General features: G+C 42.1%; 2 protein-coding genes across 2 annotated transcripts in view; both read right to left on the bottom strand.

Annotated features, from left to right (window-relative positions):
- The window catches only part of GALNT8 (polypeptide N-acetylgalactosaminyltransferase 8), a 21,782-nt gene extending 17,597 nt beyond the window's left edge, over positions 1 to 4,185 (bottom strand). Inside the window, exons 1-2 of the mRNA XM_055712901.1 lie at positions 3,568 to 4,185; positions 179 to 476 (exon numbers count right to left, since the gene is read on the bottom strand). Of these exons, the coding sequence (XP_055568876.1) occupies positions 179 to 476; positions 3,568 to 3,766 (497 nt within the window). The 5' untranslated portion in view covers positions 3,767 to 4,185. The remainder of the gene's footprint in view (positions 1 to 178; positions 477 to 3,567) is intronic.
- A 16,581-nt stretch (positions 4,186 to 20,766) lies between these two features.
- On the bottom strand, positions 20,767 to 40,850 carry NDUFA9 (NADH:ubiquinone oxidoreductase subunit A9). Its single transcript, XM_055711593.1, has 11 exons — positions 40,712 to 40,850; positions 36,497 to 36,667; positions 35,580 to 35,677; positions 35,297 to 35,388; positions 32,244 to 32,385; positions 31,007 to 31,109; positions 30,193 to 30,260; positions 29,968 to 30,044; positions 25,681 to 25,776; positions 23,610 to 23,676; positions 20,767 to 21,046 (listed from the first exon to the last, which is right to left on the bottom strand). Exons 1-11 carry the CDS (start codon positions 40,767 to 40,769, stop codon positions 20,876 to 20,878), a joined length of 1,143 nt encoding a protein of 380 aa, XP_055567568.1. The 5' UTR covers positions 40,770 to 40,850; the 3' UTR covers positions 20,767 to 20,875.
- Positions 40,851 to 72,089: the final 31,239 nt, after the last annotated feature.

Here is a 72,089-nt window from a genome sequence, read left to right as displayed (position 1 = left end):
AGTATTGCAAGTCTGAAAAAGATCTGGAAGAGAATTACAGAAAAAAAAACCACCCAACTAAACAAACAGCACAAATTGATATCTATTAATAGATCATTTTAACTCAGCCCAAAGCAATGTGGATCCCTTTCCTTTTTATTTCATGTCTCCTTGTGAATATAGAGGGCTTATACTGCACCTGGGAGATCTGGTGTCTCTGATAGGTCGATCCAGAGGTAGATGGTCACTGAGATAAACATTATATCCATAACTTAAGAAGAGATTCTGTGCAACAGTTTGCTCCTCTTCCCTTAAATCTGCACCCCACTGTTTGAACAAAGGTGAGTCTGGGTACAGTAAACGGTGTACAATCTTGTTTTTCTCCTTTGCATTATCAGCTTTGAGAACTTCAGCTTTGTGTGACTTGGAGTTCACTTGCAGTTTCAGATGATGTTCTATTTGGTTTATATTTTCATGGAATGCTTCCACTGATTTTGCTGATTGAAAATAGAAGAGTGTTGATTATAGCAGCAATTGAGAACACTCTCCTTCATTTTAACTGAGCCAAATTCTACTTATGACACTGCAGGTCAAGAGACCCATGAAGTTACAGCTATATTGATACTCACATAAGAGTAGCATCAGACCCTCCCTCCTACAAAAGAAGAGTTTTTAAACATCATTTCACAATACCCTGCATCAGATTCTCCTCTTAATTGCGCAAGTGCAGAACAAGGGACACTACACTGGCGTCAATGGAGAAATCTGGGAGTAGAGGCAACACACAAATTGTTAACTCAGGCCCAAATCATCTTTATGATGTTATGCTTGTGTTACATTAATGTATTAATGATCCATAATGGGGTTCTCATCCATGTCAGGTTGTTGATACCATATTTATCTTGAAGGTAAATACAGTAAATGAGCTCTTTGCCATCTCCTTTGATAAGCTTACAGGAATCTTTTGATTTCTTCTCAGAAAGATTTGAACAGTGTGAACCCTAATCTCTCACAATATTGTGTCAGATAGCCTTTGTGAGATTGTTTAGGACATGTTGCTCTTATCATACAATAAATGAGTCCTTCGTAGCACCTTCTGAAAAGCTTGTTTTCAGTTTTGACTTCTGCTCTGCCAGAAAGCTTTGAACAGGGTGAATCCTAATTTCTCAAGCTCTTGTTAAGTTCACAGTATTGGACTGTGCCATATAAAAAAGGCACAGAAAACCTGTGTGAGTTAAAGCTTTCTACAATTAAATTACTGTGTTGGTGAATGAGGGGTGAGGACTGGATATTGTTTAAACTCAAGGAGGACTTCTGACACTGCCTCACAACATCCTCACGCACAAGATGAGGGAGTACACGACTTGCAAGTAGATAGCAAGCAGATAGCAAGGGGAACTGAACTTCCAAAATCAAAAGGTTGTGACCAGTGGCACAAAGTCAAGACAGAGACCAGTCACTAGTGGTGTACCCCAGGAGTCAATACTGGTTTCATTACTATTTTAATATGGTCATGATGACCTCTAAAATGGGGCAAAGTGCACCCACATTTAGTCTGTGTATGATACCAAACTGCAAGGAATGGCTGACACACCAGAAAGTCCTGCTGCCATTCAGAGGGATCTGAGGAGGCTGGAGAAAATAGGCCAACAGGAACCTCATGAAGTTCAAAATGGGCAGGACCCCATGGACCAGCACCAGATGAAAAGCAGCTTTGCTGAAAAGGACCTGGGGGTCCTGGTGGGTGGACACCAAGCTGAACATGAGCCAACAGTACCCTGGGCTGCATTAAGAGCATTTCCAGCAGGTCAAGGAAGGTGATCCTTCCCCTCTGCTCAGCACTGGTGAGGCCACACCTGGAGTACTGTGTCCACTTCTGGGCTCCCCAGTACAAGAGAGACATGGACGTACTAGAGCAAATCCTACAAAGAGCCACTAAGATGACCATGAGGCTAGAGCATCTATTTTACAAGGAGAAACTGAAAGAACCTGAGAAGACCTAGGAGGGATGTGTGTGTACTATTGATGCATATAAATATCTTACAAGGAGGGCTACCAAAGACAGAAGAATCTCTTCCTGGTGTCCAGTGAAAGGACAAGAGGCAGTGGGCACAAACTGAAATATAGGGAATTCCGTTTAAACATAAGATTTTTTTAATTTTCTTTTTTAACTGCTGGAGTGACAAAAAACTGGAACAGGTAAACCAGATAGGTTGTTAACTCTCCATCCCTAGAGATATTCAGACCTCAACCGGATGATGTCCTGGACAACCTGCTCTAGCTAATCATGCTTCAAGCAGGGGAATTAGTAAGACGGACCATCTCCAGAGGTACCTTCCAACCTCAACTATTATGTGATTCTGTGACTAAGTATTGAAGTGAAGACTTCAGCTTTCTTTCAAATGGCTCTACAATAACTTTAAAAAGTGTCTCACTATTGATGTCCGTGAGAGCAGCTGCCACTGAAGACGTTGTCAGCAATAACAGTGACATTATGGGATATTGGTGCTTGGGATATGGGATATTAAACTTGACCAAGCTGCATAGGGAAGATTGATCACCACATTCAAGGGTGCCCTAAGTGCCGTTTCAAACACCTAGTTTCAGGCTTCTTCCGTTCTACATAGCAGCTGTAATGTGAGATGTGGACAACGTGACGGTCAAATCAATGTCAGCCAGCAGAGTTCTGGCTGCTGTAGCCCTCCTACGACTGCTGTGAGGTGATGAGGTTCAAACAACATGAAAAAGAGAGAAATGAAGGGGTACAAAGGAAACAGAGAAGTGGATTCTTCAGCCCTTATTCAGATGGCTCTGTTGTGCCCACTTCCCAACAATCCAATCTACAACAGATACCTGAAAACAAGGTAAAAATCCACAAACCTCCCTGTGAGAAAGGAAAAGCTCTTTCTAAATTAATATGGCTCATATACAAGTACATCTGCTGGGATGCTGTTGGTCTTTCACTGTCAAGGGATGAGAGAAACAGCCCTGCTAACAGATTTCAGCTAATACTGCTTAGGAACACACTCCAGTTGAGCAGGTGGTGCAGAGTTCATTGTCTTTTCCCCACAGCAACTCTGTTGTGTTTGTGATCAAGGCACACAGAGGAAAAAGACAGAGTGAGATACAGTTCCCCTTGTTGCTCACCCACACAGCAGCGGCTGAGGAAATGGGACATTTCCCGTTCCTCTCAAAAATAGCTTTTCATGTCAAACAAAATAATGATATGGCAAACAAAATAATAATAGCTGCCTGATATTAGTACACTGGTACAATCACCTTAAAATTGCTTAACGCTTCTAGAAGTTCAGGGTCAGAAGCTGTCCAGGCTTGTTTTGCATGTTATGCAAAAAACCCACCATGATGACTGTGAAAGGCATTATTGTTTTATGTGTAAGTAGAGAAACTATTAAATCTTTTTCGAGATTACAAGAAAAAAGGGGGGGGGGAAGTCCAACAAAAAAACCCTACTCACAGGTGTTCAGGGAAACTCAAACAAACATTATCACTGCTATCTATTTATTCTATCCTTCAGGATATCTAGATATCTAACCCTCAAAAAGTTAAGCAGCATGGCATTTTACTTACAGAGGTTATGAACGCTCCAGTCCAAATGGTCCAGTCTCTGAAGGATGTTTTTTTCTTGATTCAGAAATCGAGGATTAACTTCCAAAGAATTAAGTGTTGCCTTTCTTTGATTTTGCAGTAAGTGCACAAGATAACACACAAAACCTGTGTTCACGATTAGCAGCGCAAATTTACGTAGTCTGTTCCAGGGTGCCATCATAAGCTTGAAGAAACCCAGCGTTCTGCTGCTGGTTGCAGTTTGCCTGTGGTTCTGGGTCCGCACTGAGTCGTTTTTCCAAATGCACTGTTTTGCCTCTACTTGACTAAGAGGCAAGACTGCTCAGATGACGCAACAGAGTCCAACGAGTCATAGAAGCGATGATGACAAGGTACGGCTTGCAGGTGTTTTCACTGGCATGCTTACTTGTGTCTGTACAAGTTATCAGTGTCAGGGAAAACACACAACTGTCACTGGCTTGTGCAGTGAGTCACATGAAGTGAGTAAGCACCTGGGGTGATGCTGTAGGAAGTGTGAGGCTGTTGGGCAGATGTCAGAAAGCCTGTCATGCAACACAGCACATGAATACAGTTGAAATAAACAGCAAGCCAGTTCTGTGTTTCCTGGGCATTAGCAGCTGGGGAACTGTGAATCTAATAAAAAAATGTGAAAATACGTTAAAATGGATTTGACATCAGTTTTTGAGCTGGCTGAAAGCAATTAGGGGCACTTTGTGGTCCTCTCCCACACAGGCTACTCCTGCAGCTCACCTCTACCAAAACTCTGCCTGTTATGCCTAGTACACTTGTGTAAATTTGAGTAGTGCTCACAACAATAACTAGCATATGGAGCTTCCCTTTCCATAAAAACATCCAGCTTCTACACACTTCCCAGCATTTCTGTCCCAGTGTGGGTCTTCTGCTGGCCATAGTCCCTCAGGGCTGTCCCTGCCCCAGCATGTCCCCTTCATAGGCCACAGTCCCTTCTGAAGTGTCTGCTTCCAAGAGTGCATTGGCAGCCCCATGCCTCCTCCTCAGCAGCCCCCTCTGGGGGGGCTCCTGCCTTAAGGGCTGATGCTTTTTCTTATGTATATCGGTAGCCCCATGGCTCCTGCTACAGAAACCTTAAGAGTTATGCCAGGTAAACAGTGCTGTAAACATCACTTCAAATTCACATCACCAGTGTATAATCCTTATTCCCCAACGCCCGTTTAAAAAAATAAATAATTAAAAAAAAAAAAAATCAAACTTTGGCCTGCTTCATATGAAAAGAGAAGAACCAAGACTACTGAAAAACAAATCAGTCATGTATGCTGAGACCCCTGTACTATGTTAATTGCTGACAGAAGCAAAAAAAAATGGGAGTAGGGAGAATTTAGGGGCAGTGGGAGAGCCTTCCTTTCCTTCCTCAAGCAATAAAGGGCAGGATAGATGGGTCTGTGGCTCTCCTTGCTATTCACCCGCATTTCTTTCTCCTTCCACATCCTCCCAAGACCTGGCTATTGCAAATGCTCCTAGGCAGTGCCACTATTCACGTGGCAAGCCCACCTGCCAAGAGTCATAGAAAGGCTGAAGTCAAAAGGCACCTCTGGAGGTCATCATGTCCAGTGCCCCTGCCCAAGCAGGGCCACTTAGAGCTGGTTGCCCAACAGCACGTCCAGGTGGCTTTTGGACATCTCCAAGGATGGAGACTATACCGCATCACTGGGCAACTTGGGCCAGTGAAGAGTCACCCTCACAGCAAGTGTTTCCTGAAGTCTGAGTCGCAGGTTGGTTACTTCCTAGTGGTATGGGACATATTATACAATACTAGGAAGCACATCTGGGGATTGTACAAGACATACTATGGGATGCTTAGGATAGGAACTAAAGGCAGGAAAAAGAGGGTAACAACATGGCTTGGGGATGAACAAACATGGAAGAATGAGTGGCTGGTCAGTATGCTTGTCCAGTCATGCCCTGCACTTGAGCTCTTCTGTCTACTTATTAAACTCCATTTCTAAGCATGTTGCTGGGTGAGGGACTTTCTATTCTGTGTGCATTTGTGTGCTTGGAGATCCAAGTGCCAGCAACTGGAGATTACACGTCAGAGGGACTGTGTGCCTCTGGTGCCAGCAACTGGAGTGACCAGAGTGAGTGAAATAAAAAGTCTTGACAATGAAACCAGTGACCTGGAGTTTATCACACGCTGATAGCTAAATCTCTTTTCTATCCAAAACCAAATTAAGGCTATAAAGCATAGGAGTGCACATATGAGAAACAGGTAAGGATCATGCCAGCAAAACTGGAAACAGGCAAACACCTTTTGTTTTCATTTTCATTGTTCTGTCACACCAGGCCACTGCTGTGTTTACCACTTTCCTGGAACACAACCCAGTACTTTGCCCAGGATGGTCTCAACCTCCAGAACCTCACCAAATGCAGTGGCAGCCTCAGCTTTACTTTAAGTGACAGCAATATCAGTTTGAGGTGGAGCTCCTAAGAAAGTTGTATCTATGGAATGTGTACGTGTTCCTGTCTATCTGTCCTTCCCCTAACAAGTCCCAATCCTGTTGGCCAAAGGCAGTAGGCAACTTCACAGAGAAGAGATCCTGCCATTTACCCACTTGCAGAAAGACTGCAGCATAAGTTTAAGCCTTACACACTAGTTCATTCAAAGGTGGAGAGACATCACAAACACAATAACTAGGATGAAATGAAGTGTTGATGCCCTGTTAGACACTTGAGAAACCAAACACAAGACACAAGTCCAGAAGCAACTAGACTTCTTTAGGTGAGCATCCTTCAGCTGCTTACTGAAGCTCCTGTTAACAAAACACTCCAGGCCAAGGAAGCTTGGACAACCTTCATGATTCTGTAAGATCCACGGTACACGACCTTTTTTATATAGCAAAAAATCAGAGGACTGACTTACTATGTGCAGTTGGCTGGAGGGATGCAGGAGCTCCAGGAATAGTTTGCAAACACAGGGTGATAGTAGTTTTACAGAGCCCCCAACACTGTATTCCCAGAGAGCCAAACTGACTCTCCTCCACACATCTGACTCCCTCACCACCAAGTAGGGTTTCTCTAAGTAGCTTGTAGTCACTTTTGCCTCAACTTCCCTGACAGCCACATCTGACCACACTTGAAAGGCTCCTCAGCTGCAGGCAGTTGGACAAATCAAGCCAATCACAGCACTGGGTTTCTGCTCTGACAGGTCTGGATTCTCTATTTGATGGTACAAACTGCTTTGACCAGGGACCAGAAGCTGAGGGGCATCTTCCCCAAGCAGGGTCAGTTTGCAATAGCCAGGTTCAGGAATAATCTTCAGACAAGTGAACTTAACAGTTTTAAAGCAAGGAACACACCCCCTCTATTGCCAAAACCATAGAAACACAGAATGGTTTGAGTTGGAAAAGACGTTAAAGATCATCTAGTTCAAACTCCCCTGCCATGGGCAGGGACACCTTCCACTAGACCAGGTTGCTCAAAGCCACATCCAACCTGGCCTTGAACACTTCCAGGGATGGGGCATTCGCAGCTTCTCTGTTCCAGTCCCTCACCACTTTTGTAGTCAAGAATTTCTTCCTTATATCTGAACTAAATCTACCTTCTTTCAGCCTAAACCCATTACTTTTCCCTATCACTACATGCCCTTGCAAAAAAGTCCCTCTCCAGCTTTCTTGTAGGCCCCTTTAGGCACTGGCAGGCTGCTAGAAGGTCTTCCCAGAGCCTTCTCTTCTCCAGGCTGACCAACCCCAACTCTCTCAACCTGCCTTCATCAGAGAGGTGCTCCAGCCCTCTGATCATCTCATAGCCCTCCTCTGTACTCACTCCAACAGGTCCATGTCCTGCTCCAGCTTGGGTTCCTCTCTTCACATGTTCACAGGTCCTGCCAGGAGCCCGCTCCAGCACGGGCTCTCCATGGGGTCACAGCCTCCTTCAGGCATCCACCTGCTCCAGCGCGGAGTTGTCCAAGGTGGGGATCTGCTCCAAACCACCATGGGCTGCAGGGGCACAGCCTGCCTTGCCATGGGCTTCACCACAGGCTGCCGGGGAATGAACCTCTGGTGGAATGAATCTCTGTTCTGGTACCTGGAGCACCCCCTCCTCCTCCTGCCTCACTGACCAGGGTGCCTGCAGGGCTGTTGCTCTCACATATTCCCACTCCTCTCTCCCAGCTGCTGTTGCACAGCAGGTTTTTTCTCCTTCTTAAATACGTTCTCCCAGAGGTGCAGCCACCGTTGCTGATGGGCTCGGCCTTGGCCAGTGGCGGGCCCAGCCTGGAGCCAACAGGCATCGGCTCTGTTGGACATGGGGGCAGCTGGCAGAGTGTTAAGGAAAATTGGACTGAAACCGTCTGGAGTTAACCACTTAGCATTAGCAGGTAAATTTGCTGAAGGCTTAGGGCACAAGCTGTGAACTTCCACCCAGACGTGTTGAACTTCTACCCAATTCCATGAAAGAGGGCATCAAGTGCCGGTTCGAGCTGGAGGACCAGGAAGCAAGGAAGGCTGCTACACTCGTCAGCAGAAGCTGCAACTTTGAGATAAGGAATGGCCTGCCTAGAGGCAACAAAGGGACCCAATGAGGAACGGGAAGACCCCAGACCCTAAAGTTACTACTGGTTGGAATTGTCACGAGAAGGGTGGGGAGCTGAGATTGTAAGGGTGTGATTGCCCAGGGATTTCTTTGTTCAGGCTCCCTCCCCGGAGGCACCCAGCTTGAGCGGTTTCTGCCACTGTACCACTCAAATAAATTACCTTACTGGACTTAAAGCCTGGGAGTCTGCTACAGGATACCCAGGGTGGAGAAACTTCTTTAACAATTGGTGACCCAGATGAGACCCCAGGCCACCACCATCGGATCATCTCATCTCCAAACATCCAACTGCCATCAGTGGGTGAGTTCACCTGGGATCTTTGGAGCAGGAGGCATCGAAGGGTGAGTGTTAAAATTCCCTGAGCAGATGTGGTGAAAATACTGTGGTGGGTCCATTCCCTCTCAGCATCAGGGTGGGCTTGAGTCCCTCCCCTGCTGCAGCTTGCTTACGGGGGTGCAGCCTGATCAGCTAAGCACACATAGAAGGGGGTTCAAGTCCCTCTTAGTAGATGAAAACACAAAAGGGAACACACCTGGCATAGAGGACACAGCTGGCATAGCGAAAGGGATTCCTTTAGCCACAGTACTGGGTAATTGGAAAAAGATTGGTGGTACAGTCAATTTGTCAAAAAATCACGCAGTTACACTGTCAGGAAGATTGGCCATTCATTACAAAAGCTGGTAGTCCAGCACAATGGTGGCCACCGTGGGGGACTTCTGACCAGCAGAAATTAACCTTTTTGTGGTATCATCTGGAAGACAGGTTTCCACCACAAACAGATTATTGGTATGTGTGGGATAACTGGGCTTAGGAGCAGAAACATCCAGCCTGATGGCATGGGAGGAGGGAAACACTGCTGAAGGTAACATTTGCTTTAGCAAATGTCAGTGCCTCAAACAACGCCCCAAAAGAGTCTGCCCCACTCTATATGCCAACTGAGACATCTGTCATTTGGTCTCTTTCTTCACCACCTGCCTCTACTTTACCGGCTGCTGGACTCTATCCCATGATTTCTAATGTTTTGCCTAATCCCGCCACACCACAGCAAGGAGGGGTGGGTGGAGGCAACACTCCTCCCCTGGTGTTACATGTGTTTGCTAACCAGCCCTGGAACCCCAGTGATTTAGCTTTATGGGGAAGTAAAATGCTGAGACTAAGGGAAGATGCTGAGAGACGTGCTCAACTTTTTTCTAATATAGGCACTGGATATAACCCAAAGTGGAGTGGACACCCAGATACTTGAGGGAATTGTTCTGGCCAGATGAGCCAGATAGAACAATGAGGATGTAGAACTAGCACAAGAAGCTGGAGGACAAAGAAATCCCTGGCTGGCAAACAATCCATATCAGGATTATAATAATACAGGAGATGGAGCCACATGCCAAGCAGCACTCCAGAACTTAGTAGAAGCCACGAGGGCACGTGGTGAGTTAGGAGTAAATTGAACAAAAGTGCAAGAATGCAGACAGTGCCTAGATGAAACCCCAGTGAATTTTTGGGGATGGCTTTGATAAGCTTTGTTAAAATATGGGGGAATGACCCCACATAATTTTAATGACATGCTAACAATTAGTGGGTTTGTGGATTAAGCAGCCCCAGAGGTATGGAAATATTTCAAAGAACATATGCCAGGCTGGCAAGGGGAAACTTTACAGAAAATTTTAAGTGTAGCAGTATTTGTGTATGATGGGCAAGAGGAGAAACACAAAGCTGAGCAAGCGAAAGAAAGAAAGAGAGCAAAAGAACAAGAAGCTAATTTACTGGTGGCGACTTTAGCAAGAAACTTGCAAGTGAAAGGTAGAGGCCAAAGAAGAGGAAGGCCAAGCCCGGGATTCAGGCTGAGGCCAGGAAACACAGGGGAAGCAAAGGGAAAGAGTGTTATTGTGGTGGGAATTTAGGGCATGTACAGCAGGAATATCCCCTTCGACCACAAAGTCTGTCTACAGAAGGGAACTACTGATGCAAAGAGTTATCCTGAGTAAATAACAGCTCACAATGACAGGAGGCAGGGGACCTTGAAACCCTTGGGGAACTATAAGGACTTGAGAATTTTGCTATGTGGGAAACTCAACTAGATCACCAAGGACATATAGTAGTGTCCTGGTTTCAGCTGGGATAGAGTTAATTTTCTTCTTAGTAGCTGGTGCAGTGCTGTGGTTTGGATTTGGTGTGAGAACAATGTTGACAGGACACTGATGTTTTTGGTTGTTGCTGGGTGATGTTTATACTCAGTCGAGGACTTCAGTTTCTCAGGTCCTGCCAGGAGAGGGCTGGAGGGGCACGGGGAATTGGGAGGGGACACAGCCAGGACAGCTGATCAGAACCAGCTAAAAGGATATTCCATAGCATGCAACACCATGCAGAGTACAAGATACTTCTTTTATCTTTTACGGATACTTCTTTAACAAGCAGCTTCTCGGGGAAGCCACTCCTGTACCCTCCACCCCGCTACCAAAACCTTACCACACAAAACCAGTACAGCGTGCCACCAACGGCTCTGCCCTTTCACTTACTTCTAAGGCCCAAGAACAATCCCTTCAGCTGGTCTTCCATGATAACATAGAGGTAACTCCATACATGAAACACTGCACCTCTTTCTCTTCAATGACACTGGCCAAGCCAGAAAATCAGATGCTCTGTATTTCATTAACAATTCAAAAGAACCATGGAAAGCATATGCAAAGGGATAGTTTGTTTTGGTTAGGTTTTTGACAGCTCCAAGAATATACAACTAGATGTGCTAGTAGGTTGTTTGATTCATAAATGTTACAAAGGTGACCATCAAATGGAAAGGAATAACGGTAACTGATTTGATTTTTTTTTTCCTGATGCACAAAAGAAAGTGTGCTTACCTGTGCTAAGATACTTCTGCTTCTTTTAGACTTTCAGAACCCTTTTTTGCTTTCTTTCAGGTGGGGGGAGAGGGTGGAGCAAGGGAACAGAATAAAAAGATAAATCCCAGTATCACATTAAGTTGGCTGTTTTGAAAAAAAAATATAATTTCACTTTTTTCATGAACATTTAGAATATACAAAAGTATTCTCACAAAATATACAGATTATGCTTTTGTTGAACTTTTATGGAAACCCAGGAAAGAGAAAAATAAAGGATCTCTGCGCAGAAACAAGGCTAGAAAAAAATGACAGAATGAGATTCATCATGGGAAAGAAAAAATAAGCTAGCAAGAACATAGCAGATTGCACTGTGAAACCCAGTAAACGGTGTAACAGGAAATGAACAACTGCCATCAAATTAACTACAGTGTGAAATGCTAAGAAGAAAAGGTAGGGCAGTTCAGGATTCACACGCCACCACACGCAGCAAGGTAAATCTGTTGGTGTAAACTCTGCACGGGCCATATTTGAAATATTACGATGAGATTATTGCACAACCTGGTTTAGAGCCAAAAAAAAAAATACAGAAAGAGAGAACTGGAGGGAGCGAAGAGCACCTTGTACTGTGCATGTCCCGGTTAAACCACAAGATCTGCACTATACACTATAAATGCATAGGAATACCTTAATAGTACAAGTGTAGTACAATAGTATTTAAAAACTGTACATTTAAAAATTTTTTTTAAATACTCAATGTTTGGTTAGAAGTACCAACAAAATATTACTTTGGCAATAGGGACATTTTTGGCATGGTTTGGGTACACTGGGGTGAACAGGAGAGAGGAGAGAAGCCTGCCTACAAGAGCTGTGGCATTCCACTCACTTTCAGGACCAAAGAAAGTTCCTTCACTGGTCTCATGTCACAGCAAAGATACCACCAGAATTCACCAATACACCGAAGAAAGGAAGGAGGGGAACCAGTTTCAAAGATGCAGAATTCCTACAGTTGCTGGTAAGCACACTGAGCACCCTCCACAGCTAACAAGGGAACACTGAGCAGAAGTCCCATACTAGCTGAGGTTGGTGGCATTTTTGCCAAACCCAAGAATTCTTACCCTCTGTGGTAGAAACAGCACTGCCCAGAGCAGGCTCCTAGGGACACCAGTCACCTTCCAGTACAAGGAGGAAGGACAGTGCATTGGAACTGGAGTAGAAAGAGATGGTCCACACCAAGGAAAACTCCTGCACTAGTCAAGAAGGGATGTTGTGAATCACTCTTTAAATTCCTATTGGTTTTGAAATTATTTGAACCCATAGGTTTCAGGAATGGGAACTGGAGGAAAGATCATGAACTGACATAAACAGAAATATGCCCTTCATCACTATCCCAAGATGTTTCCAATTTTTATTCTGTAAAAACAGTCCTGTGTGCACCACACACTACAACCTTCAGAGCTCTCCAGCATATTTCTTTTCAAAAAGCTCCCTTCTGATGACTTTCCTCCTGAAAATGCACTGGGCTGTATTTCTTCCTGCCTGACCTATTTTTATTCTTTCCTGCCCACGTTTATAGTATCTCCAATGTCCGTTCACATGCTTTTATCTTCACAGGTATTTGCCAAACTTTCCAATCTAGAAACATTTACCAGTGTCCTTAATGCATTACCTGACTCCTCTTGCAAATCATAGGGAAAAACTGCACTAAGGCAAATGCAGAACTCTGCCAGGGGTTCCTTCTCTTTAAATCACCACACTATGGATGTGCAGCCTGTTGCCATTGCTGTATTTGTTCCATAGTCCTTAAGGTTCTGCAGCTGCATTGAAATCCACATTAACATTTAACCCCCCATCAATCTGAATCACTTTTTCCTGTTGGAAGGAATACATACAGATGTCCTGGAGACAAGAAGATGGAACACCGCCAGGATCCACTCATTTTGTAACTAAATTTGAGGGTATTGACATATGTATTCCCCAAATGTTCTGCATTCATTGAGGTTCCTTTATCTTGCTTTTCATAATTATCTGTATTTATACACCCAGGTTTTAAAGTAATACAAACTGAAAATTGCTAAAATTTAATTGAGTTGGTCTCCATAGCTAAAGATTGAACAATGTAGTTTCCAGCTTATTTCCCAACCATACAGCTTTCACCAGAGCTGATTCAAAAAAACTTATTTAACTGCTTTTATGAAAGAAAACTTTTCAACTGGAATAAAAATATGTGGGTCCTGGGTTGCATAAAAAGCTGTACCATATATGAGTCTCAACATATCCTGGGCTGCATAAAAAGTGTAACCTCTACTCAGCTCTCGTGGGACCCTATCTGGAGTGCTGCATCCAGCTTTGGGGGCCCCGGTACAAAAATGACATGGACCTGTTAAAGCACACCCAGAGCAGGGCCACGAAAATGATCAGAGGGCTGGAACATCTCTCCTGTGAATGCTGAGAGAGTTGGGGTTCTTCAGTGTGGAGAACCGAAGGCTCCAGGGAGGCCTTATTGCACCCTTTCAAAACTTCAAAGGGGCTTGGGGGCTTGTAAGAAATACAGAGAGAGACATTTTAGCAGGCCCTCTACCGAGAGGACAAGAAGCAACGGTTTTAAACTGGAAAAGGGTAGGTTTAGATCAAACATAAGGAAAAAAAACATTTCAGTGAGGGTGGTAAGACACTGGAGCAGGTTGCCCAGAGAAGCTGTGGATGCCCCATCATTGGAAGTGTCCACGGTCAGGCTGGATGGGGCTCTGAGCAACCTGATCTAGTGGTAGATGTTCCTGCCCATGGCAGCAGGGCTGGACTACATGGTCTTTAAAGGTCCTTTCCATTTCAAACTGTTCTGTGATTCCTCAGAGTTGGGGGTTTTTTCCTCTCCATGTAGAGGAAAAAGTAGTGGCATAGGAAGATGAACAACAGAGCAGAAATACAGCCATGATAAACCTTATTTGAAAAAATTACTTTCCTATTTTTCTAACCATTCTGCCGAAGCCATCTCCTTCCTTCTTCCTTTTGAGTTATAATTTCTTGTACTGCACCAGGAAAGCTGAAGTATTAAAAAATCCTATCATATATACACACGAAGCAGAAAATTTTGAAGGAAAGTATTTAAGACCTTTTAAATCAGTTTTATCAGCCCAGGGGATAAAGTTTGGCCAAGAAAGTTACAGAAAAGCATTTTCTAAGCAGGAGCTCTGGGTACTGGCCAATTTAATTCTAATCCAGACTGTGGCAATGCAGAGTAAACCAATGCACACGCGTTGCAAGTTTCTCAAACTGGGCGCTCTATGCCCTGCTCCAAATCAGAATCCCAACAACAAAATCTCTGGGATCTGGTTATGATTCCCTAGCGACGAGAAAGGAAATTTCCATTTTCTAGTTTTTACCCACCCCACCCCCTGGCCCCAAGAAAAAAAAAAACCAAACAACAAACCACAAAACCCACAATCAAACAATCTTTGCCCATTAACATTAAAACCACTCTTCAAAATCTTGGAAGTAGATTAGTTGTGATTTATTGTTGCTGATTTACTTAAAAGCCAAAATGGAAACGTGCATCAAAACAGACCTAAGAAAGCACAAAGGAAAGCAAAAGTAGAGATTCACAGGAACCCAGAACTAGCTTCATTCAGAATTTTCTCCAAAAGGTCTCAATTGTTTATTATAAAAATGTTGATGCTACCACCTTTGCCACTTTCTACAAGAAAGAATGCTGTTTAGGGTGAATCCCAGGCTGTAACTAGTCATCAAAAGGACAGAAAGAAGCCTTAGCAGCACATAGTCACTCTGTTCTCAGCTCTGCACCAGTTTTCCTTTGCCATTTCGTCAGTGTCCTTCACCTTCTGCCTCCATACCTCAAAGAGGCTACAGTAACACTATCAAAAATTACTCATGAGTTCTTACAACACTTTGAACAACTTTAAATATAGCAGTTCTCTGATCTCCTCATTTCATAGAACGCATATCCATGCATATCACTTAGGGCAGAGGGAAAGGAAGAAGAGAAAACAGCAGGGAGAGAGAGGCAACTACAGAATAATTACTGCCACTGTGAATGCTCTTCTCAGTCGCTAACCATCTGCCCTCTAAGTAAATGAAGAAAGCTTTAAGGCTTCCCAAGTAAGTAAAGAAAGAAAAATTGAGAGGTAATAATAAAGCAGCTGGCCGACAGAAAGGCTTCATTCTTTGTAAATCACCTGTTCCAACTTGGAATAATAAACTACGAACAAATTTGACAGATCTGGTGGCCTTCTATGGCAGGGTTACAGCACTGGTGGATAAGAAAAGAGCAACTGATATAATCTACCTGGGGTTGTGCAAAGCATTTGACACTCATGACAACCTTGTCTCTAAAATGGAGAGAGACATGGATATGACAGATGGACCCCTCTGTGGATAATGCCATCAGTGGCTCAATGTCCAAGTGAAGACCAGCACTGACTGCCATTCCTGAGGGCTCGGTATTGGGACTGGCGCTGTTTAACATCTTTGTCAGCAACATGGACAGCGGGACTGAGTGCACCCTCAGCAAGTTTGCTGATGACACCAAGCTGTGTGGTGTGATGGACACAATGGAGGGAAAGGACAATATCCAGAGGGACCTTGACAGGCTTGCGAAGTGGGCCTGTGTGAACCTCATGAAGTGCAACAATGCCATGTGCAAGGTCTTCCATAGGGACTGGGGAATCCCAAGCACAAACACAGGCTGGGTAGAGAATGGATTGAGAGCAGCTGTAAGAAAAGACTTGGGGGTGTTGGCTGACAAGAAGCTCAACATGACCCAGCAATGTGCATTTGCAGCTCAGAAAGCCAGCTGTATCCTGGGATGCACCAAAAGAAGCATGGCAAGCAGGTTGAGGGACGTGGTCCTCCTCCTCTACTCTGTGAGGCCCCACCTGGAGTGCTGCATTCGGCTCTCGGGCCCCCAACATAAGGACATGGACCTGTTGAAATGAGTCCAGAGGAGGGTCACGAAGACGATCAGAGAGCTGGAGCACGTCTCCTATGAAGACAGGCTGAGAAAGCTGGGGTTGTTCAGCCTGGAGAAGGTTCCAAGGAGACATTGTAACAGCCTTCCAGTACCTAAAGTGGGCCTACAAAAAAGCTGAAGGACGACTGTGTCGTGGTTTCAGCTGGGATAGAATTAATTTTCTTCTTAGTAGCTGGTACAATGCTGCATTTTGGGTTTAGCGTGAGAATAACACACTGATGGTTTTAATTGTTGCTAAGTAATATTCACATTAAGGACTCTTCAATTTCTTAGGCCCTACCAGCAAGAAGGCTGCAGGGGCACAAAAAATTGGGAGAGGGCACAGCCAGGACAGCTGACCCGAACTAGCCAAAGGGTTGTTCCATACCACTGAGCGTCATGTGAGTATAAAAATCAGGGGGAGATGGCCAGGGCCTGCCCATTGCTGCTCTGGGACTGGCTGGGCGTCTCTCAGCAGGTGGGGAACAGTTGTATTGCGCATCACTTGGGTTTTGGGGTTTTTTCCCTTTCAGATTTTATTCCTCTCTCCCTCTCTCTCTCCTCCTCATTACCATTGCTGTTATTATTTATTGTAATTATATTTTATTTTAATTATTAAATTGTTCTTATCTTAACCCATGAGTTTCATCTTTTTGTCAAATCTCCTTCTCATCCCTTGGGGAGGGAAGGGGGCGGTAAGCGAGCAGCTGCATAGTACTTAGTTGCCAGCTGGGGTTGAACCACACAGGCTTTTTACAAGGGTATGTAGCAACAGGACAGGGGGTAACAGCTTTAAACCAAAAGAAGGTAGATTTATATTAGAAATAAGGAAGAAATTCTTCAATATGAAAGTGGTGAGGCACTGGAACAGTGCCCAGAGAAGCTGTGGGTGCCCCATCCCTGGAAGTGTTCAAGGCCAGGTTGGATGGGGCTTGGAGCAACCTGGTCTAGTGGAAGGTGTCCCTGCCCATCGCAGTGGGGTTGGAATGACAGGACCTTTAAGGTCCCTTCCAACCTAAACCATTCTGTGATTCTACGACATTTTCAGCATAAATATGCACATAATTAGCAGTAAGTCCAAACCAGAGTCCTAACTGTTTATGATACATAGTCTTTGAAGAAACATAAGGTCCAAATCCTTCTGTTCACCCTCAGATGCAGGCACTGCTCCCACCCACACAGGGTGCTCCTAAAACAAAAGTATCTTCCAGTCCTACTTGCAGGGGGATCTGGAAAAGCAAAGTTAGTTAAGATTTTGCTTTTGCTACCTCCTTCTCCTTCCTCCATACCTACCTCCTTTCATACTGAAAAATTACACTAGCAGTTACCTTCCCAACAATGGATAAAGGCTATCAGTATTTCCCACACAAACTCAAAATATAGAGAGGTGCCCTAAATTATATGAAGATGACCATTACCATTAGAACAATCTCTCACAATATTCTCCTGCTCCTTACAATTCTCTTCACATCAGCCAAGATACACTGGTGCCCCAAGGCAGCATATGAACCAAATTAACTACATTGAGCAGAAACGTCACTTTTTCCTTTCAGGCTACCTGAGCGCCAAAAGTGAGAAGTCATGTTTTAGTGACACCTACACACCGTTTCCTTTTTTCTTCTCAGTCCCAGGGAAATGCATATATTTTTCATTAGACTGTCCAAGGTTGGGTGAGGCGTGTATACATACATGTACATGCATTATACACATATACGCATATCTAACACAATTGCCAGTGTGATTGCCTTCACCAACTCTTCAGCCCTTACTGGTCCTTAACAATCTGACTCCTAAGTGCACACACACACACATCCATGCAAATAATTAATCTAGTCCATAAACAGGTGCTGCCAAGTGTCTACTTTCTCACAAGACCCTCTACAGCAGGCTGAGGGTGGGCTACAGGTTAGATTATTAGACTATGTGCTGGGAAAGGACCAAAGCAGGTTCCCTTTCAGCCAGAGACGGTGCCGGTGCCGTGTATTATCACGCCACTGTACCTAAATCTGTCGATGCAGTTTTGGGCCTGACCTGAAAATCCCTTTCCGGACAGCTTCTGGCTGCGTGCAGGCAAAGAACTGAGATAAGAAATAGCAAAGCTTGAGCAGGAGACAGGCTGCAAAATGCAGACGCACCCAGAGCGCTCAAACACCATTGCCACGTTCTGCTCTGCCAGTGACCTCTTGTGGGGAGGGTGGAAAACAACAGCCCCCTCTTTCCAAACCGCTTGGAGCAACGCCCCAGGCAAAGGTGTTAAGCACCGGCCTCAAGTCCACACATTTCAAGGACCTTCAGTACTTTGCAAATTGCAGATCGGCTGAAAAACAATTTTAAGCTGAGAAAACAGGCGTAGGAAAAGAAGGAAGATCCTCTCATTGATAAATAAGTAGTGATAAAAATCACTGATGGAACTGAATTATAGTAATTTTGTACTACAAAGTAAGTGACTTTTTTACTTTTTTTTAATTTTTTATTTCTTTTACATTCAAAACCCCTAAAGAAATTGGTTTTGGAAGGATAAATATTAAGAAATCACACTGTAGTTTCTACAAGGTAGGAAGCCGAAGTGTTATGTAAGGCAAAGTATTGTGGAAAATGAAACTTGCACCAGCTGAGCACTAATGTGATATTCTGCTTTACCAGTATCCTTACCTGATGCGAAGCTGGCTGCTTAAAGCAAACTTTCATGGGTGTTCATCACCTACATGTTCTCTGTCTAACGGTTGTATGAATTAGTAAGATCTTGTAGGAGCAATCTGTGGTACAACTGAAGCCACTGGAAAAGCTGTGCTTTGAATGGGAAAAAAAAACCAAACACCAAAAGTAAAAATCACTGCATTATGGTAAGCATTCCCAGAATTGGCATTACCTTTGACAGTTCTTTCTGTCTCAGTTTGCCATCTGAAAATGGAAATTGCTTTTTAGCCACGCAGGACTATCATGATAATTGTGTATCTCTTTGTGCACTCTATATGCACTTATGAAGCAGTTCAGAACTAATACTGTTTTCACAGCAGGATGTGAATAACACGCAATAAATCGAGATTAGGGCCACACATATTAAATGAGCACTAATGAGGCTACTTATTTACAGTTAGGGTCTTACGGAAAAAAAGCTTGCAGTCAGAAAAATAATAAAAATTAAGGATCTAATTATTAACAATATGCACTTCACTTTCAGTTTATCCTAATTTTTCAATGTTTGAATTGGTAATTAGTTTAGAACAACTGAACTTACGTTACCAAAATAAACAATCCCTGAGAGCCAAATTGAATACCTAGTAGGCAGAATAAAAAAAATCCGTATTACAAAAGCCCACCTCTTCTTCCTAACAGAGTAAACATTAGGAGCAGTAGGTTTTATTGGAAGTGGAAAATGTGGAAGATGTTGAAAATTAAGACTTTATAGAATCATAAAATGGTTTGGGTTGGAAGGGATCTTAAAGATCATCCAGTTCCAAACCCCCTGCCCAGGGCAGGGACATCATCTTCCACTAGACCAGGTTGCTTAAAGACCCATCCAACCTGGTCTTTGCCCAGGAGTTTCCCAGTAGTTTGGCAAGAATACAGAAATAGTGAGATTCTGATCTTTGGTTCCAGCAATCAGTGTGATTTAATCATGTCTTCCATGTTTTCCCTAACCTTGACCTTGTTCTTTCGATCTGTCTATTCTCTCTTTCCTACTCTCCTTTTTTATCACCTATTCCATCCCATTCTCCACTTCAGATGTCCCCTCCATTAGGCTTCTACCATTGATACCCATTTGCCCAGTTCCAGTTCCTTCCCTCCAGTTTCACATCTAACAAAGACAAGCAGTAGGAAGCTTGGAGGTGAGAAAACAAGATGTTCTGTCACTTATTTTATCTCCTCTCAGCCCCAGTTTAAAACCAGTTTCCCCACCAATCTCAACTCATCCTTGTTAACGTGATTTGTCCTACTCCCAGAACTAGAAGCTCACTCCTTGATTCAATATCTTCTTTCACACCTTGAAGCCATCAAAACAGTGTACTGCATATAGGAGATCCCAATCTCAGCTCTCACTTCCGTGCACACTTACTCAGCTCCAACCTGCACCTTTAGCAATGCCCCTGCCAAAATTTAACCAAGAGCCTCCAGCAACTCTTTTTGGATATGGAAACAGAAAGCACAGTTCCTGATCAAATTCAGGCAGGGATCTTTCTTTGATCTTAGAACAACTAAAAATATGTAATCTTGAAGTAAAGCTTATCTCTCTTACAAAAAGAAAGACGATGCCCTAGCACATAAAAGATTTGAGCATCTAAAAAGCAGACTTTCTAATTCAAAAATGGTACAAATGACACATTTCCTCATGTCTAGGAGCCACAGCACACACAATTATCACAAGAGGTCAGACAACATGAAGCAACTTGTTTATGTGTCTAATTGACACTCCTTGACCTTACAAATAGCTTGTGCCATTCTGGTTGGCATATTCTGTAACAGCTGTGCTCAGGGCAGAAAACAAAGCTCAGAAGAGTCAAGAACTTAAAAACAGGTCTTTATGTGACCTTATAATCTGAATAGATGGCAGTACCAGCAGTCCCTATTGGAAAGGACACGTTCTAGGCAACATAGTCCTGAAATGCAACGTTCTACAAATCACTTGACCACTTAGTAAAACTCGTCGCGATATGCTTGCTTTGAGAGCCAAGGGAGAAACTGATTAGTGTTAAGACACATTCCCTCTAGTCCCAAACTTACAAAATATTTTCATGCTTACCAACTAAGCAACAAACTGAATTTGCTTCCATGACCTTTTAAAGAGACAAATTGCTTTTCAATGACGGGCTTCCATAATTGAAAAGACAACACTGCGGAAATACAGTTTACACGATTAATGTATTTTACTCAGTATATACACAGTTCTTCAAACAAATTGGGTCATACAAAGGCAGTTTAAGAAGTGTTATGTAACCACCTTATCAACTGTTACATGGGATATGTCTTAGCTGGTTTTGCTTCCTCCAGCTCAGCATCCAGCCAGCGGTATCTGCGGTGACGGCGCAGAACTTCAATTGCTTTTTGTTCTAGAGGTGTTGGTTGAATACCCAGGTCTTCCAAACCAGGAAGGTCAGGAAACTTCATGTCTGTTGTGTGAAACTTTAAAAAGAAGGGGTGGGGGGAAGAAAACAAAAAAAAAAAAACCAAACAAACAAAAAGAGGGAATTCACTTGATAGAATGAACAGCATTACGCCCATCATTCACATAGAAAAAAGGTGACCTCATATATAAGTACAGAGTACTTTTTTTAGTTTTATGGATGTATGCTAATTAGTTTCCATAGTACTAGAAACATTTTAATGTATCTCAAAATAATTTTTAACAAAATGGCAGCTCTCAGGACAGTCTACTACAATTTCAAGGCTGCTGATGTAAGACTGTTTCCCCTGATAAAGAACCCCACAATACAATACACTGCTGCACCTTGTAGATCTGAAGACCTATCCAAACATAAATGTGGACTCAGCCAACTGTGTGTCAGTCCCAGTTCCTTGGCTGATTTTGGCAGCGTTTTCCCCTGGGAGGAGAAAAACATTCGACTTGGCCCTACAGAACTATGGCGTCATTACACAAGGTATTGCGTACCCAGTGTACTTTGACAGGAGATTCAGATGGTTTGCATCTGGCAAAAAAGCCCTTCAGGCTTCAGATTTACATTCAGGAATAAACAGCAGTGAAACGTGCAGAAAAGTGTCTTCATTTTCTCTCCATCAGGTATACATTACAGGAAGATTACTGCATTGCAACCATAAAATTAGGCCAAACAAAGGGCATATTGAACGGCAATTACATACATTCTGCTTTGTCAAGAAAACTATGTTGAATTGTCACCTTTGGTAGGTTATTTGTCGCTGATCATGGTCTAGAACAGGGTCCTGTACAGGGCAAATATTTAATTCTACTACCATATTTGCAACACATATGACCTGTATCTTAGAAAACGGGGATTTCTCTTATGCTATTATTGCTTGAAAGGTTTTTAATTCAATTGGATCTAATTTTATGTAGATTACTTAAGGATGAAAAGCTGGGAAGAGGAACAATCAGACACACAAGTGACATGGAGAAACTGCCCTCTTGCACTACTCATGCTATAGCTGAATTGCAGTAGTTTTAGTGATTTGGTGCAGGCTTATTTTATGAAATGTTACTCTATAAACGACAAAGGTGGCTAGAAGTTAGGTTTTCAGGAGATGGGACCTGGGTCAATACAGCCAATACAACTACAATGCCAACCCTCTCCAGTATGGGGTACAAGTCAGTTGTTTGGGGAAAATAAAAAAAAAAGTCTTGCACTGGACCATAAATAAGGTTACCTCCTTCATTACACATACCGTCCACAGTTTTTCACAATTATTTCCAAACAGAATAAGAAAAGTTTATTTCACAGATGGAGAAATGTAAACATAGAAATTAATTGCTTGCAGCTATTCAGTAAGCTGCTCTAAGTATACAACCCAGGTCTCCCAGATTCATGGTAGTACCCTAGCTCAAATTAATTCTGGAACAATCAGGTCAAAATAGGCTATAGATACAGCATCATAACAAAAGTCATTGGAACTCCAACTCTGCAAAATAGCTGGGAGAGTACCTACAACCCTCAGAGAACAGCAAGCTCAGAGACTGTCAGAGTACATGACTATCTTTGCTAACCTACACATACGCCAACAGTTTTGCTACTAATACTTGCTAAATCCTACTTTTTCCTCGCTTGCAGTTGGGGTTTTTTGCAAAGTATTTCTCCACTCCCACTTAGACATTCTGAGAAGTTAGGAATAAACATGAAGTTGCAACCTGTACATAAAAAATGCACTCTAATGTCAAGCGAGATTTTGGGCTGTATCCAGTGCTGCCAGTTCAACTTGAGTTGTTAAAAACACCATTATCTGGGTGTTATAAGTGACTTTAATGCATCTAGAGGTACATAAAATTCACTAGTTACCTAAAAGAGGGGAGAACACACCCACCCCTCTCTTAGCTGCACACTGCACATCCAATCTCTACTTTGGCTGTCATTTTCAATAGCATGTTTTGGGGGTGGGGGGGAGGGACACAACAGAAGCAAGCATGAGACTTGACCACTTTTAACACTTCACGAAGGTTGGGCCCTTTCCCCACCTCATCATGTTACTTCTTGTTATGTAACCCTCTCACCAATTGTTTCAACCACTTTCTTAAATGTATTCAGAGCAATATGTTAACTATTCTTCCTTCACCAAGGCTAGTGGAAAGACTACATCATTAAGATGCCTTTTAAAAAACCCACTTCTGTTAGCGTCTCTCTCTTACTAGTTTTTGTAAGACTACATCAGATGAATCTTGGAACTGCTTTGACAGTGTATCCCCTTGGCACCGTAACAGGTCTGGACAAATCAGAGTGAGACTGCACAACAACAGCTGCAGCAATTGTATGGCAGGAACCATCACCATATTCGAGGAAGGTTATATACAAACACCTTAAAAAAATTAAAATTTTGTACTATGCAAATAGTCTGAAAGCGATTCTTTATAATCAAATTCTAGCCATTGAACTGACTGAAATACTACACCACATGATGCACACACATTTCGGTGCTCCTTTAATGCAAAACTACAAGTGCAAGTTACAAATAGACAATGAAACATTTCCCAAGAAGAATTTGTGGATTATCCTACACTTACCCGGTCCACTTTGTCTCGTGTTAACCATGGCTCAAATGGATTAATCTCAAAGAATCTTGCAACTAAACTGTAATCAGAAAGAGTATTGCAAAAATATAGTTGTTATTCAGATGCACAGAACACAAGAACTGGTATAAATATTTCACACTGACAGTGTGAGAGAGCTGGTACTGTAGCCGTTCTTGCAAGCTATGAATTCATTAAAGCAGTGAACATGTCAGCCAGCAAGTTCTTAGCTGTGTTTCTGGTAACTTTAACTGTTGGCTACTGAATTATTCGATCTCCTATTCTTTTACTTTGGAAGGGAATGGAGGAGCAGATATCTAGGAGTAAAAATGAGCATTAGTGGGTGAGGAAAGTAAACCTCCACATCCAGTTCCCCACACACCAGAGGGTTCAGTCTTGCCCCTGCCTCTCCTCCAAGCTCTGTTCCCTAGTAGTGTAGGCAGTAGTCCAATTAGTCATGAAGTTTGATTCAGTGCCTCCATGAGAAAACACGCTTGCTGACAACTAAATGAGTTAACAGCCGTACAAACAAGACGATGGAATCTGGAGCAATCTGCATCTATAAAAAGGATGAGGATTAGTATATTTGCAGTTTTCAGAAATTAAGTTTCCCTTGAAGGAAAGAAAATCTGTCAAAGAAAAGAAAATAACACTACAGATCTTGCTCAGTGTCTTGGAACCAACAGTATGCAAGGTAGAATCTCTTACTGAAGCGCTCACCTGCAGATTAGGGTGTTACTAAGTTGCTGCACATACACAGAACGAGGCTTAATCACCTTTTAGATGCATTCTTGTCTCAAAAATATGGAATATCACTTACTTTAGCCCATAAAAAAAGAAGCATAACATGGACTGCAGCAAATGCGAATAAAACTAATAAGCACCCACACAGCTACTTTTTCAAAAAGCTTCTCTGTGTCAGCTGAGCCATGTTAACCTCATGCCTCTACAGCCAATTAAGAAACACACACAACCGTTTAAAATGTTCTAGCATTATTCATCATCAGTTACACGAATCCAGTGTTCGAGTTCTATTACTAGCAGATTGGTAGGAGGATTCTAGTATCAGTGACTTTTTTCACTTATTAGTTTGCATTATACTAAAACTGAGGAGAACCAGCACCCCAAATATTAACACATCTCAACTATGCTAAGGGCAACTTCTGAAACAGCATTTACTGTTTGAGACAGTTCTTCAAAAGGATTTGATTATGCCTGAAGGACTGGGCCCAGGCTCAGATTTATACTGCACTTTTTCATGCACTATTCCTCAGTAGCTGCAATTCAGCAAGTCACCTTCTATCCCCAGTACACCTTGAGGCCAGAACACAGAGCTGCAGAAGCAGCTCAGGGCATGCAAACAGAGCCCTTGCAGTCCATCCACTGCAGTCAACTGGTGTGATGCTACACCTTTCCCTTCTTATCTCCCAATTTATTAGCATCTTCTAAAGACGTTACTGCCCTTATATCTCAGGCAAAGAAATGCTTGCTCATAACTGCACTGCTCAAATTCCCAGGTCAAGATCTCAACACAAACTTACCTCCAACACTGGCTGAGATCAATACAAAGGACTTAAATAGAAAGTCAATCAACACCCATACCCACCCTTACCCCAACTCTGCTTCCAGGGTGGCAGCGCTCACTAGACTGGAAGCACAGCTGACAGTAGCAATACCTTAAGCTGCTGCAGAAAAATCTGTCAGCACCTACAGTCCACAACATACACACAGATTTACCCTGTAGTACTGTATAAAAGTTCATTTAGTTTGCTACTGAATGTCTCTACTTAGGACCTTCTGCTACTTCTTGACTCAGCAAAGCCATTCAGTGACTCTAGTAAGTTTATTAGAAGTACACTTTTCATACACTAGCTCATCAAATGCTGGCCTGTGCCTGAGCAGAAGACTCAAAGCCATTTAACGACTACCTAGGGAAAGCCACTTTCTACAGTCCTAGCATGTTAAATAACAACTGATAATATTAAATAACCAGTGCCACAGTTATTTATGCTTCTGTGCCACCTGGTGGATCCCAAGATCCTACTGAAGGAAGGGTCCCACTTACTGGTAGAGAGGACGTGGAAGTGGATAGGGAAGAAAGGTTCGAAAGCAAACTGCATAGATGTATTCTACCATGTCATGCAGGAGGTATCGGTTAGGTCTGAAAGAAAAAACAATAAACATTCTAGGTAAGTTAGGTATACTTAAATATTTGCAGCAAGAACAAAAAATTTAGAACCCTCCACCCTGAAGCCTACCAAGGGCCTGTTTTGTTCACTCTAAATGATTTACCAGATTTGTCGTTTTCCTCACAAGAGGGGGAACTAATTTTGGCTCTCCAGATTCTGTACTGTTTAAAATAAAGAGGGATTAAGTTAGAAAAACATATCATCTGACATCAGCAATGGTAACAGTGTAAGTCACAAACTGCTGAATTGTTTTATCACTGCATTGGGTGCCAGTGCCCAGGTGCTGGCAGGGGTGGCTGCAGGCGCAGCCTGTGTGGAGAGGTCAGGACTGCCCTGTGCCAGGCACAGACAGCTCCAACAGACCCACCGCAAGGCACAGCTGAGCCCCTCAAACAAGGTGGTGGTGCCACTGGTAAAACACTCTTAAAGAGGGGCAAAAATGTCACACAGGCACAGAGGACTGAGGAAAAAAGCCCAGGCACTCGAGCAGAGATTCCTGTGGCTCATGGAGAGCCCATAGTGGAGCTGATTTATCCTGAAGGACTGCAGCCCACGGAAGGGCCCATGCCGGAGCTGGGCAAAAGCGTGAAGAGAAAGGAGAGGCAGAAATGAACTGTTATGGACTGCCTCCATAACCCACTGCTCCCCATCTCCCTGCGCTGCTCAGCTGAACCTGAAGAACTGAAACTGAGCTTGGGAAAACGGTAAAGGAGAGAGAGTGTTGCTTTATTCGTCTTTATTTTACACTATTCAAATCTATTTTAATTGACAGTAAATTAAATTAATTTTTCCCAAGTCAAGTCTTTTTGGCCTATGACAGTAACTGGTAGGCAATCTCCCTGCCTTTATCTCAACCCATAAGCATTTCATACTGTTTTCTTCTGCTGCCCTGTTGAGGAGGGAGAGTGAGCAGCTGGGTGAGTGTCTGGCTGCTGGCCAAGGCTAACCCACCACAACCACACTGAACGAAGCATGTTCCATGTACTTTTAAAGCACACCTTTAATGTGCTTCCTCCATGCCAACTCAAATTCTGAATACAAGGTTTCCATCACCAAGACAGGACTGAATTTGTACAAGCCCAATTGGCAGTGCGTAACAGAAGGAAGCCAGAAGGCAAATGGTAAAATTAAGAAAGGCTTGTTAACAAAAGTTATCCCATCTTTGGTAGCAAATAGATGCAAGGAAATTGATTCACTTGCCTTTGCTCAACTAAAAGCATACTGTTCTCTTCAAAAGCAAGTGAAAGAAACCGAGGTAAATTCCCCCAGAAGAACGCATTCCCCCTCTCAAGATGGAGGGAAGGAAGCAGTCCATCTCCTGCACACCTGCAATAGTTTAAGAGAAACCTACACCACTGGGAGTTCCCATTCCTTTCTTGTTCAGACTTTGCCTTCGCATTTTAATATTCTAACTTCATAGGAGACACTGAATTACTGTTGGAATCTAAATCCCCACAAAAATGAAACCATGCTAGAGTAAGACAGTTCTGCATACTTAAACATCACACAGTCCAAAAATTCAGGTGTATGATACAAAGAACACGAATTTCAGTTTGATAAACCCAAGATCTCAAAGATGTCAAGGTCTGAGGTTGCACACATGAAAATCAAGCCTCCAACTGACGTGTTCTTCTGAAAGAACAGCAATGCTAACAACCACAAACAAAATTTGTTGACAAATGCTGGAAAAAAGACACAGCCCCACATTACTACTACTTTAGTTTGTAAAAGCGAATTGGGGCAAAACATTTTAATGGAATTCAACACCTGACACTCCATATCAACTTCATCCAGGTGGCTGGATTATAGAACCTGAGATCAATCTGCATTTATGAAGTTACACTAAAGAACTATCATCAAAAACAGAATAGTGAGTTTTCTTCTGTTGCTAGAATTTACAAGAGAAACACAGCAGAAAGTGGTAATGTCAAATTTACTTACTCAATGAGGGGAAAAAAAAAACCCCAAACAACCAAATCTTAGTTTTCATTACTTATTAATTATTAAAGGGGAGGGGACACACAACACACTATATTTTTTGCCCTTACACTTTAACATCCTCATGCCTATCTAAAGGTAGTATAAGTCAATTTCACTTTTATCCTGATCTGTAAGGATCATGTAAGGATAGGGTTAACAACTTCAAAATGTGAAAACAAAAATAAATACTGTTTGTTCCTTTATAAATTACCAAACGTTAATACAATTTCACCAACAGAATCACACTGAAGTGTCACTACATTAGTCACAACGCTAGTAAACAGCAAGCTCTAGAGCATTAGCATTCAAGACAGATTTAACAAGTGGATGAAGCAAAACCAATGCCATGGGGGAAAGAGGGGCACAGGTAAAAAACCATACGAGATCTTCCATCATTCAGAAACAGCAATGACACTGTCATAGTTAAAACTCTATCCCACCATTTAGTTGGAAGGAGAAAAGAAGAAAGAAAGAAAAAAAACCACAACAACCCAAACCCACAGAAATAGAATGCTCTTTTACAGAATTACTATTTTAAACTTAAACTGGTAACTCTAAAAAAATAAAGAAGTGTCTCATACAGCTTCAGTCAAGGGTTATGCTGCAGAGTTCCTTTGGTCTTCCAACACTGATTTGGATCTTCAGTTTAAACCATCATTTATCCAAAGTCTTTTCAGTCATTGTTATGTGCCTGAAAGTGTGTTCCTTGCAGTGACAGCCTGGCATCCTTGCTTGAATTCCTGTCTCTGAAACCTGGGCACTGAACTCCTGACCTTCTGTAAATTGCCAAAAAATGAGACTTTCAAACTGTAAGAACACATTCAAAGTTTAGCCAATTGCCTTTCCATTTGGCTGCAAATAGTGTTCTGTTAAGTGTGTAATTCTCAGTTTCTCCTGCAGTTAGGGCAGTTGCTGCTGCTGAGACAGTGACAAACCTAAAACCAGGCACCTCTCCTTCCTTTTTCAGCAAGCAGCTTTGGATACATGTTGACCCATTTTCAAGTTTTGTCCCCATGAGATAAAATAGTCACTCAAATGGTTAATTTTGTCACATTTTGGTTTTTGCATTAGTTGTGTCCATCTGACACCTACATAACCTATTCTCTCATTAAAAAAAAAAAACAACAACCTGGGTTTGAATGGCTGTCTAGCATTTGTTTACACTTGCTCTTTAGTGTGACACTTTGTATCATCCCAGTGATTTGAAAGCAACCTGAAGTTACTTAATAACCTTATTGTTGCTGTTAGCAGTCTTTTCAGACCATTGTTAGCTTCTTATTTTGATAGGTTTTGAGCAGAAATCCCTCAGTATGGTCGAAAAGCAGTTGAAGACCTGCTTGCTGCCTTTTCCAGAACACCAGCATACAGCACAACCTAGCCTAGCTGCCTGGAGTAACATCCTCCTCAACAGTTACAGCACTGAAGAAAGTGGCATGACATGAGTAAAACCTCAACCAGCAACGACCGATCTCTGCACTATGGGAATAAAGAGCTGTCACCGCAGCAGCGTCACAAAATTTATGTGGGAAAATCAATGTAATCTCAGATAAGCTTTCTGCAAAATCCTGATAATTATAAACATTTTAATGTATATGGAGGGAAGATAGAAATATGCACATTATAGAAAAAAGGGACCTGTTCAGCATAATTTGTATCTTGACTTATTAGCCACTATTTTCTCTATCAATGAATCTCGTGTTCCTTTTACCGCATATACTGGGTGAAGACCAGTTCCGGTACTATGTTTCAGTACCAAACCATGGACCCGTTACCTTGGCATTTGCCACATTGTTTCTTCTTAATACTAATGACCTATTCTGACTTGGGGCTTTTGTACACAAATTATTCCAAAAGATCCACTGTCTCTATCCATTCTAATTCCAAGTGGTTTCCACACAGCTTTAGCAGAATTTTCTTCAAATCTGTGTTGTTTAGCATGATTCCCAAGACTGCCTATTTCTTTGTGTGCACAAACATAACATTAAATGCAATGAGGCCCAAACTAGGATTTTCAGAGTACTCACAATAACAGCTTGAGTCATTTTTCCTCCCAAAAAGGAGGTGGAATTTATTGCAGCTCAAACTGTGTGCATGGATGAGAAATTAAATGTACTGTACAGCATGCCAAAAAATGACACCAAGAACAAGTACTTCAGTTAATTAGAATCAGAAAAGTAACCTACCCAGCCAAGGCGTATGTTTTTCCTTTAGCATCAGGATCCTTAATTACATTAATAATTGCTTTTGCTACATCAACCACCTGTGAGAAACAAATTCAGACAATTACTAATAGAAAACAGGAATGCATGCACACTCCCCTTTCAGAAGTGATTTACAGGGGGAAAAGAAAAACACAACACACACACACACAGAGGATTTGGGATTGTCTTGTTTTATTGAAAACTTACATATACTGGTTGCTTCACTGTTTTCTTGCCCAGAGAAATAAGAGGCACACCACCGAACCAGCGCATGTCTGATAAAAAAAAACACATACACAATTTGAGAACAAAATCTTTGAATCTTTTCAGTAAGCAAACAACCAATACATTTTGCAGTACACTGAATGTGGATCTCTTCTGAAAACTGACTTAACTAACAAAAAATAACAAACAAAAAAAAAATTGGGAAGAATTACCATCCAATTCCAGTAGCACTGTTTTCAATGCATATTTGGTTTTCTTATTAACAATGATAGGAAGGCTGTATTTACTGTTTACTTAGAGTGGTTCAGAGATATGTCAACTTTGCAAGACAGAAACAGATTCCACCCTATCCTGCCTAGCAATTTTGTTGGCGATACATCAGATTCATTACTGTTGCTTCCGAGCCCAGAGCAACTCAAGTCGATTTTTACATTCAAGCGTTACCAATTTGAAAAACTACCTTCAGGTTAAATTACTTCGAGGGTTAAGATGACCAGACCTTAGCTCAGAACAATCTAAATAAAATAAAATAAATAGTAAACATCCCCCCTTAAAAGAGGAAAAAAAAAGGGAAGAAAAAATCAAACCAAACAGCAAACTAACTAGATTCAGAAACAGTTCAGTCATGAGATGAAAATGTATTGTTTCGTATCATACACCTTCAGCTAACCAAATATTGTAAATTTCTGATAAAAACATACCTCTCTGTTTTTCAAAAGCAAATCACATTTTCTCTCTGTTCTCTATAGTCAAGTATCCAAATCATAGATGGGTTTATTATTTCAAGTGTACATACTGGCATAATGATTGAGAAATCGGTCCTCTCTCCCAAACATCTCCGAGGGCTTCAAAATTATAGCATCTGGAAATTCTTCCCTCACTGCCTTCTCTCCAACAGCCTATCATTCAATTAAAATGAACACATTCATTAGATCCATTCTTGAACAGACCAGAAGAGCATGCCTTTTCAGAAAGTAATGCACCCTGACTACAGCACTGAAAGAAATTACACCATCAGTAGCACAAAATTATTTATATCTGAGCCATTTGATCTTTGAGATGCTATGCTAAGATAAAGGCCTCACAGAATGTCCCAGAAGTCCCATAAACATGTAGATCATTTCTTCTGTTTGAGATACAATAGTCTCACTAGTGAAGGGACACAAATTTAAAGTGACAAGCTTCAAAAAGGAAGAAGCCTAAGCTAAGTACTTCTCTTGCTTATGTCAGACCAGAGCTTGGAAGAAAACAGGTTTACATAACCCATACAGCATTATCAGACCACTCCAAGAACTGCTTAAGTACAATTTGAAATTTCAGTGGCAGTTAGCTACTTTTCACATGGGACTGGCCAATATGGTAAGGCCTAACTATCCTATGGAGCTGTTACACATGGAAAGCTACCAAATTTTAACCCTGGCTTTCAAAAATTTTTATACTAAAGACAAGGCAGAGTACAGTGAACTCAAACAAAACAAAAATAGCTGAAACCTGGGACAATAGCTGCATTAAAAAGAGAAAATCAGCAATAGAAAATTGTAATTCCTAATAAGGAAAAAAATAGGACACCAAACCCAGATTTATTTATTTTTTTACAAGAGCAGGTAACAATCCCACTCCAAATGCCTGAAGTCCCTCTGCACCATTCATTTTGGCATCAACTGCTAACTACTTTGCTAGGTCATTCCAGCCTTATCTGTTAGGCCTGAAATCAGATCCCAAACCATCAAACTAGTTCCTCTTTCTTAATGACAGTAATTTTAGTTGCAAAGATATTCAAGGATAAAAGGAAGGAAGAGTTTTCAGGAATATAAGTTCTATTTCCCTTCATGGCACATGAAGTACTAAGGAGGATTTCTAGCTCCAATAAGCACAGTAACTGAAAAATTCCTCAGCTGCAGAAAACATTCCATAGTAAATTCATACAATGATTTCCTTCAAACAGTTTGGGGGGGAGGAAAATAAAAAATAATAAAAAATACAAAAAGAAAGTAGGCTCTCTGAAAACACATTCAAAAGGATTCCAGACTTACTTTATTCCTGAGGTATTTGGAAGGACTTCTCATGTTAGCATTCAGGTGAGAGATATGAACGAGTGTTTCCACACCAGCTTCCCTAGCTATCTGTGCAATACTTGTAGGAATATTTACAAATTCATCTTCAAAACTGAAGTTTCTAAAACAAGGCAAAAAACAAATTTTACTTTCAGAGCAATCAACAGTGGCTGCCTAACAACCAAACAGCAATTATGTATTACTTGAATATATTTTACAAATCCATCTTGATGGACTTTGTTAAAAACAAAGTTCCCTTTCATGAGGGACTCTTCATATAACAAAAACTAGAGGAAAGTGATGTGCAACAGTAAGCTTCACTTACGGTTTTAGTGCTCTGCTTTTTCATCTGTTAAGATTAAATCAGTATGAAAAAATCCTCTTGCAGACTTGTCTGTGACAAACAGAAAAGTCTTCCCAAGTGAAAACAGATATTATTTTTTTTTAGGTGCTGCATCTTGAAATCTGAACAAAGCTGCCTTTTTACAACACCTGTCCAAAATTTCAGTTGATTTGATGCACTCAATTACACTACAAAGGAGCTCAAAACTTGTGAGCAGCCTAAGTTAGGGCAGATGCTAGGCACTGGTGAAGTGGACAAAAACAGACCAAGGAACAGACAGGTGCTTATGCAAATGGAAAATCTTACATTGACAGAGGAGTCAGAACCATTTCAGAGCAGCTGTAAGGGACCTCAAGGAGAAGCATGCAGAAAGAACAGCTACACTCACTTTAGGGCATTCAAGGGGCCTAAATTAGGGGGTTCAATTGTAATCTGGTTTGGCATCTGATCAAGAACAATACAGAAGCTCTGTCTCCAAGCACAACTGACACTATAGGCTGGCAACAGTCCCAAAATTCTTTCCAACTATCCCAAGACTGCAAGAAAGAATTGGCTTCTCATGTCATTATACTATCCTTGTAAGCACCCCGCTCCATCTTTTCCATCTGCTTTGGGCAACAAACATCTTGTCCAAATGTCTCTCTCTCTGTCCTTATCTACTCCCACAGCTCTTCAGATCCCACTGGAGCCTAAAGAAAGCCTTAAAAATAAAAAGTTATTTTTGACCCTTCAACAACTAATCTGATCCTGGGAACCATCACTCCTGTTCTACTCACAAAAATAGATTTTAGAAACACACAAGAACGAACAACATTGCTCCTGTAACTATGGAGTTTTCAAACAACATAGTACACACAGATGAGACTGTACACTAATACTAGGCAAGAAGAAAAGTATGTAATGGCAGGCTTTGCTTTTCTTGACTGATCTCTGCTTCTAATCTTACTTTTTTTTTTTTTTGTGCTGAAGTTTTTTGTAGAGTTTGGGATGATTATGATGGTTAGTCTGACCTCATGTTTAACAGACCACAGAATTTCATCTCAGGGTTCCAGCACCACAATTAATACCAACACGTATAAAATACCCAAGAACATTTGTGCAATACAGTGGTAAGTTTTGGAATATACAAGTCTCTAACATGTACAAAGACTGCGCTGCTTTTGAATCTGTTGAAATTGACCAGAGTGACAAGGTTTGGAGGTTTTTAAACTAGAATGAAACCTTTTGTGGTTGTCCTCACACTTCCTTTCAATAACAAAGAAATACTCCCTTACACCACTTTTTACACCAGTCCAGATATTTTAAAGGGGGAAGTACACATGAAATACATATCTGAAAGAGAAACAGAGATTACATTTCCCTTGGGCCACCCGTACAGACTTTCTTTTCTTCCTTCATTCCCACAAAGAAATTTCTTCTAATTTGACAATAAGCATTTAAAATCTTTCATAATTTAGTAAAAGCACAGAACAATCTCATCAGGCTGGTCTATGTATTTTTACCTGAAGAACATACAAAAAGAACCAAAAACCTTGTCAGATGCACAAGATCAAAGCTAATTTAGGTTTGGTAGGCTTTTCCCCAAATAAACTATGTTATAGACTCCAACAGTGGGACAAGGAGCTAAGTGACTAACAGAAAAAGAAAGTACCTCTACAAGTTTGAATGTGAAATCAAAGCATCTCCCAGAAGTTATGCACGATATTTCACTAAACAAAAAACAGCTGAAATTGTATATCTGTTGGCAAGCACCTATTTTAGGAAAAATAATTCTGCAATCTGAGACTAGTAATTTGACTACTAATTCTACAATTTGAACATCAAATGGCTGTTCACAAAAAAAGAGCAACAAAGACATTATGCTTATAAACACAGATGAAACTGATATCTGCATTTGTTTCTGTCTACTATGATAGCAAAGTTATGTACTGTATAAAGGCAAATCACACAACTAATGAGGTTTTGTCTGGCAGTTCTGCACAAGGCTTTAAATAAAGTGGACATAATTGGCATGAAAAAAAAAATAAAGAGGCTATGACAGGTATTTTTAACCAAAAAATCAATATGGGATTTTTTTTTAAATGGATTTCAAAAAGGAACTATTTTTTAAAATTATTACCAAAAAAATGCTTATGTAGCCAATACTGTCTGTGCCAAAATTCTGTCAAGGAATGATGTTATTAATCACAATCTTAGGGACTCTCCATTAGCTACTCCTGTTTATTAATATTCACAAGAGAATAGGAAAAACTTGATCATAGCTTATTCTAGTAGGCTACAATTCATCACTATGCTGAAGTGACAGGACAAAAGCCTTCTGTAATGATGTAAATATGAGCTCACAGAAACGGGTGAGCCTCTGTCAGCTACAGGAAGGCACCCATGAGACATCTGCAAGGTGTGTGAAAGCAGCACATTAAACTCTCTGACAGAACAAAAGCTATACACTAGGAAATCATAGAAAGAATGCACTTTTGAAGACCAGATCATAACCAGGACTCTAGTTAGCCATTTAAAGAAATGGAAGAACTTTTACAAGCAAAATCTCAGGTTTGCCTTTTCATAGAAGCCAAGAATAATGTCAATGTCACTGCATACTGTACACATGCTGTAAAACGTTGCTACAATGTCCAATACCTGGTGTAAATCTATCTATACAGAGAAAATGGGGGGCGGGGAGAAAAATTACCTTGTTTCCCATTCCTTTCCAACAAGATTAATGACCACATTGCTGTGTTCCATGGCTCTTCGGATAGAGTCTTTGTCCTTACAGTCCCACTCCTGTAACCAGAACATCAAATGGGAAAAAGATGAGATAATGTGTAAATAGGCACAATCAAAGAAAGCTCTTTCACACCATTGCCATTTAGAGGCTAAACAATAGCTGAAGTTCTGACTTTGAGAATGATTAACAGACTTCCTTGTATAGCAATGGTATTGTATTTGATCTAAAGCCAAAGCAAAAGACTTACTAAGAAGAGAAGTTGCCCCAGGTCACCCATCGGCCGCAGATACATGAGGTCATACTGATCACAGCGATAGGGTATGATTACTTGAGATCCAATGCGACCTAAGCATTCAAAAAAACAGAAGTTCTGTTTATCTCAGACTACTACATAACTTTAAGTAGCTGAACTTCTGAATGTACAAAACTTCCTTTTTTTCCTGGTATTAAAACACAACAAATACACATAGGATATCTTGAACAGCTATCTGCAAAACTAGAAGTAGAACAGAAATAAGTTTTCGAACCTACATCATTGGAATTCTTAAACAGGGACATACTTGAGTATTTGGGCTTGTAAGACAAAACAGAATCTCTCAAGAAGCTTGTTAACAAACAAGAACAAAAAAAAACCAATTAAAATGTGTACTATAAACACAGTACAATACCTAAAAATGTGTCATATCAAGAATATTTGCATTTTTTAAGCTGCATGGAAAGGAGAAGGAAGGGAAAAAACAAAAAAGGAAGAGTTATTTTCTAAAACTTAAATTCCAAAGGGCAATTTTAAAGAATGTAAATCAAATTCCTGCAAAAAATTTAGTAAAATATTCTAACAAGGCCAAAACCAGAAGAATCAAATATGTGTTGTACCTCTCCTCAGATTTGCATTTTACAGACTGAAAAACAGTATTTGAAGGAGAATGGCTTACTTTAATGATTTTAACAATCTTAAAAACCTTCGAAATTAAAACAGTTTTTACTAATTGTCACATCTTGGCACTCTGGCAGACCAAACACTATGAAAGTATCACAAAAAAAAAAATCACTTTTAAGATCCAAAATGCCAGAAGTTTCTAGACTATCCTGCAACCTGAATAAAAACTAGAGTTTCATTAAACGGATATTTTTTTTTTTTTAATTAGTACTCCTAGGGAACATTACCTAAACGGTTGACAACATATCGTCCTAGGAAACCTGTAGCCCCAAAGACAGTGGCCACAATGCCACTAACAGAGGATCGTCCACTTCTTCCACGAGGGATCGCTGCATGATGAACTCGGCGGCGCGGCTGCAACACAGATGGTGCTGCAGCTAGCACAGAAATGCCAGGGCCTACAACACAAAACAGGAGAGAGCATGCGATACAAGCTAAAAGTTAGCAGTGTCAAACCACAGTTAATGTTATTCTTCTCATTACAGATCCATTTTCTTTAATCTCCCTCCGCAAAATTTCCCACGTCAAGACCCCTGACAGGCTATTCCAAAGACATCTGTATAGGTCAGAGGACAGCAGGCTTGAGGCAGTGGTTGATAAAAGTCAAAGACCAAATGAAGCCATGAAACGTTATCGGTTCCTAAACAGTAAGTAAAGCTTAAATGGCTAGCATCTATGTATAAGGTGAAGCACAGAGGTTAGGCAAAGAATACTTGCTAGAGGCAGGTCCCACCTGAGTACATCCACATCCTGCCTCCAGATCTGGGAACTGCGGGAAAAAGACCTCAGAATCACTCTAGATGCAGTTAACCATACTTTTCACCTCAGTCTAAACATAGCAGGCAAATGTTGCAAGAGGCAGCAGTCCTTCAATATCATAGCTCTGGAGTGAAGGGAAATGAAGAGATGCTAAGAGCCAGATTCATGATGTATTACTGCCTCAAAGCTGTTCCTTTTCTTAAGGAGATACAGAAACTTGAAAGCCATGGAAATAGGACATCACTAGGATATTGACATAAACTGACAAGGCAGCTCCAGCTGGGAGTCTGGAAAGAAGAAACGTATGTCCTCTCCAACCAAGTCAGCCAAACGCAAGAAATAAATCCCTTGTAAGACATTTTTGAAATTGGAAGTGTTTAGTGTTACTACATGTCAATGCTCATAAGAAGAAAGGAACAGATGAAATATAGAGTACATAAACGCACTACAGGCATCTGACTGTGGACAAAAGCAGACCGTAAAAGCTGTCATTGGAAAACTAATTTGAGCATGTAACAGAAATCCAGTAACTGACCTTCCAACTTTTAGAAAGTCATGGCCATAAGCATTTTCTGGGTAAGAATCTTCCCCATATAAATCTAAGTAGCAAGAATCATAATGAAAACAAGATTAGTGTTTGATATCAGAATGATGGACGCATTAAGAAAGAACAAAAAAAAAATCCCACTTGTACACTGAAGGAGTACATTTTATCCTGACACTGTTAGGTATTGCCAGTTACACAGTGGCACTGATGTTGTAGCCAACAAGAATATCAAAAGGACAGGGTATGTTTCAACATAAATTACATTTTGTTAGATCAGCTGATAGAATTCAAACCAGAAAATCCAGCAAGATTTCAGTGCCTGAAGGAGGTGTTTCTCTACCCAAAAGTTTGCCTATCCCTCCTCTCTCCATACCCCACAAAGTGGAGTAATAAACAATACCATATCTCCAATTTTGTCCTGAAAGGTAGTTTGACACTTAACTAAATAAAACAATCACACATATACACTTGTACTTATCAAATTAATATGCTGTGCCTAGAAACTATACTCCAATTGGCTGATAGAAACAGGACAAAGTAAGATACTACCTACACAAACTTCAAGCAGGTATTTAAGTGCCTAAAAAGCAGCTCTGCTACAAAACAGGTCCAAGCTCAGGAACAGTTAAATTGGGCATGGTATCTGTCTTAAAAGTGGCAGATATGCAGGGCCTCTCCATTACTGAAGTAGAGACCTTGAAACTAATTATAAGAAAGAAGGAAAATACACTCCACGATAAGCACCCTTAAAAAAAACCACAAAACACCAAAACCACACAATACACACACAACAAACCCCAACCAAACAAAAACACACACAAAAAAATGACATCATTTGTCAAAGATCTGCTGGAGTTTAACAGAAGTACACACTCCTGTGGCATTCAATTAATGTCTAAAAACCTGACATGCAGTTATAGAAGTGACACAGTATGTTCATATTAAACTTCATAATACCTCAAACAAATTTAAGGAACACGGCAACTCATCACTGCCATATTCACCACTTATTTTTATGTTCTGCTTTTTCTATCATCCAGTTAATTTCCCATTGCTCTCTAAAATCTTTGTGTACACTTCTGTGGAATTACAGTGAAGCTGAAGACAGTCATTTCAATGGATTTCCAATACAGCACACCTTAAAACACATTACTATGCCACCCTTACAATGTTGGCTGACACAGACTACACAAACACACAGCCCATACCCTAGGTTTCGACATCCAAAACTCTTGAAGAGGGGGGTTGCTTTTTCTTTATTCTTTTAAATTACAAAAGAACAAACTTGTAAATTAAATCAGTAGTGTATACTGAATATTCTGTACAGAATAAAGCCTGTAGCTATGTAATGGGTACCAGGAGAGTGGAGATTAACCAAGCTCAGTACAATTGCAAGTGTAAAGGGTAAATCGAGAGAGACAGTTGGATGACCTTGGTACCTTCATTCTTGCAGTGCTCTAATAACTAGGGTTTCGTTATTTATTTTTTAGGTAGGCAGACTCACAGAAAAATGACTGGGTTCTTTCTAACCAGTAGGATTTCTTCTAGTGTGCAAAAAAGCTACATGATATGCTGAGATGACGAAAGAGAAAGCTTGATGACACATGCTCCTCAGTATTTTATTTTTTTATACATACACTTCCCTTTCTAAAGGTTTGTAAAAAAAAAAAATACATAATATTTGTATTTACAGAATTAACACTATCTTTGCTACTTTTAGGAAGGAATACATTTCAGCCCTTACAATATAAAACCTAAAAGCAACAAGATTTCAGCCCACTGTGAGCATCACTTGAAAAAAGTATTACTAAACAGATCAGCCCATATAAGAAATGCAAAAAATTAATCTGAAAAAGAAATTATACATGTTTTTCAGCTACTTTGTGCCTTTTTTGCTGTTATTTCTAAAAATATTACTGATGACAGGCTCTTCATGATGCTATCACTGTCACACTAAGAATAACATCCTATTACTGTCTTGTATTCTCTCACCTTGTGCATGGTTGCCTGCCTTTACACTATAAGGTCTTTAGTGCTGTACATCTTTTCTTGTTCTGTAACTGTACCAGATCTGTCACAAATTATCATCAATTACCACTATATCTTAATAAAAAAAAAAAGTTTATAAGACTCAAAGAAAGCAGGCTAGACATCCTCACACTGATTCAGAACCAGTAAAGGACCTTACACACAGTGTGGAGACCAATCAAAATGCAACATTCAGTAAATCAGGACAACATAATTTAATAGACCCATCCAGCTTTCACAGCTCATGTTAGTATCTCCAGGCTGAAGCAGCACTACTTAAAGCTCTGTGCTCCTGTGTAACACAGACTTGCACAGAGATTCCTTCCCAGAACAGCAGAATTTCATCTTCTTCACTAACCAGAATGGATTTGTCACTGGAAGTTTACTTTTACAATCCATATTTAAAGTGATTTACGAACACTGGTTTGAATTGAACCTCAAATACCCACTGTAAACTAGATGTGGCCTTTTTCTTGACAAGACACATTGCTCCAATCTAAAGTATGTTAAATTCCTTCATTTTTTTCAACCAACAAAATCTGTTGCCATCTCCCAGTTTACTCAACAGTGGAGCACGCACTAAATCAACTTAACTAAAACCCAGTTCTGTTTTGGTGGCAAAGGCCCAAATACAAGCTTTAAATATGATTTTGGTGCTTAAGCATGCTTATAGACCATGACCAGAACGTCACGGTCACTTAAGAAAGAGCAAAAAGTATCCAAACTTTTAGCTACATTTCATCCGCTGACATTCTGACAGTCCCTGCCACACAGCCTACTGTACTGCCACACCGGCAGCCGGAGCCAATCCCACGTAGCCCTTTCGGTTACAAGCCCCAGCTCCCCTAAAGAGAAGGAAGGCAGAAAGCGACCGTTTCTGCCGCAAACAGTTCTTTCCGCCCGCTGCTCTTCGGCCGGCGCCCTGCGGGCTCCCTCACCCCGTTCTACCCCGAGGGTGCCGCGGTGAGAGCAGGGAGGCCCCCGGGCAGGCAGCTGCCATAGCGCCGTGCAGGTTCAGGCGGAGAGCGCAAGGCCAGCCTGGCTCCCCGGGCCCCCGCGGGGAGACGCGGCATCGCGGCACCTGCCCCTCGGCGGCCGTGACACTCACCTGCCCTTGGCGACAGGAGGCCGCGGGCAGCCCGTGAGCAGCGAGCCACAGCCGCCATCTTGCTTCACCCAGCAGCCCCCGCGGCGGACGGCACGCGGGCAGGGCCAAACCTCCGCCCCGCTGCGCGCGCAAGCGCCCCGCCGGGCGGGAGGGGGCGGGGGGGCGGAGCAGTGCGGCTGCGCAGCCCCGCGGCGGGTAGCGGGGGCGCTGAGGGGAGGCGGCGCGGGGTGGTGGCGGTTCGCCGCTGGAGTGCGGCCGGTGCGCTACCGGGCTTCCTTCGGGCCCCGCCGAGCCCCGCTCCCGGGCCCTGACCGCAGCCGCGGGCAGCCGTAGTCCCTCGCGGCGGAGCAGCCGCCGGGCTGGAGCCGGCCCGGGCCGTGGGGCCGGGTTGCCGGGCCGTGCGCGCCGGGGCCAGGCTGCGGTGGCCGGGCTGGGCCCGCTGGCGAAGGCGCCTCGAGTTCGTAGGCTCACAGGTCTAGAGGGTAGGAGGGAAGTTCAGAAGCCCCCAAGAAGGGGGTTCCAGAGCGAGAATGACCCCCAACGCTTGCAGGTGCATCTGAAAGCCCCAGGCTTAAATACTTAACTAAACTAAGGCAACTGCTGTCCTCCTTGCTCCAGCATCCAAGTGCTTATCTGGTGGTAAATGAGCAAAGTCCAACAATGAAATGACAGTAACTTCGGCTGCTACTGAGCTGGACTGATCAAAAACACATTTAGTAACTTAGGCCTTGAATTACCTGGCCTCATTAAATCAGCCTTACATGGAGATTAAACAATTCTATGATTACGTTGTGCAACCGCTCTGAAATTCATAACTCCTGCTGTCATCGTAGGTCTTCCATGTTTCACTGAGACTTTTTCCCCTAAGCAAGTGCTGCTGTGAATGTTACATCGCGATCGCACACAGGGCACTCTAAATCTGCCACTTGCACTATTATAGCCTCGGTTTTCCCATGGGTTCCCATTGCTTTTTGGTCTGCGTTGAATACAAATGGCCATTCTTTTGTAACCTGGCTTACGCCACTGTAGTTAGTGCTCATATTCACCAGAAAGTTTTTAAAACATAAGTGCAGGGAAAGGCAGAACAGTCGGGGAATATTTCTGGCAATTTGGACAGATTCCAAAATACTCAAGTTTTAACTTCTGATGCAAATCCAAATGGTAGTTCTGCCAGAGCTGTGGCATAGCAGGTGATTTGGGGTTTGGGGCAAAAATCTGGATATTCTATGGACTCTGGCCATCCAGTTCTCAGCCACAAGGGCTTTTTTTCTTTGATGTGTAAGTCAGATGCACGCTGAACTAAACGTGCTCATCCATTTTTGCTGGTAGCCAGGAACCACAACAGCAAGCTTCCTCTACCTCCCACCCCCAAACAACCTACCCACCGCCGCTCGCTCTGTCTTACAGTTTCACCACAGCTTTTCTGAGTGGCCCAGCCTGCCTCAATGACTTAAGGAAATCCAGTTTGTGCCGTTATGCTTAGATACAGTACAAATGCAATGGGTGCTCGTGGAAAGCAGTGCGAACTCACCAAGCAGAACTGGGTACCTAGCCTCATTTCAGAAATGGCACACAGCTACATGAAAGTGTCTCCCCAGTTCCTGCATCTCACATGCCCATCTTGTTCTTGATCCAAGTCAGAGCCTCTTGCTGTGGGGATTTGACCCTTAACTGTTCTGTACAGTGACACAAATGTCCATGGGAAGTGGTTTTATAACATATTCTAAGCTTGGACCAGAAGGAGAAGGATGAATTAAGGCTAAGGCAAAAGACTATAAATCAGGAGATGTGTCTTCAGGCTTGCCACCCCCTGATTTCAGGAGAGATGAACCAGAGCTGTGTGGTTTCTATTCTCTGTTTTTAAAAGAATATTTTCCTGTTTCATCAGTGCTACTGTATGGATAAGATGTGCTAGTTGACCAGAGATGCTTGTGTCTTACAGTGATGTAATCATTAAAAAAAAAAAAGAGCAGTAAGATAATGGACACATCCAAGTTATTACAGCTCCAATTACAAGTTAACTAGGTTAAATGTGCAATTTACAGGGAGCTGAATTTGATTTTGAAAACAATTTGGAACATCATATTGCTGATTAAGGGCTATCTCACTATATTTGAATCGCAGGGAAGTTAGTCAAACATCTAAAAGCAGCCTGAGGGCCACTGGCCACCTAAAATGTGTGAGGATTTATTAAGAGTCCCATACTGAGTGTTTCTGGCATCTCTCAGCTCTCCCAGATCGGGGAACAGCAGGCTAGTTGCAAATGCTGGCTTTCAGGGCTGGCAGGTATGAATGGCGTACCTCAGTTTCCACACAATCCTGCACCATTCATCTCCTTGTGGCCTTACTGTTGTTATGGAAATACTGATGTCACTCTGGTTTCTGGCTGGAGCAAGATAAGCAGGAGACCAAAGAGTCTGGTAAGCACAACCAAACAGCTTAGTTTATAAAACCATCCTTTGAAAGCTCCCTGGGGCCAACAAACACACCGGTGCTGCTGAGGTAGGAAAGTCCTATCGATGCTTCAGATTATTCAGTACATGTAAGTGATAAATAAGAACATGAGGTAATGCCTGGAGACCCCATTTTCTTTCTGATTTCACCATCCTTTGAGTTCATCCAGGTGTTTCACCAGTTTAAGAAACATCTGTAGACTGTTCACTTCTGAGACCTCCCTTCGTCATAGTCACCCTTGCCCCTAATGTGGCTTTTTGGAGAGGTGTGTGAAGAACAGGCAGCAGATATTCTTCTTCCTCTGAAAACTCCTTCCTTTTCTGCTGGGTTTCTCCGCCGAGGTGTCTGGGTGACTTAGGGCAGCAGTCAGGAGGGGTGCAGGGTGGAAGGCAGGACGTACCTCTGTTCTGTACATCCTGTGCTGCGTCTACCTCGGGGTACCTTGCATCTGCTCCATTTGCTAACTCGCTGAGCAGTGCTTGATTTGTAAGATGTTATGTAATTTCCCCAAGGTGTTAACTTCTCATCCTGCAGTTGAGGCACCTTGTGAATCAGAACGAAAGCCATTTCTGAGTGCAAGAAAACAGGCATATGCTGCAGAGTTCTTTGCGTGACAGTTATTTCCTGTGATGCTACTTACAAATTTGACAGCTAGACTACATGCTGTAGATGGCAGAAGGGGATCACAACATTGCCGGTGGATCAGCCGCAGGGTTAGCACACAGGAGACCAAGGGTGTATCCCCAGTTTTGCAGCTGGTCTGCTCCATGACATTTAGAAGTCATGTCACATTGTCACATCTCAACTTCATCATCCGTAAAGTAAAATAATGATGCCTACTTAGTGAGACACTTAGAACTATACTAATGTAAAGCACTATATTAGAATAAAGTATTAATATTATTGTTATTGGGTAACTATTTCCTATAAGTAGCACATTTTTATGTTAATATCCCAATTTGTCAGCTTCCTCTCTTTATATAGAATTATAACTTTTATACCTGTTTTGTTTTCCTAAGTCTTTTCTTAGTACTGCAGTACTTGATTGTTTTCTTCATCCTCATAAGAGTGGTATCTTAATGTATCCCAGCCTCCTCACAAATTGTCTTTCTCATAGTACACAATAAATGAGAAAAACAGATGTGACTATCTCACATTAAGACCTACATAAACAAAATATTTTAGTTCTGACAATAAAAGCTTGTTCTTAAATAAACTAAAATCTACAGCAGCTTGAATTCAGCCTCGGCTGAAATTGATGTCACATCTACATGTGGGACCTCTGGGACAGAAGTGTCATAGGAAGAGGAGGGTGAGGGCACCCAAGCAACCAAACCTCCTGGAACTCAGAACAAGGTGCAGAGGGAGCAGGGGGTGCTCACAGCTTTCTCATACCACCAGTGTGAAATTGTGGGTACTTTTTGCTCCAGTGGTAACCCCAGGGAAAACAGTGAGCACCTACATCCTTTGTCTTTCCAGTAGATCTTGGATATAAGCTACGGGGTAGTTGATATTTGTCCTGTCCTGTATCCCACTCGGTACATCTGACCCAGTATCAGAGTCCAATACTCTCTAATTAGGTGTCTCTAGATATTCCACAGTTGAGGGGGGTTAATATTTAATACCTGTTTTACTTACCTGAAATTGTTTGATATTACATGGGATTTTGATTTAGCAGAAAGATACAGCAATGTACATAAATCACAATACAAATACAAATTACACTTGGCAGACTATAGTAACTGCAGTAGACGTGTGACTCACAATACAAACGTGTTTCTCATCATGGGTCTCTGTAATATGCTCACTATCATGATGGTGAGCATCCTCTGCTGCTGGGAGGTAATAAATGGTTTGAAGCCAGCTCAGGCGTGGGACAAGGAAAACTATCATGAGAAGCCTCAGAAGTGAATGGTCTAGAACTATTTCAAAGAGGTTTCCCCTGTGTACGCTCCTCATCCCGGTCTGGCTAAAGCAGGAAGACATTTGTGCTGTTCTGTTCACATCAGGGATGAGCAGTTCTGCAGCTGGTTGATTCCTGCAGCTGATGTCGCCGTTTATCTAGAACAAAGGCCACACTCCGGTCCCTTTTGTGTCAAGGGAAGTTCAGGTTTCTGTGCAACAGCTGTGGTCAGTCACTCCATGCATTCGTCCCGGAGCTTCATCACCATGCTGCCCTTGCTTGTCTCTTCAGTGGCTTTTTCCATTGTTGGGGTTCAGTGATCAGTCACACCCAGGACCTGTGTAAAACATCTCTTCAAACAGTTACCAGAATGCTTCTATTAATGTTGTCTGTAATCCATAAATCTTAATTTCCAGCAACCCTTCTTCAGCCAGCACCAATTGCCTTATCTGGTAAGAGATTTGCTTTCTGGATAGGTCGGGGGGAATGAATCTTCCTTTACAGCTAGGTTCAGTGACAGCAAGACATCCCTGAGGCTTGCCATTCCCATTTATCCTCTTGCTGAACTGCACTGACAGAACCATTTTTCTTGGTCCCTTTTGCTCTCCAGCAGGGTGGCTACATGCCACCATAAAATGGGTGGATTGAATTATTAAATTGAGCTGTTCTTTCTTTTTTGGGTTGGGTTTGGGTGTTTGGTGGTGGGTTTTTTTTTTTCTAATTTAAAAGGACACAGTAAACTTGAAAATTAGTCATTTCCAAAATAAAATGAATAAAAAGAATTATAGTTATCATATCTGTTCTCTATTCTCGAGATTTCCTTATCAGGATTTTGTAATCCAAGTTGTAAGCATTTTGTCCCACCTCTAGCATTATGGAACACTCAAAGTAGGAAATTGGATGAGAAGATATGATTGAAAAAGCCATCAAAATCTATGTCAAATGCACAAAATTCTTAGTAGAGAATTCAATTTCCCGTCATGGCTACTGTTAGTAATATTAGGTGGGGGTTTTAATATTAAATAAGTGAAAAACATCCATGGAAAAGAGATCAACTATGCAGCTGCCAACCTTCACTGTATCAATAACCAAGCCGTTGTAGCAAAATTAATCCAAATTCTGCAGCAGTAGTGCTTCATATTAGAATTTCTATGACATTTTGTGATATTTTTAAAAAATGAGATAAGTGCAGCAGGATAAGAGAGCATGTGTTATGTGAATGCAGTAGCATTCTCTTTCAAACATGAACATTTACCAAAGTACCCTTTGTTGACAGGCTCAGTGAAATCAACAGAAAATCTTCAAAATTGTAAAGCTAACCATCTGCATAAGACTCTGAAGGGTCTGGAGCATTTAAAACTTTGGAGCCCAACTCTTTCTCAGCACGGTTGAATAACACTGGTGATATAATATCTGCTCAGTTAATTACATTTTTGTTTATACTTTGCCAGAATTACAGTTGTTACAGAGTAGTTTATATAGCAAATGGGGGAAAAAATCCAAACCAAACGAAAACATAAAATTCCTTTGGAGAAAGATGAACATAGAATATTGGGGCAAAAGTATTTTATATAGCATGAAAGTCAGTTGGCATTTGAATTATGCATAGTACAAGAGTATCATAATATTTAAGAAAGTGGGTGCTCTCTCTGTAAAAATTTATTTTCAAACAACATGTGTATGCACCTGGGAAGGTAGATGGATGCCTCAGTGTGCACAGGGCTAGGCTTCTGGAGTATATTGCTTCAGCAAATTCATGTCCTTGGACTAAATGAGAGCCCCATTAAAGCCAACAGGTTATCTACATCTAAGCTGTCACTTTTTAACAAATAAGAACAAGAGAGAAAATGATAGGTTCTTGTTTTGCTGGCTTTCTCTTTTTCACACTCTTCAGTTACTATTTCAGCGTCTAACGAGATCTTCCAAATACTAATGATGTTGCTGCATTTGATTTATGTTGTTCTCAAATGCATTGTGACATGCCTAGTAAAGATAAAAATCAGCAAAAGTAGAGCGCTAGTGTTGCCATTCACAAAGATATCCTAAAAACAATTTTTGTCCATTTTAGACCATATATGTAGCTGCCTGCAAGAGTTTTTCTTAGAAGTGCTGAGGAAAATCACAACTTCCAGCCTGTTGTAGGAACAAAAAGGTAGCCATTTCAAAAACTTCATTTAAATACAGCTTATCTCCAGAAGAGGCAAGAGGCAATTTCTGGAGCTAAGACATTAAATTACAACTTTTTGCTCCTTTAGAAATCTGTGTGTAATAAAATAAGTTGCATGAATTTAAAACATTACGAACTCGGCATACGAAAGCTTCTTTTATTTTTGATACTTGTTTTTTTTCATTCAGACATAGATTTTTGGAATATCTTTGTTTTCTCTGAAAAAGCCCAGTTTCCATGTGAGTCTGTCCATAAATTCAAATAAAGGACAAAGCTACTGAATTAAATTCTGACTTTTCTCTGGTGAGAAATTGAAAACTGCATATTTCCATAATTTGCTACAAACTGCAAATACTTCTTTCCATATCCATGCCTTTTTGAGGTTTTGGTGGTTTTTTTTTTCTCATTGATTTCTGGTAATATTGATGGGCTGCAGAGCCAGAGAGTTCTGTGAGGTGGATCATTATATTCCTGGAGGTAGGGCAGAACAGAACTGGACAGTGAGAAATGTTTCTTTTATTTATTTGGTATATACATCGGCATGTAGAAAAAGCACCTAAGAAAGGAAGAAGGAGGATTGTGTCTAGTTAAATATGTTTAAGAAAGTTACACCTTTTCCTTGTTAAATTTGCTAATAAAAGGAAACTCTCTGCTGCCAAATGTTTGTGCGCGTGCAACACAACTTTGGATTCTTCTCACCGCTTAATTCGAGGACGGTCATCCCTTGAATGTAGGAATGTCGCTGTTGCTTACATACAGTAGTTACTGCTGCATTGCAGTAAGGAATTTGTTGTCTTAATAAGGGAAAGCAAAATTCTTCAGTTTCTTGTACTGTAAATTGGGTAAGTACATGCAGAGAACTGAGACTTAGAATTCCTCATCTGATATATACATGTTTTCTTATCAGCCAAAGTAAACCGTTGCATACTTTTTCAGACCATGTTCCTCAGTGCTTAATAACATTATCCTTGGCACAAGTCAGGAGTATTTGAATGAAGATTTAGTGTGTTAATCCGAAGCAAGTAATTTTGAGTTCAGGCTAGACCTGGCTACGTCTAGACTAGCTCTTTCAGACCACTCAGCAAAGGTGCTCTGCTTTCTTAGAGGAACTATAAAGGTTCATTTTGTGTATATGAGGACTTGGATGTCAACAGGGAGTATTTCTAGAAGCCTGTATAGTTCAGTCTGCATTCTCTGTGTAGCCATGACATATCAAAAATTTGGACTGAACATTCTTTGACACAGTACTAACTTTCTGTCTCTTCAAATTCATGCAGCCACATACCCTGAGTTTAACAGAATGATTAGGTTTTGTTTAACTTCCCAATAAAAAGGTTTACAGGAAAAAAACAGCAAAACTCTATGTTGTGGATTGTTTGCAATGCCTTTAGAGAGAAACTCAACACAGAATAACTGGGAAATCCCATTTCTAAGTATGAATTCAAGAAGAAAGAACAGGTGAGAGAAAAAAGAGGTAGAAAGAAGAAGCTGACATGGACAAATCATGTATTTTCCACTGAACCTTGATTATAATCTCTGGTATTTCAGCTTGCAATATATATACACCTTTCACAAACAACAGAAAAGGTGATGGACTTTGAATGGAGTTTGAGGAACGTAGGAGCATGGAGATCACTCTGTTCAAGGGAGTAACTAGAAGAGGAAAGATGAGAAAGTAAAATGAAACAGTGAAGGATTGCTGTTCTTTATCCTATGTCCATTGGTGCATGCCAGGGTAAATAAAAAGTCTACAACATTCAAACAGCCAGGTAGGCCTATAAATCTATAGTCTACGGTAGAGGCAGAAGAAAGTAAAAATTTGTAGCGTAGCCGCAGCATGGAATGGATCTAGCTGAGAAGGCGCAGCTGACTGCTGAAGTGGATGCCAAACATACTGACTGTTCCAACTAACGGACATAGGCCTTTAAGTGCAGTCAGAAGGAGTCAAATATTGCTTAATGGCAGTCAGATAAAGTTGAAGGTTTCAGACAATAAGGAGCGGCACAGCTGTAAGCTGCCTCATATTTCTGCTGTGGCTGTGTGGATGGGAGTGCCACTGATAAAGTGACTTATCCTGAATTCTAGCAGGCTAAATCAGGTCCCTGCCATTCTGTCATTACCTAACTGAGCTACAAATCCATAAATAAGCTCATGCCTATCTTGAGGAGCATACCTGTAGTTATGCCTACAATTTTGAAGCTTACCACAAACTTATGCTTGTGTCAGTACTAAGTGTAAACAACGTTCTCCAAATGCAAACCCTTCTTATGCCAGAGCCAATTTAGGTATTCAGAGGGGATGAGCCCAGGAAATTCTGCCACTAGAATTAGTGCTGTCTGCTGAAATGGAAGGAGCAGTGGACATATGACATGTCCACATACTGTGTCCCCACGTTTTTCCCAGTACTCGCTGCACTGTTTATACTGACATGTACACATTTTTTTCATAGAATCTTGCTGCAGATGCTGACTGAGGAGCAATGCTAGATAAAAGGACTAGTCGTTTCAGATCCCCAGACAGTTCAGAAAATGCCCAGTATTCCAAGATACCTGTTCATAAACCCACATCCCTGTTCTGAGCTTCTCCTATCACTCTCTTCTTTTTAAATGTGTGTCTCCTTCATTCTACGGAAAGATATACAGTAGGAGTAGCTGGGTGACCATACACTGATTGTAAGAAACGAAACCACAGAAGAGTAGTGATTTAGAGTCTATGGTTTTAGTCTAATCTGAAATTAGAAGGGTCCTCAGTAATGAGGCTGCAATAGAGCCTATCAGATAGGAGTAACCATCACTTATGGAACAACAGTAGCCCTCAACAGAAAAAACTAAGACAAGCTTTAGTGGCATGATAGCAAAACCACATAACCTTTATTCATATTTGTGTTCACATCGTTTATGCCACTGGTGGAGATAATTGCCACCATTGACAAGATACTGCTGAGATCAGTGCACATACTGATTCTTCTGTAGCCACCAAGGCCAACCAGAATTTCACCTGGTACTCACACACAGCTTCTTGACATGGAAAAAGCCTTTGTGCCAAGGGACAAAAGTGTGGGTAATGGATCATTTTGCATTTCCATTTTGTTTTATTCCTGAGACTGATTCAGGAATCTGATCCACTCAAAATCTTGAGTTGGTTTCAAAAACACCCTGAAAGTGTGTGTTCAGCATTGACGATGCATTGAAAAGCATAAGGGTGATGGAAATTCAAGACAATCATCTGCTGAGAGGCAGTTTCCAAGAGTGCAGTACATCACCAGGAGGAATCAGTGTCTATAGTGAACAGATTGGTGTGGATGCCACCAGATTTTCATTTGAAGATGAAAACCACTCAAAATCCAAAGAAGCCAAAGGGCGCAGAGGATGAGGCCACTACTTGATGGCAAATGAGCGTTAGAAGAGGTTTCCTTTTATGCTGACAGACTCTCTAACCTTGTCATTGCAATGGCACATAAAGAGATTAATGAAAAGTTAGATGGCCCTGAGCCGTGTTTTGCTGTTCTTGGAAAGCCTAGTCATAAATCTGTTGGACTGTGTACAAATAAAGATAAAAATAATCCATCAGCAAATGTTATTCATGTCAATACATAAGAAACTACATATGAAGGGAGTCCATCTTCGAAGAAGACATGTTTTATAAAGAAATAAACCAATCTTAAAATAGAAATTAGCTTTTCCAGAAGAGAAGGTTAGGACAACAGGAGAAGGAAAAATGCCATCACAAAAACATTTTGGTCAAGATGAATTTGAAAATAATTTAAACAAAGAGATACTAATTTATGCAAATAATGTAGTTTCAGTCATGTTGGTCTCAGTTATGAAGACCATGAAAGGTCAGGCAAATGACTCAAATATAGCTTGTGTTGTGCTGAGAAGTTGTTACTGAAGCACTGACAGACTCCTGTATGAAAAACTGACATGACATAGGAGGCAAGCTCTTGTGTAATTCATGTTTTGCTGCCTCAGTGAAGCCAACACTGTTCACCCTAGGCAGTCATAAGGCTGAAGAAATTGTACAAGCAATGCTGAATCATTTTCATTCTACCCTGACAGTGCTAAAACCTGGAGGAGATATCTAGCACATACCTCTGTGAAGACAGGTTCAAGAAGAGATGCAAAGGCTCAGAACTGAGGTCTGCAGCAACAAGGACTGAAACATTGCCAAAAGAAAAAGAAATTATCTGTGCAGATGCAGTGGGTAACCACATTATTAAGCAAGGGTTTAGCCTCTGGCATGAAACCCAAAACTGGTCTACTCGATCTGAGCAGAGAAGGCAGCAGCAGTGCACAATTTACTGGCAGTCTGGTGGATACAGTGCGAAAGCCATGTCTTATGATAGTTAAATACAGCAACCCTGAGTCACTTCTGGCAGACTCCGAGAGCAGGGAGAATACGTAGGCTCTAAGGGCATGGGAATTGCTGACTCCATGGTTGGATCCAGTAAAGGTGCTGTATCAGGACACAGGGTGGTAGTGGTGAACTAGAATCCTTCTGAAAACGTGTGTAACAGCTCTGAGCCCTCCTGCAGATGATGACTGCCTCTCAGGCAGCTGTGCCTGCACTCTACTTCTCAGATGGCAACGAGTTCATAAATAAGCAAGGCAGAAATTAGAACTAGATTGGACTTTGTTATTTGGTTGGTTCCCCCAATCTTGCAGCCTTATGAAGAACAAAAATCTTTTTCTTAAGAAAACTTTTTCTAAACATTTCTCTTTTTAAGCTATTTCCCTGAATATCAATGTGGGCCACTACTAATCTACTATGTTGTTACAAAATATTAAACAGAAAATAAAGCTGTACAGAAAAATACGTATCTGAAGCTCAGCACAAAGGTGGTGCAAAATTATCTTACATGCTGCGTTTCCCAGAGATTCAGTGGATCTAATTTTAAAGGTAAGAAATACATTCGTGTTCAACATTTGTTATGCAAATTAAGATGTTTACATTCAGGAATGTTCTAATGGCAATGCCATTTAATAAAGAAATATTTATATTTATAAACATTATGAGTTGGTCACAGACATTTTTACCCATATTACTGAATTGCTATGGATTCTGAGTATCCAAAGAATTCAGAATCCCAAATTCTTTTCATTCTGTATTTATTATATTTCTTTCAACTTGGACAATGAAGAGCAGTCTGGGTTGTGTTTGGAGCCTTCTCCCTTTACTAGTGACCTAGAAGACAGCAGATCTTCACCTCTTGGAATCATTCTGTTTGGCAGCCTCTCACAGAATTCACCCATGGAGGATATAAGCCTCCAACAGCAGGATGGAAGTAGATGACTAAATGCATCTGCTACATGGTGCTCACTCCTATACACAGACATGCATGTGCACAGTCTCTTCAGTTCCCCTTTAAAACAATTGATCTTATCAATACGTCTGGTGTACCACACCTATATCTGGTGTATAACACACTTCTGCTGCACTTCTGCTTTTCTGCAGCTTCAGAAACTGTCAGTGGTAGCAGCGCAGAAGGGATACAAAGTAGGAGAAATTTTACAAGTGGTGCTGAAGTCCAAGAAGGAAAGGCAGTCTGGTGAGGCTGCAGGCAGCTCTGCTCCGTTCGTGAGCAGGGCCATTGCCTGTCCTCACCAGGAGCATGATGCTGGGCCAGCAAAGCACAGCATGCAGATACCAGCCAAGCACGCAGCAGAACTCCATCATCTCAGACTCATTTACACACCAGTGATTTGTAGGAGCTGATATTAGTTCTACTACTCCTGCTTGGCAAACATATGAATTAAAAAAGCATGCAAAATAGCTGGGGAAATCTGTCTGAAAAAATATTGGTTACAAAAACTACTCTTTGCCTGCCTCCTTGAAGAAAATGTGTGCTCTTGGCTGCATCCACCAGACTTCCCATCCTTCTTGAGTATCTTTCTCCTGGCAGAGTTCGGCCCAGTGCAGAAGGACCTAAGCTCTTTACCTTGAGCTTTCACTGTGCTTAGAGTCAAGCCCAAGAGATGGACCAGAGTCATTACCAGGTTTGTTTCTCCTCTGTATACACTGAATGCAATACAGCTTGATTCTCCCTGGGAGAGCATGTTGTGACACAAATTTAGGGACTGGAGGCTAAGACTGATTTTATATAATGTGGAAAATAGAGTAAATAGTGTATTATTGAAATTTTTAGATAATGACAATAAGAAAAAGACAAAAAGTACCACTGAGGGCATTTAATATGACCCAGGAAAAAAATTGTACAGGAGAGACAGAATAACAGAATAGTATAATATTTATGATATAATATAATTTATAGTATCAGGAAAGTCAGAATTTAGAAAAATGCAAGGCAGCTGTTAAAAGAACTGAAATACAAATACACAGTGGAAAGCAGAAGCCAGGAAAACAGCACCAAAAGAGACCAAGGAGTGACAGCGCAGATCAGGTGATATGTGTTTTCAATACAACGTTATACAGAGGCAGAGAGACTATATGGAAATATGTTAAGGCCTGACTTAAAGTGCAAAGGTACCATATTCATCACTTATATACCCCATAAGATTGCTCCTTGAACAGCAACTCCAGTCCAAGAAACTAACACAAAAATACTGAAATAATGGAGCAAATTTAGAAGACAGAACATTTATAAGGGGCTACAAGATGTGATTTTTTTTAAGAATTGAATATATCTATACGAGTTACAAGATGACATATAACATGATGTCTGCTTGTGTAAAAGATCTTTAAATATTAAAGCAAGAAGGGAATTTATTTAGAAATGTACTAGAAGGCATAACTAAAATAACAGAGGTAAAGTAAATACCAGTAAGTAATCGCTACCCTTCATCAGGATTTATAACTGTGTACTTCGTAGCTGATCCTGGCCAGTCATTTGTGTTACTTTATGACCACTTACATAGCCAGCAGATATACATTAAGTTTACAAAGAAGTTCAGTGAATTGAGAACGCACACGTTTCTGTTCCTTGCAGCCTATTGATCATGTTTGCGCTAGCATTAAATTTGGAATGACTCTGTTGAGTTCAGTAAACAAACTGACCCTCCGCTCCCTAAAGGGCTCCTGCGACAGAACTAGGACCGTAGTCAGGACACAGCATGAGTCTTGGGTGACCTGGGCTGTATCTTCCCAGATGGCTCAGCTCCCTGCATAGGCAGATTTTGCCAACGCAGTATTTCTCAGCAGGAAACTACTGGCATGGCTTGTGCCGATACTCATGCTGTATTTTCCACCACCGAAGGCCCTCAGAGATCCTCCTGCACAATGAACTGAGTAAATTACTGTGTCCAACACAGCTTCTCTGTTCTTAATCTGGTGAAGCCCAACATCAGACCCTTTCCATGTGTTCATAAAATACAGTGATAGAAAGAAAAAAGATCAGATAACAAAATTCCTTTCACAGTGAACAGGAAAAGTTTCATGGAGAAAAGCACTCTGCACAGCTGGAGGACCACACAGATCAACCTCATTTGCCAGAGTATAGCGATGATCTCATTTCAGTGCATGATGTAGTTAAAACAGGGAGGTCTAATTACAGCTTCCTTTGGATGGAGAAATAGTATCGAGAGCAGAGAGAAGTGGAAGAATTGGTTTACACTGTGGCTATCATCTTAACAGAGCTAGGAGACAGATTTCTCAGATTGTAGGTTAGTTCCTTGGGAAACATTACCTTCTGTTTCCTTCCAAACGGACGAGGAAGAGCTGTCAGCCCATGGGAACAACCAATTGCAGTAGTTGAAAAAAGGAGACAACAATCACAAAATAAGCATTGGAGGCAAAGGGAACCAAGGTAAATTGTATGTCTGGTGACGGGACATCTAACTCCCTCAAGTACAAGCAGGTTCCCTATGGGAGTCCATAGGTCTCACACAGAGCACACACAGACTCCCGTTGCTGCCATCAGCTGATGTAAGGTTTTTCATGAAGTCGTACTGTGCTTGGACTTGTGCTTATTGCAGGAGCTGCTGAGTGTGCCGCTGACAGAATGGAAAACTTTGTGTTAAACTTCTAAAACAAAATTATTGCTCCTGGACTCTGAGGAAATAAATGAATATGCTCTTTTTCTCTGTAACTAGGTAAAAAAGGTGCTGCCAACAGTGCACTGGGTGCAGTGTAGTATTTTTGTCATCTCTGTCTACCCACATTTTAAAGTTCCTTGCATAAGCAAGGGTCTGGAGTTCAAATTGATTGCTCTTATCAGGTGGAGAAGGGATTTTCCTCAATAGCTTTAGATCTCTTTGTGAACGGACAGGTAGGAAACAGTTGGTAGCCAAAGGAGGAAAAGAGACTATGTCTAATAATTTGCAAGAATTGAAAAGCTATGAGATTGTCAACATCTGCATTTCTGGGGTTTTTACCAAGTCTTCAGGCTGCTTTATGATTTATCTCATCACCTGAATTCTTCCCCATTTACTTGCCTAGTTCTTTCTTCCAGCTAATTTCAGAAATGTTGACTATTCAGTGTTCATACAATTCTGTGTCCATAGAAGCCAGCAAGAGGTATTTTAGTGTTTACTAATAGTGAATCAAGACCTTGCTCAGATTGCCTTACTACAAATAAATTGCGGAGGGGTGGAAGGGTGCCTGTTACTCACTCTGTTAGAAAACGGTGTTCAGCCAGATCGTCATCAGGCCATATCTCTAGGGCTGGCTGTTGGCCTCCAGGTGAAGTTTCGGGGACTCCACACCAAAGCCATTTCCCAGGGCAGGTGGTCAGTTTAATTTCACATTGTAAAATAACATTAGTTTCTAAACACTTCCAGGCAAATTTTCAGTGGAGGTATAAATCAGCTGGTAGACTGTTACCGTGAGTGCTGGGGGATTTATTTGTGTGTCTCAGTTGCAGCAGGAGCAAACCTGAATTTGAAAGTCCCAGCTGAGCTCCATCCATTACAGTGGTGCTTTAAACACATCTATCTAATTTGCTGTCCTCAGTCAGCCAGAAGACTCCTTTGTAACGTAAATGATTTCCAGGTTTCGCTTTCCCACTGAGGATATTATTTCAGATTATATTTCCCCAAGTATGTTAGCAAGCATTTTCCAAGCTGAATCCTGTTTTATTTTCAGCCCACATTTCAAATGCCTGTGTGTTATTTCTCTGTCATCTTTCATTTGCTGTTCTTCAGCTCACATGTATATTTTCTTAAACTTCAGTTTGTATATAAATGGATTTAAAACATTACTGCACACCTTCCCAAGTTTAGCATGTTCTTGGCTAACACTCCTTTCTGTTTGTAGGCACAGAATCAAAGAAGATAAATTTACGGGAGACCTGAAGAGGTCTTCTGATCTATTCCCCTGCTCCACCACAGCATCAGCACTACCTACATTGGTCCTAGCAAACATTTTGCCTGGTCTCTGCTTAAAAGTCTCCAAAATTAAAAATTCCATTATTTCTCTAGGCAATGTATTCTGTCCTATTCTATTAAAACCAGCCTTACCAACAGAAAAAGTGTCACAGTGTTTAGTTTAACTTTTCCCTGAAAGACTTGCAACGGCTGAATAATCACCACTTTGATCCTTTGTCTTAACTAGTTTTTATTCCAGTGTCTTCTTTCAGGTTGACCTAAAATCCGTGCCTCCTTAAAGGGATGCTTCTGAGTAATTTTTGGTGTGGGTGAAACGAAAGAATGTCACCCATTCCTTAACAGTCTCATTATACCTTTTGTTTGTTTGTTTGCCAGGTTTAGCTTGAGATTGGTCCACAAAAAAAAAAAAAAAAGAGGATTTCAGGAGCGATCTCAAGGAAATGCTTTGACTTGCCATTTAAGAAAGTTTTACAGCACAGCAACTGCGATAGCTAATAGCCACACAAAGACATCTTAGGAAACATTTTACACAAAAGATACAGTGAGAGCAGATTCTAAGAAATCTCAGTTGTATTTGGCAGTGTAGTGGTTGTAGGACAATTGTTGGATTTTTATTTTAAAGCAGCAGTTCACTGCTGGTAAAGGGAGTCAGCCTGACAGGCACAGTGACTTCAGCCTGCAACCCTCTGGACCAAATACCTTTCAGAAAACAAAGTGGGGTTTGCATTCATCTGACTGTTCCTCCAGACCTCGGACCAGGGAGAGGGGAGCACACGTGGACTGATAAATTCATTATTATTGCCTTCATGCCCTTTCCTGCCTGGTCTTCGGACCCCACAGCACTATGAAGAATATTTTGTGTCTGCAGCCATTGGTCACCGAGCACGTTACAACCCTCGCTCGCTGAATGTGACTCAGTGAATAGCCATTGGTTGGTAGCAACTTCTCGTAACTATGGGCCTCAATTGGATCTCATCCAGTCTCTCGCAGACCAATTCAACACTCAGAGAGACAGAGAAATCTTTCCGTCGACTTTAAAAAGCTTTAGCTTGTGCTGTCTCCATAGACTTCACCTTCTATCACAATATTCTGAGTCGCTTGGCTGTTACTTGTAACCTTTTAGAGTCTGTCGCTTAGCCACAAGTAAAGTTAAAGACTTCCTCCAAAAATGCATGACAAGTATATTTTAATTTTATCTTAATCCATAAATATTTCACACCGGTGTGTTGCTGAAGACAGTTGGGCCCCAGACACACTGGGTTTTAGCAGGACTGCATTAGCACAGGTCAAAGATGACCCCTGGAGGACTAACAAATGCTGGCATAAGGGTGTGCTGGGGATATAGTTGTGCTGGATCTTTAAAGGGAGATTCCGCTGCCTTTAACCAAGTGACAGGTTCAGGTTACTAAATGCTTTTTAGGAGTTCACAGGCTGGGAACCAGGGTTGACAGAGAGTCAGTGATGGGCAGGATGGCATTAGCACTAGTTCTCTTACTGGGATCTAGGGAAAGCTTTGCTTAGCCTCTTCACCCCTTCTCTGTTTGAGCCACTTCCAAATCCCTCTCTGGATGGTGGGAAACTGCATGCAGCAGCTGATCTCAGAATGACCAGTGTCTGTCTGTGTTCGGTTTCTCTTCTACCATTTGCTTACTGCCTTTTCTCTCTTTCTTCCTTTCAGGCCATTCTTTCTCCCTGTCTTTTCTGCTCCTTCATATGCTTTCATCAGTATCTTTTTTCATGCACATCTGCGCACTTCCACCAATTGATTTGTTTCTTCATTATAATCTATTTCTTTACCAGTTATTTCAACTGCAGTAGCACCAATGGTCCTGAACTAAGGCTGAGTTCCTATTGTACAGTTTAAATATACAGCAAGAGACAGTCCCCACCCTGAAGAGCTTATACTATGAGTGGGCAAGAAAAGAGAAGCAAAATGAGTTTCCCAAGGTCCTACAGCAGGTCAGTGGCAGAGCAGAAATTAATGTTGAAGTCTCTCAGCTTGGTTTGCTGAGTCTCAGCCCAGTCCCCGTCTATTACATCTGTTACTTTTCTTCCTCTTTTTGTGTATGAAAGTACATATTTTGTTCCTGGAAGTCTTGATCATCTGTCCATGCAGGACCAGCCCAGGAAATGGTAGGCAGAGTTTTTGCATTATTATTGTATGGTGTTGCCTTCCCACATCTCTTCCCAGAACTTTGTCCCCAGAGCCGAGGCATCTCCTGGGATTTGCGTATAAAAGTGCTATGCTGTGTCTGGTTTTGCTCCAAAGCCTTGATACACTTGGTGCACTGTATGAGCAAGGCTGAGCTGTCCTCAAAGCCAAACTTCTCCACTGCTTTTCAAGCATGCTTATAAGCTTTTAGCACTCTCTAGAGGAGGGGGGGGGGGGGGCTGAATGCTTTCTGTTCCTTAAGCTGTGTCATAGCTCCTTTATGTAAGGCATATGACACAGGTATAAGGAGAAACAACACAGCCTATGCTGTTTACATACCTAGGGTTCAGCTTGCTTAACCACCGAGTAGACTCTGAGCCCTTGCTACAACCAGTCTTGTGGATAGAAGTCCCTAAGCCTGGCCTGCTTAACCCTGCTTCTCAGCTCACAGCACAGCTATAACACCAGCCATTCCTCCACTTACTACAGCAACTGGGAAAACTCAGTCATTAACACATTTCTAGAATAAATTTCTTTATAGCTGTGTTTCCCTTTGAGAATACAGGATGAAATTATCTTCTTAACCTCTTTCACCTTGCCTTTGCCACCTTTGCCACCTCAGCTTTTGGTGGAAACACTGCAGGCGTACTTCCAAGAGCTCATATGTGAAATAACCAGGGAGGTCCAGGCAAAAAAAGCACCTTTACAAGACTAATTCTGAGAGGGTTTCCCCTCTCCATCCTCCTTTTTCCTATATATTCTCCTCACTAGATCTAAACATAGGGTATTATCACTTCAACAGCCACCAGGTAAAAAAAAAAACCACCTGCATTTTCAGTCACTTCAACAAGTGCTTGTTTAAATGGTCCTTTTCCAGTCCTGTGGAAAGCAAGCTGCATTTATAATCAGTAACTTTATCAAAGTCAGTGTGGGCCATATTAGCATCTAAGAAAGCAAACCAAAGAAAAACCCCAAACCCAGCACACGAGCTTATTTGAGTGGCAAACAGAAGGCATAAAATTAAGAAAGAATCTCCATGGACGGTTTCCTCTCCACAGAAAATCCTGAGCTTGGAGACATTTTGACAAGCCAAATGCTGGGGCTGTATGATTATAGGTGCTGCTGTCAGTAGATTTATTTTGTGGGTCTCCTCAGAGATTATCTGAAGTTCCGTGGTTTTGTATTCTGATGCAGGGCGCATTTTGTATTTCGATTGCGTATGTGTTGGAGATATTCATTAGGCTTTCAGAAAGATATTCCATAGCTGTAAGCCTTTTAAATCACATACAATGTGTTTCTTTTTTCCCTATGGCATTCTGCTTGCATCTGCTTGGTATGTGGAACGTCCAGGCCAGACGCATTTCAGTGGACCGTTTGTCTCCCAGTGATGGAGCACGTGGCTGATAATACAGGGACATGTAAGCATTCATGGTGCTTTTCTTTTGAAAGCACGTGCCTAGTGTTTAACACAGTCAATACTTTTAGGGACAAAAACAAGACAGAATTGTCCTCTGTACCCAAGAAGAAGGGAAAATATTGGAGCGTTTGTGCTTGCGGAAACTTCACATTTAAGGTTCATAGAAAATAGACTTGAAATTCCTCCTCCTAAGGCAACGATGAGGATTCACAAAGAATGTTGGTTATGTTTGCTAGTTTATTTGCTAGCAAAAAACCTGGATCTGTCTCAGTGGCTTCAGAATCAGTGCATTCCTGCTTCACAATGAAATACGTTTACTAAAGGGCTGCAGCAGCAAGCAGGGCAAAGCCTGAGGAGAGAAATGCTTCGAGTTTATCTGAGAGTGAGAGAGAAATCCTCCTGTTCTTCCTTATTCTCTTTTCTGCACTCATCGCAAAGAAGCAAGGAGAAAAGTCTAAGACATGGGCTGGGATTCCTTAAATTCCTCAAACACCATGCAGCTGCCTAAACGCCCTTGCCTCTACCAAGTGTTTCCCCACAGGTCACTAAGCATCTGAACATCTGCTGCTGGATAGATGTACTTCACTCCTTTCCCTGACCAGGGTGAGTGCATTGAACCCTAGTTAAGCTCTGTTAGTCTCCACAGGAGCTCTCCGTGTAGCTCAGCTGCAGAGTTGAGCCTAATCAATGTTTTCAGAGCATGCTTCCTAGGTGAGGCTCCACACACAGAAGTCAGAAAAGGAGTTTCTTTCCTTGCCTCATGCTGGGCACTGGGATGAAACAGTTAACATCCAGGGTCAAATCGCTCTTCAGCCCAAGCACGTGTGTATTCATATCTCCGAAGCAGATGGTGAACACTCAGGTCAACCGCTCCGGAAGAGGAGACTAGGACAGCTTCCCTTCCCTTCCACAGATGGCTCTGTGGCTGGATGTTCAGCTCAAAGGCACTAAGCATAGCATATAGAGGGGGAGCTGAATCTGAACCTGGCGTAGGCTGCTTCTCTTGTAGAAGGCTGTACCTTGCAAAGCAGGAGCTTTCTTGGCTCAAGCACAAAGCTCCAGAACTGAGCTCGTTGGTGGGAAGCCCAAACAGGGATGGATGCTTTCCTATAGAAGACTGACCTTATGCCATCTCTCATTCATTGGTGACTACACAGGTGTCTCCCTTAGGTTTTTGGGTGCTGTGTTTTGGTATGCCTGACTCTCCACATGTGCTCTTTCTGAGTGCCTTGCTTGATCAAGGACTTTGAATTCCATTGAATGCTTTGGGTGCCTGAAAGCTCTGAATCCTTTAATGGATCTAGCATGGAAAGCTTCTTCATGGGACTGGGTAGACATGCTAGGAGAACTCCACAGAGTTACCAGGGCAGCTCTTCTCCCTGCCTTGTCTTTTCAGCAGTTTCCAGTTTTATGTAAAAGGGACATTGAGTGCATATTCTGCTGTTTCCAAAATGAAGACATTTAGTGAGGCAGAGACTCAGCTGCATTAAGCTGTAATGCTTCATAAAAATTGTGAATGTCAGTTCATATTCACTAAGGAAATGCTGCAGTTTTAATCTTTTTACTTCTTATTAATGTTATTCAAAGATTAAAAAAATCCTAATATCACGCTTTTTAATGGCAAAAACTGCAGTGGTTTAGTAACTTAGAATCTTAACAAGACATAACTGTACCCATTTTGTTTCCCCACTTAAAATTTTGCACGGCATGATGGAGCAGGAGGCGCCATCAAATGGGCTCAGTATCCCCTTTCACAAATAAAGCGTGTACAAAGTGTGTCAGCATTTCAACTGGGGCCCTTCTCCTGAAGGCCGTTAATTAGTGCAGAACGCAGACTTCAGTTCTTTTGCCAGGGTAGATGAAAATGATTTTGGAAGACAGCCCAGACAGAGGAATTTGTCATAGGTTAGAACTGTTCCAACTCTAAGAACCAAGTGTACAGCTTATGCAAATCACTTTGCTAAACACAGATTCTGTGTTAATTTTTTTAAGGCTTTTTCTTTGACTAGCAACAAGAGTTCACTTGCCAGATCTTGTCTGAAATCAAAAAGAACTGATTCCTTCTCTGCACCCAAAAAAAAGAAAAATGTTTCTAGTCTAAAACATGTCGAGAAAGAGCTGGGATGTAAGAATAAGGCAAATGTTCATAGGAAGTAGGAATGGAAAAGCCCGATGACATCACCGCTCCATCTGCCCAGGGCTGTCAGATTCCTCAGTACAATGTGCTCCACAGTACATTGAAGATGAGGCTGGAAGAAGCACTGAGCAGCGTCTCAGACTGCACTGAAGAAATGGCTCTTCAAATTCAATGCCAGACCATTTTCCCAATAACTGGCAGGTGCCATCACCATTCCCTCCAATAGACCTATTCATAGTGCATAGATCTGAATGCAGGTAGGTCTGGCATCTATTCAGTTCGGCATAATTCAAATTATTAATGCTGAATTTTGTCAACTGTTATCAAGGGGTTTAGTGCTTTAAAATTTGCCCAAGCAACATTCGAAATACTGACAAAATGAGCAAGAAGGCAAAGCTTGAACGTGAATTGCCCACAACCAAATGTGGGTACATTTTTACATCAGTGATGAAATTCAGCTCCAAAAGCAAGATCTTATATACCTTGTTTAACCACACAACTATTATGCCTCCTTTTAGAAGTTCCTGAAAATACTTTAAAATGGGAATACTCAGCAGAAATTGGCAATCACTACTGTTCAAGTCAATACAGAGCATCAGAAAGACTTGCAATTGTGATCAGTTGCAGTAGAAGAGTTTCTGCTCATTTCCTTTAAATGACATGTTAAATCAGAGCGGAGTGACTTTGTCACCCCAGAGCACAAAACCTCATTAGATTAATTTTCTTCTGATGTTTCCATCATACCACCTTTAAAACTGCTTTTGAACCCTGAAGGGGAATAATTTCATTTTGGATCCACACAAAAACTAAATCACCCTACCCCTGATAAATCTGGAGATTCAAATGGGAAAATGTCCTCAAAATAGAACAGGTGTTTATATTTAGATTTTAATGTATAAGCCACCTACCTTGAGGATTTAAGTATGTCTTAATTTATTACAAGCCATAAAATACAGACTAAATACATTTAACAAAACCTTTTTGAATTATTAAAATATGTGTATTATGATCTTTGGGAGTCAAAGGTCTGACAATTCTATGTGAATTCTACATAATCTTGTGTGCATTCTTTTTAAATAAATATTTGTTATTTTCCTAAAAATATGAGGGATATGTCACAAATGTAGATGGTCCTTAACACATTCTTCTACTTTTGCATTCCCTACACGCTTGTGAATCTAACTTCTACAGTAACTTCCAGATCTAATAACTACAATAATTTCCAGTTACAAGGTTATATTTTAAATTGAAAATGTTTAAAAAAGCCCTTTCTTTGCCGCTGATTCCCTGTTCCCACGGTCCTTTACTTAGCAAAATCTTGCTCTGAGGTCTACAGAATTTGGTTATGTTGTCACAGACTGATACCTGTTTCCTGCTCCAAATCTTATGCAGACTTAAAGAAATGTTTCTGCCTTTCATTGCTGCTATTTGTCATCCCGCTCTTTTTCTGTCTTCTCCATTTAAACTCAGTAGCCTCCTGGGCAAATAAAATCTGTTTATACAAGACCTGGACAACAGGACTCAAGCCATATTGGTTTCTTGTGTGGCCACTGTAGAGCTAATCAATAGAATCGTGGAATGGTTTGGGTTGGAAGGAGCCTTTAAAGGCCACCTGGTCCAACGCCCCTGCCATAGGCAGGGACATCTTCCACCAGATCAGGTTGCTCAGAGCCCCATCCAGCCTGACCTTGAATGGTTCCAGGGATGGGGCATCTACCACCATCTCTCTGGGCAACTTGTTCTAGTGTTTCATCATCCTCATTGTAAAGAATTTCTTCCTTACGTCTAGTCTGAATCTTCCTTCTTTAAGTTTAAAACTATTGCCTCCAATCACAAAATACTTTCATTAATCTTTTTAGTCTCAGCACCAAACTGTACAGAAGATTTTTTGATTGCCTGGAATTTTGTCTTTGCTTCAGTAATGCTTGAGAAACAGTTCCTTGTCTTTAATTACTCAGCGCTCATTAAGCGATGGTAGCTGGCTGCCTGTGATGCCCTGTGCCGTAGGTGCTGGGCTGCTGCGCCTGCGTTACCTTGTGTGCCAGGCTCGCCAAAGCCTGTTAGGCAAGGGGAGAAGTGGAAAAACAGCAGGAGTGGTTCTGAGCCCTCCTGGGGGGAGCAGGAGTGAGGTGGAGGGACAGCAGGAGCCGGGATGGTGTGCAGGGCAGCTCCCCGGGCACCCCATCCCTGCTAAGGGAGCCTCCGGGAACCCAGGAGCCCACAACTTCAGGGAATTGCTGAGGCCTGGGGAATGCAAACCTAAACCCAAATAATATGTATCGGGGGGGGGGAAGTAGCCATACAGGTATGACTGGGAATATTTGGTATGTTTATAGATACAGACACTGAAAATCTGATGTTACTGGCCGCAGTGACAGAAATCCCAGCAGATGGTGCCAGCATTTCCCTCAATGAAAAAATTAAACAAAATTCCCAAAACAGGCACTGAGTGTTCATCAAAGAGAAGCTGGATAAAGACTTTAGACTTCACAGCCTGTCTGATTCAGTAGAGGCCATGAAGTGATGACACCGGTGTGTATAATGCCAGGATAAATACAAAAAAAGATATAGTCTCCTGTTTCAAAATTTAAATGTTAAGAAATATGTTTGTTTCTTGGCTGTTTTTAAAATAACCCCTTTTCCTTTTTCTTCTTTTTCTTTTTCTTTTTCTTTTTCTTTTTCTTTTTCTTTTTCTTTTTCTTTTTCTTTTTCTTTTTCTTTTTCTTTTTCTTTTTCTTTTTCTTTTTCTTTTTCTTTTTCTTTTTCTTTTTCTTTTTCTTTTTCTTTTTCTTTTTTTTCTTTTTCTTTTTTCTTTTTCTTTTTTCTTACTCTGCTTCTTTTTTCTTTATCTGTTTCTTTTCTTTTTTTTTCCTTTATAATCCACATAATTTTTTCAGGAGAGTGCTGAGTTCAGTCAAAAGAGAAGACAGAGCTGGCTTTGAAGCAGCGATACTAGTATTGAAAGTAGGATTGTCACCACAAGCAGTGTGCCATAAACACATCGAGGCCTAAGCAAAAAAACACTGGTTGAAGTTAAACCTTAGACTTAACCATGGTGAGAAAACATGGGGTTTTTAAGTTGATACCTTTGCACTAGATGCTGGTTAGCATTTAAAGCTCTGTTAAGTAACAGTGCTTAACTCTTGCAGGGTTTTTGTTTGTTTTTCCTCAAGTCTAACACCAGCAAAATTTCAGAAATGCCATTTTTATACTCTTGTAAAGGCAATGGGAGGAGAAAGAACTTTATTCAGATGTAGCCACAACTCTGCAATGGGGTTGTGGAGGAATATTGTCTTAGTTTCTGTGCTTCCCATGGTGTTTTCTACCAGAAGGATGAATTATTTTCTTCTTTCTTCCTCATCCTTCACAGATAAGCAGAGGTCTGAAGCAAAACTTCCAGTTACATCAGTAAGGCCACATTTTGTCTCAAGGTCTTATTACAGCAACTTGTGAACTTGCCCCATCCCTTACTGCATTTAAGCCATTTCAGCTGACTGAACTTATAGGCATTTCAGATGAAGAAAACATAGGTACCGACTGCTGCTGGAGACTAACCAAAAAAAAAAAAAAAAAAAAAAACAGTTGCTGCCTTTTGCAAAAGAAACATGTTGGTCAGAGAATAAGCTGCATTCCCAGTAGGATCTTTGAAGTTGACACAAAGCATTTCTAGGAATTATGCATGTTTCTTTCGATGGCAATTCAATGCGTTTCTCTCTCTCTCTCCCCCACCTGCCCAAATCTTTAGCTTCAGTTCGGCAGAGTGGCTGAGAACAGCCGCTGACATCCTTCCCCAGACATATAAATGTAAAATAAACCCTGAGGCCTGATTGTATCTGTCATTTGTACCAACACCCGTGGGCTGCGAAGGCTGAAAACAATCCTCCCCCCTCCTGTGCCAGGACCGCGCAGTTATTGTTGTTCTCACTGTTTTGTCCTGCACTGGTGCCCCCGGCATCCCCTGCACGAAGCGCAGAGAGACAGGGAGCAAAACCCAGCCCAAGCCGTGAACCGCTTGCAAATGGGTTGAGTAGATAAACAAGAGGGAGATGATATTTGTTCTTTCCATTTTGCAGTCAGAGAAGCAAGACCCAGGGGCAGTGGCACCAAAGGCACCCAGAAAGCCTCTGGCAGAGCCAGGAACTGAGCCAGGAGCTTGTAGGTTCCAGCCGGCTCTGTTGGATAAAGGGCTCATCGGTCTCTCCCGAAACAGCTCCTGCCTCTCCAGTGTGTGGCTGCTACTCCCTGTTAGCACTTCCCGGGGCCTGGCGGGCAGACAAGTCTGCGGGAGGTTGGCTGCAGCACAAGGCTCGTCATGGCAGCTGCCAGCCACCTCTGGCAGCTCCCTGAAATTCCCCCAGCCCGAGCCGAGGCAGGCAAGGGCAGGTGTCTGCCCAAGGGCTGCAGCAGGACCAGTCTTCTGGAGGAGCAGCTTCTGTGTGTCAAGAGCAGCCGCCGGGTCCCCCACATCCTCAAGGAGAGTATGGGCATGTCTTCAGTTCCTGGCCAGGTCAAGCCAGCTGCCATTTGCCACCAGTTTGCACCGTGTGATCAGACTTTCCAACTCAAGCTGAGCAGGTGGCTGCTGTTGGCAGCTAGCTCTCCTCTTGTCCCCCTTCCCAACTCCTGCACCTTCCCTGGCATTATCTCACCCCTCTGTGTCAGCGGCCCTCCTTTTCACTTGCCCCACAACCTCTTCTGTGGAGCACGCACTGGCATTTTGGGCACCGTGGTGGTTAATTTACGTGTACGCTGATGTGACTCTGGAAAGGGTGCAGAGTCCCTGCCTCGCGCTCTTTGCCTTGTCCATGACTGCAAGCTCTCCACTGCTGGGGTGAAAGCATTCCCCACTGCACCACAACAACTCACATCTCTGTGCCTCCTATCTCTACTCTGGTCTCATTTTACAACATACAAACCATACCTTCCCCTTTTATTTCATTTTCTTTTCTGCTGTTTTTCAACTTTCGGCCTTGTGCATAGCTGATACTTGTATTAGTCTCTTGTATTTTCTATTTATGATCTATGTACAGTTTAATTCCTATTATGTCTATTTGGTTCCTATATAAAGCAAAGTTTATTGCTGGGGCTGATCCAAAACTGGAAAGAAAATGTCATCACTTTTTTTCTCCTCATCAAAATTTGAAGTTTCACATTCAGCTCTCTGAGTGGGTGAGAGTTTTGCTATTTTCAGAAACATTTTAGTCAAAACCTCCAACTCTGTTGTCCAACAAAATCTGAAATCATGCTGAAAGTTTTCACTGAAGCTCTGAGTTCCAGCCAGCTCTGCTCTACTGCTGCAGTTCTACAATAATGTCACTTCATGGCCATTTCCTAATAAATAGCTGCCAGTTTTGGGGGTAGGATAGTCCATTCTCTGTAAAAGGATTGCCTGCCCTGCAAAGTCCATCTCACACAGTAACAGTAAGATGCCTAAAAGAAACCAGAAAGATGCTCCAGGTTCAACAGACCCAAATTTTGAAGGTAACTGCAAGATTGGTAAACTCTGTCACTGGGCAGAGCAAGACTTTTTGCAAGCAGTGTTTATTCTGTTTCCTGTGTTAGCTCTGCACATTTAGCACAGGAAAAACAGTTTGAAATGTCATTAGCAGCACTCAAAAGATGAAGCAAAACTTCTCAGGAACAGCAAAAGCAGCACAAGTTCGGAGAGGTTTTACAGTTTATATCATGGGTAAAATCTGCTTTTCTGCTGCATTCATAAACTTGCTTTGTTACAGGGTGGCTGAGGTACCCAGAAAACGGGCTGAGAAGACATCTTCCAGCACATGGCAGGGTCACTCAGGGATATACCACAGTGGGATCGGGAGGGTTTTGTTACCTCATGGCTTTGAACTTCATCCCTGCACCTCTCTGGCCTGTGTTGCAGCTCTTACTTCCATGGTTCAGAGCTGGACATCCCATGTAGCAAGCATACAGAATGATATTACTGGTAGATACAAAGACACAGGCATTGCACAGTGGATCGTTTTAAGTGCATGTTGCTATGTATCTTGTTTCCAAGAGGACCAGAAGAAGTGAGGACCTTAAATCAGTTCGTAACAGTTCCAGGAATTAAGGCAATGAGCAGATATGATGTCTTCACTGCTTTTCCTCGTTGTGAAAAAAACCAGGAAAAGTGTGTCATACTGCTCACTGTGCATAATGTTGAGGAGATCTGACCACAACAGCAAAGAAAGACCAGACTTAACCCTTAAGCACAGACTGCATTTCATGAAGGTGCATAATTGCCATTGCTTTCTGTGGGCTGGATTATTTTTTTAAACCTTTAGAGTGCTTTGCCAAACTGAGGGACTCAAATCACACCACTGGGGTTTCCAAAAGATAGAGTAAGAGCACTTAGCCTAGAGTCTTAGTGAGCCCACTGTTCCTACCTGGTGAAGAAATGACTGGAAGAGACCCAAACCTGATCATGGTCTCTGTCACCTGAGGCTCTCGCTGGGCACAGCAACACCCCAGCTCTGCATTCTGCACGCGGCTGTCGTGACAGCTGCTTACAACAACGAGGGCTCTATTCCTTCTCACCCAGGCAGGAAAACAGAAGCATGGTGAAAACATAAGCTACTCAGACAAGATTAAATACAAGCCGTGCAGTGGCGAACACTGCAAGAAGCATTTAGGTTTCCATTTTCAGGTCTGTGCCCTGCTGCCTCAAGTAGATGCCACTCTGGGACTGCTGAGCTCACCTCCACCTGTATGCCCGTTTGTGTGGTCCTCGTCCCCGTCACAGGTGTGGAAATATACTGGAATCCTACCTGAGCTCATCTAGCAGAGATTTTTCAGTAAATGTGAGCAGATTTGCAGCTGAATGCAAGGACAGTAGCATTTCCACCACTACTATCATAAAAGGAGTCACCAGGACAGACCCCAGGGTAGATCACAGAGCTATGCCAGCTCATGCCAGACCTTGATCTGACTGACTGTGCTGTCCTTTAAATCAGTAAATAAAGTCATTTTCACAAATAAGGAAGAGGTGTCAGTCAAAAGGAAGAATTTCCATTAAGGCAGAAATTCTCGGACTATTTCAGATTCCAGCTTTTATGTAGAAGTAATTAACATGTAAATATGTGTTATATTTCTGATCTTGGCAAATTCTGTCCCAAATCAGCACAGCACTGTGATTAACTGCACGGGTTGCACCGCATAATCTGTCTTGTAACAGTTGGAAGAACAGTCTTTTCCCTTGATAATGCCAGAGTGTCAGGTTCAGGGAGCCCATGTAGATCTGGTGGCCATGCCTTCTCCCCTGACTGAGATTAGCTACCATCTGGTAATGCTTCAGCGAAGAACCTTGCCCCATTGTCACTTCCTTTGTCTGATGGTCTGTAACATCTGACCTCTGCTTCACAGGTCGTGGCCTTCACCTCCTTTCTTTCCAATAGGAATAATGACAGCAGGGTTAAGTTTATATGATACCTCTGGTAAGTGCTACTTGTGAGCACTGGGCTTTAGCAGCACTCCTCCTTTCTTTGATGCTAAAGTTTCTGTTTTGACCTCCTTGCAACATTAAATCAGCCTGCCCTATCTGCCACCAATCTGGCCCCTTGGTTTGCAGGGATCTGCACTTCTATTTCTCTCTTCTGACTCATGGTGTGTGAAAATCCTGAGCAAGATGAGGGTGCATACCAGTTGTTTCAAGGGTAAATACTATTTTCCCATAATCAGAGCCTTAAATTCTCTCTCTCATTCAATTATATAGCTCTTATTCCTTGTTTCATGTGTAACTGATGGGCTAAAGGGCCACCAACCATCAAAGCAAGATGATTCTTGGCTCTTGGCTCCAAAGCACTTCCTCTCTCTCTGATGTCAAACAGGACTTTTTTTTTTTTTTTTTTTTTTTTGCTAAAGAACTGAATTCCATGGCAAGACTTCTGTCAGTTACTGTGAGAGCAAGATTTCATGTTAAGTGACTTCCCTAAATTTGTGGCAGAATGTTCTGGCGAGACAGGTACAGAACCCTAAACTCCTGAATGTCTGTCCTCCTTGGAACAGCAGAAGTGCATCCCATGCCAGCATCACTAGCAACAAGACCATTTCCACTTGCAGGCTTCAGTGGTAGTGGGACATGTGATGGTCTTCCAGTGTCACTCTGCCTGCCGCTGTGAAGTGTTTTCCCACTTTCATTACATAGACTGAGAAGCTCAAGCTGACAAAGAAGTCTTCTGCAGTGACTTTAGGCTTCATATAAATAATAATTTGGCAGCATTGGAAGTAAATACATGGCAAACATCTAGCCCCATATAAGAAGTGTAAACATGGGAACAGAAATAGAAATGCTTCTTGGATGAATCTCCTTTTTCCTGGGCTTGGGGTGGAAGCTTTTCCCTGCAGTGGCAATGGTTTTACCTTCCCGGGCCATTCAGGCATGTGTTTTTGAAGAATTCAGACAGATGCTGGTGCTTTGCTCCATTGGAAATCTGTTCAGGTCAGACACCTAGTTGCTTTTAGGTCCCTTAACTGCTGTGACAGTGGCAAGAAGAGATGCTGAATGCATTGGCAGTTTGATTATATACCTGCTAGTATCCTGGGAACTGGACTGTGCAAGTCATGCTGCCATCTCTTGCCATTCCCTGCCACTGCCTGGGATCACAGAGCGTAAGCATCCTTTGGCTCCGAGGCCCTGCAAGCATTGCCTTCACTGCTCAGCCAGCAGCAAGGCTGTGATTACACCTGGACAGCTGAGAAACCTGAACCCCTAGCTCTGGCAGGTAGCAAGGCAAGAGAGGTGAGAGCAACCACCCCTAGGTCACCTTGGGAGGGAGCCGCAGGCCCAGGCACGCCTCAGCCCGTGATGGAGCGGGGACCCTCATGCCCCCATTCCTAGCTCCGTGTCTGAATTTGTCCCGGGGCGCCTCTTCCCTGGTTCTCCGAGGTGTGCTTAGCTGTCACACTCCTTTCAGCTCTGCAGTTTGGGCACGCAGTCCCTGGCTGGGGAAGGCTGGAAGGTCCAGAGGTACAATTCACTGCAAAGATGCATTTCAGAGGTATGGACACATAGTGCATTCACCGTCATCAGGGGCTGCATCAGGTGCCACTTCCCTTCTAGCGCTTCATAGCCGTGCTTCTCTGACACAGCTATGCAAGTGCCATGCAGCCCAGGGAGAAAAAGGCATTCTCGTCACTCTTACTGCCTCTCTGCTCTGGACATTGTGCATTTTGTTCCCTGCTCTGTCATTGCTAGGAGTTGGGCTGGAATGCCGCTGCTGCCCCTTGGGCTGGCGGGGGGAAATATCTTTCAGGCATCCTTTCTTTTTTGGAAAATATCTTCCAAATTATTACCGAAAAATTTTAAAGGTTTCAGAATGGGACTCTGACCGGTCATTTCAACAGACACGGGAATGGCTGGAATGAAATTCTGCAGGAAAATTGACAAGAAAGAAAAAATATGATTCTGTGCTTGACGTTTAGAAATGTCACCGTTGTTCTCCCCAGCAGCTTCCCCGGGGCTCGGCTCCCGGGCGCTGCCGGTGCCGGTGCCGGCAGAGGGCGGGCGCGGCTCACCGGTGCCGGGGGACGGAGCCGCTCGGTCCCGCGGGCGGGGGGTGCCGGGAGCCCCGCACCTCCGCTCCCCGGTGCTGCCCGAAGGGCAGAGGGGTGCCGGTGTGGCGGCCTCCAGCCGTCGCGCCTGGGGACCTGGGGCTTGCAGCTGCCTGGCCAGCCTGAGCATCGTCCCCGGGAGCGGGCGGGGGACTTCGCGGCTGGAAAAGAGAATCAGATCGTCCCAGCTGAGCGGTGGGCAGGGCAGGGACCTCTGGCTACCACTGTGGCACCAAAACACACCAGCGAGGAGAGCAGCCTGCAGCTGAGACCATATATTTAGAGAGACAAGTTTTCTGAGTTCTCTTTTCCCTC

The sequence above is a fragment of the Falco cherrug genome, chromosome 5 (genome assembly GCF_023634085.1).
Source record: "Falco cherrug isolate bFalChe1 chromosome 5, bFalChe1.pri, whole genome shotgun sequence".
Lineage (NCBI taxonomy): Eukaryota > Metazoa > Chordata > Aves > Falconiformes > Falconidae > Falco > Falco cherrug.
The sequence above is the reverse complement of the archived record's forward strand: the minus strand, read 5'-3'. Positions and strand labels throughout refer to the sequence as shown.

Bases quoted from the DNA above. Each gene is read 5' to 3' on its own strand.
- NDUFA9 (XM_055711593.1), bottom strand. From the start codon at position 40,769: ATGGCGGCTGTGGCTCGCTGCTCACGGGCTGCCCGCGGCCTCCTGTCG. The intron at 32,386-35,296 runs GTAATTTTTCTC...GCCTTGTTTTAG, and splicing joins GGAAAGGAATGGGAAACAAG to AAACTTCAGTTTTGAAGATG. The intron at 21,047-23,609 runs GTAAGTGTAGGA...TTCTTTTTAAAG, and splicing joins CACGAGACAAAGTGGACCGG to TTTCACACAACAGACATGAA.